Source organism: Populus alba, chromosome 5 (genome assembly GCF_005239225.2).
Source record: "Populus alba chromosome 5, ASM523922v2, whole genome shotgun sequence".
Classification (NCBI taxonomy): domain Eukaryota; kingdom Viridiplantae; phylum Streptophyta; class Magnoliopsida; order Malpighiales; family Salicaceae; genus Populus; species Populus alba.
Window position 1 is genome coordinate 15,219,962 of NC_133288.1, and position 71,698 is coordinate 15,291,659.

The window sequence follows — 71,698 nt, forward strand, 5'->3', positions numbered from 1 at the left end:
TTAAAAAAAAAGAGAAAAAAACTAAAAGAATAATTAATCTGAAAAAATTATGTATTCTAATAAAAAATAATAAAATATCTATTTCATACTCAGATAATATTTATGGACATATTTTTTATAAATATTTATTAATTAGGTTCAGATATAATAATTTAGAAAGAAGTTTTTTATATTATTATAAAAAATATAATCTTATTTTAAAATTATGACAAAATGGAAGAATATTTTAAATATGATTTTAATTATTTTATCCATAGTAAATTTGAATAAAACAAAAATAAAAACAAATAAAATAAAGAGTAATATAAAAGAGGCTAGGTAATAGGCCTAAAAGGATTGACCTAAGAGTTTGGCTTAAAAAAAGAATAGTGAAGGTAGGTCTGGGCTTGCAATGCCAGGATCGTGCACCTAGCCCTTTCTTTTAAAAATAAAAATTGGATTATGCATTATCATCCAATTCAAATTCTGTCTATTGAAGGTGGCTGAAAATTCAGGTTTTTAGACCTAAAAATTCATTTTCAACTTGTTTTTACCTTAAAAACTAGAAGAAGAAAAAGTTCTAGCAACCCAAGTATTTTTTTTAATCCAAAAACATTTTAAAATTGATCCAAAAAATAAAAATTTAGACCAATTAAAAAAAAACCTTTCTAATTTTAAATTTATTTTTCTAGCAACTTTAAAGTTACAAACCACATCCTTGAAACTCCATTATTTATAATAAATACATTGACACCAAGATTAAATTTTTTTCATTATTGGAATATGGTCTCCCAAATGTTTTCTTCATCCTTTTTTTTTTTGATGACTTTCTCTTTCATTTTTTGGGAATAAAACACAAACACAACGAATTTAAGAATCTAGACATAATATCCTCAAACAATAGGCATTGAATATGTAAAAGATTGAACTTAAGGGATCAAACTATAGTTTTTTGTGTCTTTTAAACAATATTTTTCTTAATTTTGAATCTATCTTTATTCCTGAAAGATTAAAGTTCCATAACACCTTCATGAAACTTCATTGTTTATAACGAACACATATATATATTTTTCTTAATTTTGGATTTTTCCGTTGTAAAATTAAAGTTTCAAAACACCTCTATGGAATTTCATTGTTTAGAATGAACACATTAACACAAAGCTTGAATATTTTTTTCATTGTTGGAATGTGGCCACTAGGCATTTTCTCCATTCTTTTCCTTTTCCAATGACTTCTCTCTCATTTTTAGGAAACAAAATGAAATTTATGACCTAAAAATAAAATCATCATACAGAGTAAGTAAATATTGAAACTTAAAGGATCAAATTGTAGTTTTACATGTATTTTGAGTAATATTTTTATTTATTTTGGTCCTTGTTCTTTCAAAAAAACAATTGATTTTAATTCATATAAAAAATATTATCAACGACCTTCCACATACAATACAATACAAACAAGAACAAATTATATCATATAAATTAATTGAAACATCAAGTGTGTTAATGAAATGGAAAAAAAATAAGAGGATAAAAAAATAAAGCAATATAAAATCAACAGTAACATACACAATAATGTAATACAGAACTTAAAGTAGAAGTGAGTTATGTTTCATTATTTTTTATTATTATTCTAGCATTATGAACTCTATGAGCATCGTGAATATGGATATATAGTTTTAGTAGAAACTCAAACTCCATTTAAATGCTAAAAATGAAAAGCAAAAAATGGTGAGAGGTCATTTTCTTTTAGGTTTCAAATTAACATCTAATGATTATTGTACGTATGGTATGCAGGGAAGGAAGATATGATAGGATAAGATGGCAGAAGCGTATCGTACGCACTACCGTACGTGTCAGTGTAACTTCACACCTTTCTCTTTATATCGCTAATCCGCACATCCACGCAGTGACGTGGAGTCACCCTTGGCATGTTCTATTTTCAAATTATGCGGGCCACAAGAAAAACACGTTGCCTGCTTAATAATATCTCTCTACTGAATGCATCTGCTTCTTGTTTTTTTATCTTTTTTTTTTTAATTCAAGTAAAATATTAGAACCAACTTACGTAGGTTGATTAATCTTTACAGTTCTTCAAAGATACTTACTTCTTAAATTATGCACTCGATACCAATAAACTGCATAGTTCTTAAATTGAAGAAAAACAAACTTTCCTAAACGATGAAGATGGTAATTAAAAAAAAAAAAGCATCGTTCTTTTATTATAAAGCAAGACTCAGTGATTTATGAATTTTTATACTACATTGACAATTTTTTTTATATATATTTCTTTAAAAGGGGCTGAGTTTTTTTTTTTTTGGAATAGCCTTTTCATTGGTTCAATTGACATAACAAATTTGTTTGGCGTAAATTGGTGTCTTGATATTTTTATAAAACAGTTAAATCACTAATTTATTTAAAAAAAAACAAAAAATATAACTTGGGCAAGGGGTATTTTTGTTTTTTGAACTTTTTAAAAATAGTGTAATTACTTAATACCATTGCAATTTTCGTTTTTTTTACTTGTGTACAAGGTTGTTTTTGTCTTTTTTTTTTGTAATATACAATTAGAGTTAGGATTGATTAAGTCTTTTGATATATAAAAAACATATTTAAAAATAAAATGTTGTTATATTTATTTAATCCTAATTCAATAAATGCTACCTCGATTGGCCTCAAACGGGTTGATTTTTTTGCATGGTTACCTTTGTCGTGGGGTGACGTTGTCTGGCGACGGTAGAGGCTACTGTCGTGCCTCCTATGTGAGGTGTTTTTGGATAAAATTATGATTAAGGTTCAGGAGTCGCCACCTAAGATTATGGTCACTAGGAACCTATAGTCTGCGAGAGTCTAAGTAAGGGATTGGTTGTACAAGGGGAAGACGCATCACCCCTAGTGCACCCTACCTAAGGTAAGTTACATTGTTGTTTGATTGTTTTTTCTCAGTCAGGTTGGTCTTTTCTAAGGTTCAAGGCAGATATATTTTCATGAAAGAGTTTTTGCCTTATCGGGTTAGACCATTTTAAAGTCTAAATTTTAGAATCGCATATATTTACACATTGTATTTTAAATACCTGAGGGTGTACTTTATAGTGTAATTTTACACTCCACAAATATTAAAGTCTACATCTAAACTCTAAAAAAAAGATTGGAAAAAGGGTTTATGATATTTTGGCCAAATCCTAATGGATAATCATAAACTGGTTACAATATCCATTTTTTATTTAAGAAAAAAACATGAAAAAGATGCAATTTTTTTTTTTTTGAAAAATATGCTTGGAAAAATTTTAGGATTTGGCCATATGCAATAAAATATTTTTTTTCTTTTTAAAAATGTTTTGAATTTTTTTTTGAAATATTTCAGAGAAAACCGGGTATTTTAATACTGGATTTGTATTTTACAGTGTAAATATACTATCCGATATTATGCAAAATTGGTAGAAAAATATACGATAAAAATCACAAATTTTTTTCAAAGGATTTTTGAAATTTTTTTTTTTCAAATCTAGATTAACCATTTAACAAGTAAGGTATTAAGAATTAATAAGATAAAAAACAATAAGACATGCTAATATTAAACATTAAGGTCCATGTTGAGTTTACATTATACTTATTCTTACATCATTAATGTAACCTTTTCACCTTGACATAATAAACTTAGCTAAATATAATGAAGAAGAGAAACATAAATAAACAAAATAAGAGCATAAATAAGATACAAGTTAACTAAGAAAAGGAAAGGAAATGAAAAGCATAAATAAGATATTAATGAAAGCAAAACTTAAGAATTACAAAAAATATAAAGAGAGAGAGAGAGAGAGAGCAAGAGCAAGAGCAAGTTCTTGATCTAAACAGCCAAGCTTCTAAATGCATGGTAAATGTCTCCTTTTATAGGCTAAAATTTAGAACTATTGATTTGATGACTAATTGTTGAATGGGTGGCCAACTCTTGACTTGGTGAAAATCCTTATCTTCTTGTCTCAATAAAATATCATTGCTAACATAAGAATTGAAACCATCTGTACTCATGAAAATTCTAGAAAATTATCTTATTTTTCTAGGGAAAAAAATTGAGGTTATTTAGACTTCTAGAACTCGAGATATGGGCCGAACACTAAACAGTGTCTGGGTTGCAGGACAGATTCAAACTTCTCTATTGTTGCTATAATTTGGACTTGAAAGCGGCCTTTTTAAATCTTGGATTCCACATGAAATTTGTAAGCCTATGTCTTACCTTTCCATCCACATAAAACAAATCTAAATCCGAGATCTACAGTTACAGATATGACCCAATTACTGAACAGTGTTCCAGTTCGGACTACACCAACATCTCTTTTCTAAGTTTGGCCCTCTCTTTGTCCTTTCAATTTCAGTACTTAAACTCATCAATCATTCCTTTCATTTATGTGATAGGCCTGCATTTAAGATGAAAATTTACCATAAATTAAAGGTATCTTATATTATTAAATATGTTATTATAAAACATGTTTTAGTTAAGGAGTTATTGATACTTCAAGTGTAAAATGATGATATAAAACTTTGATAAAAATACACTTTTAAGTACTAATCACCAAACTCAATTCAAATTCAACACACACACATATATTTTTTTATATTAAATAATAAATAGCACTCGGTAATGAATACTTGAAATCTAATAAATAAAGTATTAATTATAAGCATTTACAGTTTAAAGAGTTTAATATGACTTCTTCTTCTTCTTCTTCTTCTTCTTCTTCCTAGGGAGATGAGTAGCCCAACCATTAACTTTTATTTCAAAAACTTTTACTAATTCAAATTCACTCATCATGATTACTTAAAAAATCAATTCATTAAATTTAAAAAACTCATCAAAACAAATGAAAATGCTGAAAGTGAAATTGAAGATCTTGCTGAGCAATTTCAATAGAATATTGTCATTATTAAGATTAAAAATCCTAGGTCAAACTAATATAAAAAATAGAAAAGCAAACATTACTACAACAAACCAACACTTCTTAATATTCAAATAGAAGACTTACTTTATAAAACTCAAGATTATTATAATGGTCAAAGTATATATGAATAGAATATAGTTGGACATAGTGAACATAGTATCATTAATAAACTTCAAGAAATAACAATGGCAACCATTGCCTATAAATTCAAAAATCAATCTGACAAGAAAATAACTCAAGCTTTAATCTCTGGTTTACAGCCCAACTTAAAGGTTGGTGGGATCATTATCTCACTAAAAAAGATATAAAGCTCATAATAAATGATGTCAAAATAGAAAATGAAAAGACCTCAATCCTATCATAGTAGAAAATGTTGTCTCAACCCTAATATTCACCATCACCAAATATTTTATAAGAGACCCATAACAATTTCAAGAAATAATTATATGAAATACTCTCAAATCTAAAATGCCCTAAACTTTAAAATTTTACATGGTGCAAGAATACATTCCTTTCAAAATTCTTTGTTAGAAAAAAATGTCATCACCTTTTTTTGGAAAGAAAGATTTATATCCGAACTTCTAAAACTATTTGCAGAAAAGGTCAAATCAAAAGTAAGGAATTTGCATAACGAATCAATACCTTATGAAATGTTATCATATGGAGACCTTATAACTTACATCAATAATGAAGGATTATCTCTCTGTACTAATATCAAGTTTAAAGCAAAAATAAAAAATGAACTTCATGAAAATAGAAAAGAATTAGGTTTTTATATTCTCAATGTAGGTATGAAACGTTAGTTGTACCATCAAGAAAGCATAAGAAAATTAGGAAGAAAAAAATCAAAAGCTAAAAATTATAAAATAAAATAAAAACCCTTATATAAGTGAAAATGATCAAATAAACCATACAAAAGATCAAAAGCCACAACCCCAAAACAACCAACTTGTTATAAATATGGTTAAGTGAGGCATTATAAAAATCAATGCAAAATGTAAAACCAAATTCAAAAATTAGAGATAGAAGATAAAATAAAAATTAAACTCCTCAACCTTCTTAACTTCAATACTGACATTGTTCAAGATGAATCTAGTGATGAGATATTAGTCATTCAAAATAATGAAAGCTCAAATGAATCACATAGTGATTAAGAAAATAAAAACTATAATACAACAATTTGTACATGTTCATACAAACAAATTAATGTAATAACTTAAGAGAAAGATTTTATACTAGATGTCATTCATAAAATTAAAGAATATGAAATCAAAAGAGAATAACTTCTCAAACTAAAAGATTTAGTTGCAAATAAAAATATATCAAGAGATATAAAGCCATATAATCTTCAATACATTCTAAACCGATTTCCTAAACAATAAAGCCCAACTACAATGCAAGAATTGCAATAACAAACTAGAGAAATCAAGGAAGAACTAAGATAACTTCAACACGATCATATTGAAACTCAACTAAAATTATTATTACTAGAAAACAAGATCATTTTCCTAATCAAGAAGATTTTATAAATCAAGAAGTACTTGCGACATCTCAAGATAATATGTAACTCAAATTCTACGTGATGAATTCCTAAACCCAATAACAAAAAACATAATTTAAAAAATGGTATGTAGAAATAACATTGGTAATTAATAATGAGCATCAAAACCATTGCTCTTGTTGATTTTGGAGCTGATCAAAATTGTATTTAAGAAAGATTAGTTCCAACTAGATATTATGAAAAGACCACAAAAATGGTAAGTGGCACTAATGGCAAAAAAAAAATTCAAATCAATTACAAGTTATCAAATGTTCACATATACAATCAATGAATTTGTTTCAAGAATATTTTTATAGTTGTTAAAGATATGACCTAACAAATCATTTTAGGAACTCCTTTTCTAACTCAAACATATTCTTTTAATTAGGCATTAAAACAAAAATATTTGGTCAAGAAATAGTTTTAGGTTTATATTATCTCCTAGGCCAATAGAAATAAATAATTTTCAAAGCAAGTCAATTTATAAATCAAATTTTGTACTTTAGAAAAAGAAACACCTGCACTCATTAATTCAAGAAATATATTATAAAAAAAGTTTAAGAAGATATCATACTTCCTCAAAATTAAGAAAACGTCAAACAATTTCAAGAATTATTTGAAAAACAGATGTGTTCTAATTTACCAAATACCTTTTGGAACAGAAAGCTTCATATGATCCAATTACCTTACGAGAAGGGATTTAATGAAAGAAAAATCCCTAAAAAATCCAGACCTATTCAACTAAATCAAGAATTACTCAAATATTGCAAAACAGAAATCAATGAATTACTCAACAAATGTTTGATTAGGCTAAGAAAGTCTCATTGGTCTTATGCCGCTTTTTATATTCAAAATTAAGCTAAAATTAAACGTGGAGCTCCAATGCTTGTCATTAATTATAAACCACTCAATAAAGTTCTTTAATGGATTAGACATCATATTCCAAATAAAAAAGATATCATTAAAAGACTTTATAGCGCTTCAATATTTTTAAAATTTGACATGAAATTTGGTGTATGGCAAATCTATATAGATAAAATGGACCATAATAAAACAACATTCACTATCATGTATGTATGTTTGGACATTACAAATGGATTGTAATGCCTTTTGGTCATAAAAATGACCCTTCAGAATTTCAAAACATCTTGAATGATTTTTATAATTCTTATTTAAAATTCTCTAACGTATATATAGATGATGTCCTAGTATTTTCAAAATCAATCACTGAATATTTTATTCATTTACAAAAAAAAAGAAATATCATAAGAAAATGAAATAGTTGTCTTCGCTTCAAAAATCAAATTTTGAGGATATAACATTTATCAATGATCAATAACTCTAATTAGAGAAATTGAGTTTGCTGATAAATCTTCTAATGCAACCAAGGATAAAACTTAACTTCAAAGGTTTTTTGGATGTGTCAACTATGTTTAAGATTGTTTTCCCAAATCTTAAAACAATATATCAACCTCTTTACAAAAGACTAAAATCAACAAGCCTCTCAAAATTCATGTCAAAAGTCTTCATTATCTAGGAATTTCAAATCTTAAGGCTTTCACTCAACCACAAGTCCTCTTAATTCAACTAGAGTCATGGCTCCTTAAATGAGACTAACTTTTACCTCAACCAACTAGTTTTCAATTATGTCAAACTCCTATAGATATAGATGTACTACTTCACCTTTAAACTACACTCAAGCCTTACATACCAAGGTGCAAATACCTATTTCAAACACTCCATCAAAGTCTTCTAAAAAAAACATGTCAAGATCAAGAAATTGTCAAATGTATATATGTCCAATTAAAAAAGAGTTTTATAATAAAGATCATAATAAGATCATCCCTTATATTTTTCATCCTCAATTCCAATTTTTCATAGAAAGTTTGCAATAAACCATACAATTTTATGAATTTATCTTGATTGATACTAACTCCGTCAAAATTAGTTATAATCAAGATAAGGATAATCTTTCTAGAATTGCATATTTAAAAATAAAGATTTTAAAGATTTTAACCTATCAATACTTGAACCAAAGTCTTTCTACTAAAAAGTTCTTTTCCTCAAAACTTTCAACCTCTTGCATTCAATTATCTTGATTATCAACAATCATGATTCATTACCCTTTATTTAAAGAATTATGATCATTCTAAGTTCATTTATTTTGATAACAATTGTGTAAAGAATTTTCCAGCATGGTTTTCAAACAAATAATAGCAATACTTTCTTCTAAAATTGCAATTCTTCCTCGGAAAGTTTTAGAAGCTTTAACACTATTTACATAAAAAGAAACTTTCAAAATATGCTCTTGCCTCCTTACTCTTCACCTCTTCCTTTGGGTTCTCTTGGATTTGATTTTGGAACTTCATGATAATGCATGATATAGATGAAGAAGTTGGCTATTGCCCAGGTCTCATGAGAGATTTTAAGGTAAAATAATGGCCTTAATTTAATAAAGACCGAGCCTACTCTTAAGTTGTTCAGTCCTAGCTATGGTCTTCTCAATCTCAACCAATACAATCAACATCATCATAATCAGGTCAATATAACTTTTTAACCTTTAAAAATAAATTTTAGACACATCTTGCTTTATCTAGCTCAAAATCAGAATACAAGAAAAAGCTTCAAGAAGCTCTTTCTTAAATTTGAAGTTGAGATAAAGAATGTGATCATCCTTGTAATGCTCTCAATCATTCTATGATATATTTCTCTTTTCAGTAAACATATTTATGTTTCTAACATTATAAAAAAAAATACATCAATTCTAATAATATTTATCTTATTTGATAAGTGTTAAAGAAAGTATAAATATTTATTTTCTTTATTACTTATCAAACAAGATAAATATTATTAGAACTAAAGTAATTTATTTTTTTATAATGTTTATACATATACATATACATATGTTTTATATTAAATAATAAATACTTAAAATTTAATAAATAAAATACGAATATTTAAATTTATTACTCATAAAATATCTATTAATTTTCTTATAGTGTATGCATATAGCAGCAATATGAAAATTACTTAATTTTGCTTTTTGTTAGAATTACGATAATTCATGTGCCATTTCAACTTTTATTTGAAATTTTAATTCGAGAGCATACGGTGTTTGAGCATCTCGCTTTCTGTCGAAACTACAAGATCCTTCTATCAGCGCTGAGTTTTCATGACTATGACAGGCACGTTACACAACTAATGCTCCACGGCTCCACCCTAATAAGATGGCTGTGAACTAGTGATGATTGCCACATACCAATTAAAAAAAAAAACTAAAAGGCCTTGAAGAATCACTGTAGACCTAGAGATAAAACCCTATTCACCACAACAGTGCTTCCTAAACAACTCTTTTCAAGTCTTTTATTTTTCTCCGGTTGGGTTGTGGGCTCAAGCTTGCTGTTTTTGAGGTAGATGCTGATCTAGATGATTTCTAAGTCTGATTCATGGGTCTTCCTCGCCTGATTGGTGTGCTAGAATGGCTGATAAAAAACTGATGTATATTACTCTTTCACACAGGATGCTTAGAATAATACAATAAATTGATCAAATGAGACTAAGGCTTAAATAGCCAGAACAAGAAACAACAGAAACAGCTAAAAATAAGTTCACGTCTTCAACACCCTGAAGATGTGGATCCTTGCTTAAGAATAGGTAAAACTAAAACAGAATATCAAATGCTAACAACATTGTCCTAATAACTAGGACACTTATTAAAATTATTAAGACTAAGTCTAACAATTGCTCCCCTAAACTGAACATGCTTGAAGCAGTTTAGTTTATTTCTTCAGCTGAATTCACCCCAAGTGCAGCTCTGAATTTCTCGAACAGTTCCAGCCTTAGAGGCTTGGTCATAATATCAGCCAGCTGCTCATTTGTACCACAATGCTCTATGTCAATTACTTCATCCTTTGTAAGATTCCTCAGAAAATGGAATCTTACGTCAATATGCTTACTCCTACCATGAAGAACTGGATTCTTGGCAAGTTTTATTGTAGAAGAATTATCACACAGAACTTTGACACACTTCCTTTCAGTACCTCCAATTTGTTTAAGTATCTGTTGCAACCAAATACATTGACATGCACAAGACGCAGCTGCCACAAACTCTACTTCTGTAGTTGAGAGTGTCACCACCGGCTGTTTCTTTGATGACCAAGCCACTGCTCCTCCACTTAGCATGAAAACATATCCAGAAGTGCTTTTTCGATCATCCAAGTCCCCTGCATAGTCACTATCTGTATAAGCTAGCATCTCATCTTCACATCCCTTTCTGTAGAATACACCAAAGATCAGTAGTGGCTCTAATATATCTGAGAATTCTTTTGGCTGCCATCATGTGAGATTCCATAGGATTGGCCATGAAACGGCTTATCAGACACACACTATAAGCCAAGTCAGGCCTTGTGACTGTTATATACATTAAACTCCCCACTATTTGTTTGAACAAGGTTGCATCTACCTTCTTGCCATCTTCTTGTTTTGTCAGTCTATTGCTTCCTGGAACCATGGGATTCTTAACACCATTACAATTTTCCAGCCCAAATCTTTTCAAGATTTCTTCTGCATACTTTTTCTGACCAATATGAATGCCTTTGGAACTTTGCCGAATTTCAACTCCCAGAAAATACTTCATTTCACCGAGATCAGTCATTTCGAATTCCTTTTTCATTGACTCTTTGAACTTGCTCACCATAATTGAATCATTGCTAGTAAAAATGAGATCATCGACGTATAAACTTACAATTAGAATTCTGTTCTTCTCTTCCTTCTTTATGAACAATGTGTGTTCATAGTTACTTCTCTCAAATCCCTCCTTAGCAAAATAACCTTCAATTCTGCTAAACCATGCTCTTGGTGCCTGTTTTAAGCCATAAAGTGCTTTCTTCAATTTATAAACTTTCTTCTCTTCCCCGTTAATCTCATAGCCTGGAGGTTGTGCAATGTATACATCTTCATTCAACTCGCCATAAAGAAAAGCACTTTTGACATCAAGTTGAAAAGGTGTCCATCCATTCCTTGCTGCCAAAGCTATCACTGTGCGAATTGTGTCCCACCTAGCAACTGGGGCAAAAACTTCATTGTAGTCTACCCCCTTCTCTTGTGCATATCCTTTTGCCACAAGCCGAGCCTTGCATTTGTCCACCTCTCCATTTTCATTTAACTTGGTTTTATAAACCCACTTTACTCCAATTATTTTTGCTTGCTTTGGTGCATCAACAAGCTCCCAGGTCTCATTCTTTAAGATTGCACCAATCTCCATATCCATTGCATCACTCCATTGTTTCATTTTTGCAGCTTCTTCATAATAAATAGGATCAGCAGAAACCATAAACAATGAAAAACTTTGTACCTCTTCTTCTGCTTCAAAGTTTTCCCCTCTTATGTAGTCTTGAAGATAGGCTGGAGCTCGAGTGACTTTTCTCTCGGGCAGAGCAGGTGCTGCAGCATTACTGGGGATGCTACCGTGAGATATTACAGCATCATTGGATTGACTGGATTCTCCTTCTTCTAGTGATTCTTCAGTTTCATTTTCTTCATCACTGGAGGCATATATGTCTGCATCAACTTCTCCCCAATCAAGCATATCATTCTTGTCTTCTTCTGTTCTTCTCCAATCCCAGCTTTGCTCTTCTTCGAACACAACATCTTTACTAACTATCACTTTTTTTGTTATGGGATCAACCATCTTGTATCCTTTGGACTCTTCACTATACCCCAGCATCACACACTTTTGACTCCTGGCATCCAATTTCAGCTTCTGTGGATTTGATACATGCACATTTCCTATGCATCCGAACACTCGAAAATAATCAACATTAGGCTTGACTCCACTCCAGCATTCTTCTGGTGTTTTATTCTTTACAGCAGAGGTTGGGCTTCGGTTGAGGATATGGCATGTCCATTTCACAGCATCTGGCCAAAAACGAGCAGGCATCTGTTTCTCTTCTAGCAGACATCGTACCATGTTTAGAATGGTACGATTTTTGCGCTCCGCAACTCCGTTTTGTTGAGGAGTGTAAGCTGTTGTCAACTGTCTTTTAATGCCTTCAATTCTGCAAAATTCTGTGAATTCTTTGGAGGTGAACTCCCCTCCTCTATCTGTTCTTAACCCAGCAATAGATAGATCAGATTCTTTTTCCACAGCATTTTTAAAACTTTTGAATGTCATGAAAGTTTCACTTTTCTCATGCAGGAAATACACCCAAAGTTTTCTACTCATGTCATCAATGAAGGTCAACACATACCTTTTGTTGCCATGTGATTCCGGAGTGATAGGTCCGCAAAGGTCTGAGTGTATGAGCTGTAGCTGCTGTGTTGCTCTCCAATTGCTTTTCTTTGGAATAATTTCTTGGTGTTGTTTTCCTTTCATGCAGCTTGTACACACAGAGGTTGGCACTTGAAACTTTGGAAGTCCTTGGACAAGTTCCTTTTGTTGCAGTAAATTCAGACTTGTGAAGCTTAGGTGGCCATATCTTTTATGCCATAAATCACCGAGATGATTGCTGCTCACATTTAAACAAGTAGATGATGCATGCAGCAAAATATTTGCCAATACTATGAACATCCTATTTGATGTCATCTGTGTATGCATAATTAAACCCCTTCTAGGATGATAAACTCTACACTCTCCATTTTGCATCAAAATAGCCAAATTTTTCTCTTGCAACTGGCCAATGCTCAACAGATTATTTTTTAATTCAGGAACATAGTAAACTTCTGATATTACTTGAGTTATACCTTCTATTTCAAGTCTGATGTTGCCCTTCCCTTCCACTGGCATTCTGAGGTTGTTTCCAAGTTTCACCGAGTGACTGAATTCTTCATCTAGTTCCACAAACCATTGTTTGTTTCCTGTCATATGGTTAGAGCAACCAGAATCAAGAAACCATACGATCTCTCTCTTCGAATTGTGAAGTTCAATGTAAGACATCAAAAGGAGTTCTTCTTCTTCATCCAACTCAGCGTAATTAGCCCTTTTTTCCCAATCAGGACACTCATATTGAAAGTGTCCCAATTTATGACATTTGAAACATTCAACCAGAGCCTTGTTGGATGTTTGTTTGCCTCGTCCTCTACCTCGTCCTCCTCTATACATGCTTCTGCCTTTTCCTCTGGTTGATCTCTCATCATATGCGACTTTCAACACCTGTTCCTCTATTTGTTGTCCTTGCATCCTTTGTTCATGGACAAGCAGGCTTCCATGTAATTCATCAATACTCAGGACACTTAGATCATTTGACTCCTCTATTGAACAAACAACATAGTTAAATTTTGGAGTCAATGATCTAAGTATCTTACCCACCACTGTGCTTTGTTCCATCGCCTCACCATTTGTTTTCATTTTGTTAACCAAGGCTAGAGTTCGACCCAAGAAGCTGTCAATTTTCTCTCCTTCTTTCATGGCTAGTAACTCGAATTCCTTCCTCAAAGCTTGAAGTTGTGCTCTTCTAACCTTTGTGGACCCTTGATATTTCTGCTTCATTGAGTCCCAAATAGCTTTTGATGTTCTCTTGTCGAGAATTGTCTCCAAAATCTCCCTGTCAATTGCTTGAAACAAGAAATTTTTAACTTTCAAGTCTTTGAGTTTGATCTCCTCTACACTCTTCCTCTGTGCCTCACTTGCTGCTGCATTTCCAACAGCCAGTGTTGGAATCCCTTCGTCCACAAGATTCCACATCTCCTTGCTCCTAAGGAAATTCTCCATTGTCATTGCCCAGAAATCATAATGGCCATCAAATCTCGGAATGGAAGGCTGCACGAATTTGTCTGCGGTTGACATCTCGATTTTCTCCTCCCTTTTTTTTTTTTTTTTTTCTCACACACTCTGTGTTGATTTTCACTCTCACCCTTTTGTTTTGTCTCACACACTGTGTTTGATTTTCACTCTCACACACTTTCACTCACACTCGTGTTTGCTCTTACTGTCACACACTCTATACTTGCTCACACCCCCACACAATCAGGTCCCCTTTTAGGCTCTGATACCAAATGATAAAAAACTGATGTATATTACTCTTTCACACAGGATGCTTAGAATAATACAATAAATTGATCAAATGAGACTAAGGCTTAAATAGCCAGAATAAGAAACAACAGAAACAACTAAAAATAAATTCACGTCTTCAACACCCTGAAGATGTGGATCCTTGCTTAAGAATAGGTAAAACTAAAACAGAATATCAAATGCTAATAACACTGTCTAAATAACTAGGACACTTATTAAAATTATTAAGACTAAGTCTAACAATGGCTGCCCATGGAAGACGCTCCCAACTTCTTTGATTAAAGAGAGTTTAGGTATGGATTTTCAGCTTGATTTGATTTAAGTTGTTGTGCAGTACAGCCTTGCCATCCTTTGTTCATGCTCTGTCAATTTAATTTTAGGTGACTTGCCTCGTTAGCTGTAACAATGATGCCCACTGCCCTTGATATCATCTTTCCCATCATGGTCAGCTGGATTCCCATCATGGTCAGCTGGATTCCCACTGCCCACTTTTGCGTTCCCGCTCTCTCTCTTCTACTCCAGTGGTGTAGGTTGGCTGGGATTCCATTGCTTTTTCTCACCACATTGTCGTTTGACGGTTGTTTTGTTCCTTTTTCATGCCATGTGCTGTCCCGAGATGATTTTTTTTTTTCAAAGTTGAATTTAGCTCAGGTATTTTTGTCCTAATTCCTTTCTAAGGTTTTCGACTCTTTTGATGACCCTTCGCTGGCGCAGCCATCTTATGTTCCATGCCCTAGGTTGCTTGCTGTTGTGTCGTTCTTCAATGTTTACGGCGTTTTTCAGCCATATTCATTTGGATAGTTTTTGTTTGCCTTCTGCGATTTTGTTCCTTTGGAATCTATTTCTACATATTACTTACTTCACTCTTTTTAAAGGATTTTGCTGCTCTTTCTTTTGGCAGCTTGGAGAGAAAGAGTGTATTGACACCCTTTCATCTATAGCTAGATAGCTTCAGCGCTGTGGCTAGGTCTGCTGAAACAGAGTAAGCTGTCACCTAAAATACCTTTTCTTCCAGCTCTGTGTCTATCCTCTTTTTTGACCTTTTCGATTTGGTTCTAATATTGTTTTTCAGCTTCCGGCAAGAAAGCTTGCTAACAAGTGTGTTAATGCTTTGTTTAAAAATAATATAAATTATATTTAAAAATTTAAATTATTAGATTGAGATGATTTTTTAATATAATATCAGAGTCTTATGACCAAACGGTCACGAGTTCGAATCTTACCATCATTATTTACATGATAAAAATCAAGCATAAAGTAATGTGGACCTGTGCAAATTTCAAGCTCAAAGAATTTTTACTTGAAGGGGTGTATTAGAAAATAATATAAATTATATCTTAGAATCTCATCTAAAAATTTAAGTTATTGAGTCAATATTGTTCTTTAACATGTTTTTGTTTTTAAAGATGTAGCTCTTCACCTATTATCCCAAGAAAACAAAAATTATTCTGATCACTGCAATTAATTTTCATTCGTGAAGGATATTCCCAAAGAAAACATTTCTTAGAGAGATTCTTAAGGAAGAACTTAATTACAACTCCAAACAGCCTAATAGGTTCAGTGTAATGTTAATTTTGATAACTGGGGTAACCTCTCAGAAAAATATGTTCTTCAATTGAGTTACCATGTGCCCTTACATTCGTGATACCAGTTCCAAGCAACAAATGAATGTTCTGAACATCCAGCTTTTGTGAGAAATAATGGCGAAGGCTCAGAAGTTGCTGAGAATGGAGTGTTCAAGTCAGCTGGTGGAAGTGACAACGTCTGCAGTAGAGCAACTGGTTAGTATTCGCTATCATGGTTGGTTGCACTTAACATTGATAGAGACAAGAGTTTTTTGTCGACTTGAATTTGCTGCAGGTGGTGACTGATTGATATTTCTGATGCTCAGCTTTTTGCTTGGGGCAAGGAGGGTGTCATTTGATTTTTGTTAGAATTAGTTCAAGAACCCCAGAGTAATTGAGGGAACTAGAGGAATAGGATGAATAAACAAAAACCAGACACACGAGATAAGACAGCATGAGATTAACAGTTATGTTACTAGAACAGAGAATCATGCAGAAGAAATCTTATTGGATGAGAAGTGTAAAAGAGTCAAGAAATAAATAAAAAGCGCTGTATCATATGTCAGACTCCATTTAAATTGAATAGTCATGGTTGTGGCTTGGATGAAAGCTAACACTCTTTCCTTGCAACAGGAGACCTGGGCATCCACACTTTTCAGGGGCACCGTCAGAATCCCATGCTTTTTTTGCTGTTCTTCATGGAGTTCCATTGTCGGTCCTGTTTTTCATTTATCGTTTTTATATATTCATTTGTTATCATTGTCTTTTTATATATATATGATTCAAATAAAATCAGTTTATTTAATTAGTATGAATTATTGGATTAAAAAAAAAAAAGCTTTTATGACATCTAAATATTTTACTTGAAAGATAATACGAACTTTGAGCGAAGCGCGGCCACTAACTTAGTGCTTACTAATCATCATATAGCTTTCATAGATAACATAAATGGAACTAGAATTAAAGAATGGGAGGAGTTGGTATGAAAAACTAAAATTGAATTTGAAAATAAAATAAAATAATAAAGGGAAATATTGGTATAATCATAGTTAATATGGCTTCCATAGAGAACATAAATGGAACTAGAATTACAGAATTGGGGGAGTTGATATGAAAAACTAAAAATGAATTTGAAAATAAAATAATAAAGGGAAATAATGGTTAAATCATAGTTGTTAGATTTAGTGTAGGGACTTAGAAAATATATATGTTACTGTATCGTCGAGTCAATTTGTGGATTATTGGATTCAACTTGCGAGTTATTGAGTTAATCTCAATTAATACTTTAATTAAAACAAATAACATTTTTTTTAAATATCATTGGTATTGGGTTTGGATTGAATTTGACATCATTACCAACCAATCAGATTAAATGTGTTTTATTGAATCACTATCTTGTTTGGTTTAACTAAAAACTCAATCTAGATATTGGGTTTTATGAGTCAATCCATCAAACTAGGTCGGGTTTAGCAACTATGAGCTTAATAAAAAATGTTTGAAAGTTTTGAACCAAAATATATTTTTAAAAAGCATGGGATCCCTATCCAACTATTCCTAGTTTTGCCCAATTGCAGAACAAAGACTCTTTCCTTTGTGTAATGCAATAATGGTGTAGGAGAGAAGTCAAAAGATGAGCCCACCTAACCATAGTTTTTTAAAAAACCCGGCTCAGCCTAGCGGGTTGACCTGGGATCAGGTTGATCTAGAGTTGGGACTGAGCTGGGTTTAAGAAAAAACTAGCCAAGGATTTAGCCTAGCAAAACCTGATTGGCCTGAATAAACCTAGATGAGACACGATTGTTTTATATATATAAACATAACTATTGTAGTCTTTTAGTGTCAAACCATTTGCAACATGAAGACAGAAAACCTAATCTCTCCAATTTGTAAAGCCATATCAATTGCAAAGAAGAGCAAAGGAATTTAAGCCACACGTAAAAGACTTCAAGGCAAGCCATACCACGTTTTGTAAATAAGTAAGTAAAAAGATTAGTTAGTCATTGCCTATTTGCCTGTGCTTCCTCCTTAAATTTTAAAATCTTCTCAGCATGTAATAGGGAGAGAGATGCTATCAAAGTTAGAGGGAGCAAAGCCGACAGATCCTAGGTTTTGTGTAATACATATGACACGCACCCCCATACACATGACACATGACATGTCTCTCTTTTGGTTATAATAACAAGAAGAGGCCCTCAACAAACTTAAAATCTATTTTTGTAGGTGTTTGTTCTTTTCTTGATTTGATTCTCTTTAGTTCAAATTTGTGAATCAAGGTCAGATGAAGCTATTGTTACTTATTTCTCTTCAGTTTTTTGTTCTTCATTGTTTGATTCTTCCAAGTAAAATAGTATGATGATTATTAAATCAACAATGGATCTCCATTGTGGCTTTCTGGCTTTTCTGGTTATTAATTCATTGTCATTTAATTACATAGGTAATTCATATTTCCTAAATTAGTTCTCTATTTGCATCTCCACAGTTTTGGGCAAACTAGTCTTAAAATATTTTCTAATCCGTCGTACTGTTGTTAGATGCTGATCCATACTTGTTTAGAAAAAGCCATCAAAATTGCTCACTTTAAGTTCTGGTTTTTGTTTATGTTGCACAGAGGTGCGAAAGTAGTGATGCAAGTCCTTTTTAATGGAACAATCTAAACAAGAAACAAGAGATCTAAATCATTTTATTATTAGGAACTTATCATAATTTTTATTTTTGTCTTCAACAATAAAAGCCTGCATTATGCAGAATATATAAGATCTAGTTTAATAATTTGTCATTGTTTAATATGTACATATTGATGAAAGAGTAAAATGACTAAACATAACATTTTCTATAAGCCTTACACATATAATATTTAATTAAATTTTATTTGTCATATCTAAAAAAATTTATTATTGCACATAAATCTGTAAACCATTATTTATATTTTATTCAAATTTCTTATAACATATCAATATAAGATAAAAGAAATCACAAAGACTATATATTAACAGATATCAACCTTTTATCATTAAACTAACCTCTTGGCTAATTTGTTTCGCAACAAAATGGGTTGCATTGCAACCAATTGTGTGAAATTCCAACGAATGTTTTTATTTATTCCTTTTCTCATCATGGTGAATAATATTTTTCAAACAAGTTTGCATATTAATTGAAATTAAAACTAGATATTTTAATAGCAAATTCTTTTACATGTTAGTCCAATGCATTCAAGGTAATAAATATTTTTGTATTTGATTTTAAAGTTCTAATTAAATAAATTAAGTGAGGGAGTAACATAAAAATAATATGTATTGAAAGTAATTCTAACCAAAGTAGATTTAGAGGCATGTATAATGTCCCTCGTTAATCTTCAAACCAATCATACAACATATTCTTTTTCAAATACATTATTTGGTCAAATAATTTCTTAAAATTAAAGAATGGCTAGATTTATTTTGTGATTATTTATATAATATCAAATTTCATATTTTAATGAAATATTGAAGTTATTGAGCAAATTCAATTTTATATGCCTAATTTTTTTTAATCATTATTATTTTTCAATTTGCATTTTTATTCATAGTCATAACAAAATATCCAAATAAAATGGACCAAAAAAAAAAACTTAAACATGCTTAAAAAACCCTCATAGAAGTATACACCTTGAGCCCAACACTTACTAATGGATTTCTCCAAGACACTTCACGGGTTCCTCAGTATTTTATATTGATCCAATACATATTATTTTGAGTTGAATATAACTCAAAATATCACAAGGTGGAATTACACCTCAACCTCTCCTTTCCATAAAAGAATAAGATTTACACAATGAATCCTCCAAGTCAAAGGTTCATAATTTCTTTATTCTTAACATTTTTATCATACATATTTTCAGAGTTTATTTTTCTAAAATATCATTGCACTTTTTTTCTCTATAAAGTTATTGATTTTACCATAAAAAAAAGTCTCTACACCTATAAAAGAAGAGCTTTTATATGTACCAACTACTAATCACTTGGCTTACCGACACCACCTACTACTACCTAGCTACCGGTCATTTAGTTTACCATACACAACCTACTACCATCATAGCTATCGATCACCTAGCTTTCCAAACACCACTTACTACTATCACAACTACCGATCATTGTGGCTAACCAGGCAACACCTACTACTATCATAGTTACCGATCACCTGGCTTACCAGACATCATATGCTACCAATTACCAACCCTCTAGGCTTTTCGTATCAAGTAACTAGATTCCTTGACTATGAAAAATGGATTAGATTGCTTGAACTAAGAGATCAACCAATTATCCAACACATCAACCTTATTCTTAAATATCGTAGATTTTAGGACTTAGTAATTGGTGCAATTTATGGGAAACTAATAAAAAAAAAATTCATCAGTTTCTAAAACTTGTTTCTGACATTTCCAGGTCATTTTATAGCACACAACCAAGACACGCGTAGGTTAGAAACCAGAAAAATCTACTAGTTACCATGAACACTCTTACTTAACCAGACCTTCAACAACATCTACTTGTTACCATACAACCCCTAACTCAGACTTTGTTGGCAATCTAAGGTCAAAATCAGACTTTATCACCCCCAACAAGTCTTGGTAGTGGTTGTAACACACTTGACCCCATCACCATCGCCTTTGGCCACTCCTAGCGCCTGTAGCATGTTGCACTACCCATAAGAACTTGGGCAAAATGACATCTAGAAGAGTATTTTGCCTTATTACTTGCCAATGCCCTTTAAGAGTCACTTGTGTCGTTGCAATACCCATGCATATAATCGGTAATGCATACACGCTCCTAATTAGTATTTAAAAGTGCATTTTTATCATGGTTTTATATCATCATTTTGCACTTGAAGTATCAATAACTCCTTAACTAAATCATGTTTTATAATAACATATCTAATAATATAAGATACCTTTAATTTATGGTAAATGTTCATCTTAAATGCAGTTCTATCATATAAATGAAAGGATTGATTGATGAGTTTAAATACTGAAATTGAAAAGATAAAGAGAGGTCAAACTTAGAAAAGAGATGATGGTGCAGTCCAAACTAGAATATTGTTTGGTAATTGGGTCATATTTGGAGATGTAGATCTTGGATTTAGGTCTGCTTTATATGAATGGAAAGGTAAGACATAGGCCTACAACTTTAATGGGAGTCCAAGATTTAAAAAAGCCATTTTCAAGTCCAAATTATAGCAACAACGAAGAAGTTCGAATCTGTCTTGCAGCCCAGACACTGTTCAGTGTTCAACCCATATCTTGAGTTCTAGAAGTTCAAATGACCCCATTTTTTTTCCTAGAAAGATAAGATAATTTCTTAGAACATTCATGAGTACAGTTGGTTCAAATTCTGATGTTAGCAATGATGTTTTATTTAGACAAGAAGATAACAAATTTCACAAAGTTAAGAGTTGGCCACCCACTCAATAATTAGTCATCAAATTAATAGTTTTAAATTTTGGCCTATAAAAGAAGACATTTGCCATAGTATCTTGGTTATTCAGATCAAGATCATGCTCTTTATTTATTTCTTTATATTTTTGTAATGTTTAAGTTTTATTTCATGATATATTTTATTTAATATCTTGTTTATGTTTTTCATTTTATTTATGATATTTATAATCTTATATTGTTTATTTATGTTTCTCTTCTTCATTATGTTTAGCTAAATTCATTATGTCAAGGTGAAAAGGTTTCACTAATGGTGTTAAAATAAGTATAATATAAACTCAACATGGACTTCAATGTTTATATCCAAGAAAGTTTGTTATTAACATGTCTTATCTTTTTATCTTACTAATTCTTAATACCTTGCTTGTTAAATGGTTAATCTAGATTTGTGTTGTATAACACTCGGTACAACAAATGCTTGCCACTTTCATAGCCAACCGTATGGTATAACCTACACTTGTGCTATGAAAGGAACTTGATTTGTTGTTAACATAAGTTAGCATCATGAATTCCTGATAATTTTTAAAAGTATGGTGTTACTTAAATAAGATAATTAATATGATTATGTTAAAAATTTATAATGAACTATTAAGGATAAATCATCCGATTGAAATCTTCTTTGTGTGTGGTTTTCGGTTGATTAATAAAAAGAGTTTATACTATACTTATTTCTAATACCATTAATGGATCCTCTAACCTTGATAATTGTTTTATCAGTGTTTAATTCTTACATCAATATCTCATAAAATTCTCATAAACTGTTTGTTTTTATTATATATATATATATATTATATATTATTTGTAATTTATATAGTTGACCTCCCTATGGTTTGACACCGGTCTTTGCCAGGTTATTTATTACTTCGACATTCCTGCACTTGGGAGAAGACATTAATCTTTTGGTCGTGTCACCAACCTAGTGTTGAAGGATAAAAAAATCAATTAAAAAAAAGATAAAAAAAATAACTCAAGTCAACTCGGGCTAACCTTTTAAACTTACGATTCGGGTAATTAGACCTAGATAGATTTATAAAAAACAAATAAAAAAATCACAAAATTCAATTTCTAATAGATCTAATATACAAAGTTGAAATTAAAAAAAAAAATCTATGAGATTAATATAACTCCACATAAAACAAATTGAAGAAATTACGAAGCTCAATTCCTAAACAACTTAATATTAAAAAAATAAAAAAAAATAAACAAATAAATAAATACAAAGATTGAGTTATTGGAGGGTGAGATTGAAAAAAATATTAAATTAAAAAAGAAAATAAAATTGATCAACCTGCAAAACTTGTGACTCGGGTCATTGGATCGGGATAATTCCATGGAAATGCAAATAAATGTTTTTTTATAAAAACCTAATTTTCAACCAACTCAATGTTGAAAAATAAAAAAATATATATATTAGAAAAGGTGGTAAAAAATGACTCGATTCAACTCTAGTTAACCTATTAAACCCGCGACCTAGATTATGAGATCAATATAAATTTATAGGAAGCAAATCGAAAAATATTATAAAGCTCCATTTTTAAGAGATATAATATTGAAGGTTGAGATTGAAAAGAGAAAAAAACTAAATAAATAAGACTAAGTATATGACTTAACATAAATAGAATTGAAAAGAATTTTCAAAGTATAATTTTAAAAGCAACTTAATATTAAAAGATAAAATAAATTAATAAAAAATAATGAGTTGTAAAAAGGATAAATTGAAAAAAAAACATAAAAAAATTATTTTAACAAATAATATTTTATAGATATGGTTATAATGATTTAGTCATCCATTTTTAGTGTAGTGTTTTGTGAAAATTTAAATAAAATGATAATAATAATAATAATAATAATAATAATAATAATAATAATAATAATATTTTCTTTGCGAAGCGAGGAAGCACGCAGATACATCTAATAATTTCTTCTTGTCTTACGGTTATTCTTGTAATTCTACTATTGAACAAAGTTGGCACACACAATTATTGCTTTTACTTTTTGGGCGTATTGTTCAAATACAACGGGGCCAAATGAGATTATCGTTAAGTGAGATTGGCTTCTCTCCGAATCATGGACGGTCACACAGAAGGTAGCCAGTGCCCCGTAGCCACTCCACAGCTTATTCTAATTTTATAAACAGTTTGTTTGTTTTAATATATTTTTAAAAAAATTAATTTTAATTTTTTATTTATTTTAAATTAAATATTTTCATATTACATTAATATTAAAAACAAATTAAAAAATAAAAAAATATTTTTAAAATAAAAAATATTTTAAAAAATAATTAACAGGAAAACATGAATTCTGTTATCTCTACACCCCAATACAAACAAACTACCAACCAACCCGGAGTTTGCTCCAATAACCAAATGTAAATATACTCGTCACAGACCCACTTGAACATCAATTTTTTTAAAATATTTTTTATATTAAATAATCTTTTTATTTTTAATATTAATCTATAAAAAATTATTAAAAAATATATTTTTAAAACTCACCGTAGAAATGCAATGAAAAACAGCCTCCACAGTCATACTCCAACCAGTCACGCAAACAAAAGCTCCTCTCCAATCTTCCATTTAGCCTTTTCAGCTTCTCTCTCCTCCTCATCAACGGTTTCTGAGTTACATAATCTCCTCTCTATCTCTCTCAAATAGATGTCATGGCCACAGCCACCGTGGACTCCTCCGTTTGCAACTATCAGAATCAAGTCCACACCGAATCTCTCCTTCTAATCGACCTACGCCATCTTTCCCAACCCGAACTCCTCTCCCTCTCCTTCTGTTCCTCCTCCTCCCTCCACCGTCTCCAAACGGACATCGCCGACGTCTCCACTCCTAAAATCGACCGTTCAGTCTTCAACGAGTCTGCTGGAAGCCGCAAACAAACTTTCTCACGCCTCCGCCTCGCCCCTCGCAACAATAACGCTTCCTCTTCTTCGAATTCAACTCCTGTTGTTCCCTTTCAAATTACCGAACGACACCCTCTCGATGAAGAGAATTCACAGATACTTTATCTTCTCAAGTCGCTGTTTGGTTCTGATTCTCACTTTATTGAAAATAACGAGAATAATCATAACCTAGTCTCCGTTCCTGTCATCTATAATGAATATATGCGTTTGCCTTGTACAAATAATGCGGAATTGCAAACTGTTGGCTTTAGTCAAGGAGGAGTAAAAAGCTTAGAGGAAAATCACTTGATCTCGACTCGAATTGCTGAATCTAGCTCAAAGAAAAGGAAACGAGGCAGGCCACGGAAGAATGAGAATGTCGATTTCGGTAATAACGAGTTAGTAGAGAGGGAAAAAATTGAGAATAAAACGATTGCTGTTGTGTGTGACGATGTGGAAGTGCAGAATAAGAAGAAAGAGGAGATGGAGATGGTGAGCAAGGATGGAGTGGTAGTGGACTTTGTGGCTTTGGGGAATATGGAGGATCTGTATGGGGAGGAGTTGCGGAGGAGGACGGAGGGAATGCTTGGCTTTAGTCAAGGAGGAGTAAAAAGCTTAGAGGTAAATCACTTGATCTCGACTCCAATTGCCGAATCTAGTTCAAAGAAAGGGAAACGAGGCAGGCCACGGAAGAATGAGCATGTCGATTTCGGTTATAACGAGTTAGTAGAGAGGAAAAAAATTGAGAATAAAACGATTGCTGTTGTGTGTGACGATGTGGAAGTGCAGAATAAGAAGAAAGAGGAGATGGAGATGGTGAGCAAGAATGGAGTGGTAGTGGACTTTGCGGCATTGGGGAATATGGAGGATCCGTATGGGGAGGAGTTGCGGAGGAGGACGGAGGGAATGCTTGGCTTTAGTCAAGGAGGAGTAAAAAGCTTAGAGGTAAATCACTTGATCTCGACTCCAATTGCTGAATCTAGTTCAAAGAAAAGGAAACGAGGCAGGCCACGGAAGAATGAGAATGTCGATTTCGGTAATAACGAGTTAGTAGAGAGGGAAACAATTGAGAATAAAACGATTACTGTTGTGTGTGACGATGTGGAAGTGCAGAATAAGAAGAAAGAGGAGATGGAGATGGTGAGCAAGAATGGAGTGGTAGTGGACTTTGCGGCTTTGGGGAATATGGAGGATCCGTATGGGGAGGAGTTGCGGAGGAGGACGGAGGGAATGCTTGGCTTTAGTCAAGGAGGAGTAAAAAGCTTAGAGGTAAATCACTTGATCTCGACTCCAATTGCTGAATCTAGTTCAAAGAAACGGAAACGAGGCAGGCCACGGAAGAATGAGAATGTCGATTTCGGTAATAACGAGTTAGTAGAGAGGAAAAAAATTGAGAATAAAACGATTGCTGTTGTGTGTGATGATGTGGAAGTGCAGAATAAGAAGAAAGAGGAGATGGAGATGGTGAGCAAGAATGGAGTGGTAGTGGACTTTGCGGCTTTGGGGAATATGGAGGATCCGTATGGGGAGGAGTTGCGGAGGAGGACGGAGGGAATGCTTGGCTTTAGTCAAGGAGGAGTAAAAAGCTTAGAGGTAAATCACTTGATCTCGACTCCAATTGCTGAATCTAGTTCAAAGAAACGGAAACGAGGCAGGCCACGGAAGAATGAGAATGTTGATTTTGGTAATAACGAGTTAGTAGAGAGGAACAAAATTGAGAATAAAACGATTGCTGTTGCGTGTGACAATGTGGAAGTGCAGAATAAGAAGAAAGAGGAGATGGAGATGGTGAGCAAGAATGGAGTGGTAGTGGACTTTATGGCTTTGGGGAATATGGAGGATCCGTATGGGGAGGAGTTGCGGAGGAGGACGGAGGGAATGCAATTGAAGGCAGAATTTTTAGGGTTTTTGGAAGGGTTCGAGGGTGAATGGGGGAGTACGAGAAAGAAGAGGAGGATTGTGGATGCTAGCTTGTTTGGGGATGCCCTGCCAATTGGGTGGAAGCTCTCTATCTGCGTCAAGAAGCAAGCCGGTCGTGTTTGGTTGGCTTGTACAAGATACATAAGGTTTCTTACTCTCTCTCTCTTTAAATTATAGTTTTTGCCGATTGTATTGAGTAAATATATAGGGTAATTGATTTGTGTTTTTCATTGTTCTGCTATTGTATGAGCAAGTAAAGTTGAGTGACACTTAAAATATGCATAGCAACATGGAAGAAAATTCACATGAAAGAGAACAAATTTTGCGATAAAGAGATTTAAATAGAGCTATGCTTTGCTTATGGAAGTTCTGCTTTTAACTTTTTTGTTTTAATTTTAATGAGGATGGCTTGCTAATTCTAAATTTTAATATCCCTGGATATTTTTCACTCGTAGTTCTCATCATCCATCTAAGTTGCCATTGCCATCTTGGTTACTCTCAAATCTCAATACATGTAGGTTGCTTGATGTTTCTCCATTTCGCACAATAAGCTGTGTGTTGTCTGTACATGATGCTCTTGAAAAAAAAATTTCAACTTCACTTGACATTCTCACTCCTTCATTTGTTCCATTGGCAATGTCTTTTTCAGTCATCCTCTTATTGTAGAGGATGTGTATTTTGACTCTATTCTCAATAGGTCAGTCAGACAACTGTTATCCTGTCACTATTCATGATAACAATGAAGTCCTAGATTGCTACCTGGATTTCTAGCTATTGATTGACCTTGCACATTGTGGTTCATAGGATATTATTAAATGATAAATGCTATACCAGGACCCCTATTAGGGCTTGATTGTTCTCAGCTACAGTTATTTTTGCAGTTTCTAAGTGGCACAGAATACAAATATAACCCTAGGAAATTTATGTTTCATAATTAATTTTGCATATTTTGTAGTTTGTGTAATTCTTACCTACATTTCCTAATTCAATATTATCCAGCCCTAATGGGCTGCAGTTTGTGTCCTGCAAGGAAGTTTCATCGTATCTGCTTTCCTTTTCTGGACTTCATGATGTAAGACAGTTGAATTATGATCACATGGATGGCAGGATTAAGTTGACTGACAAAATAGCTCCATCCATTGTAAGTTGATACTTACAGTTTTTGTTTGAGCATTTCAACTTTCCCTGTAGTTTTTACTTACCCATGTGCTACAGTCTGCAGATCAAACATGTAAAGATGGCAAGAATGAGAACGATTCTGTTAGCTATAAGGCATTGCCTGTCACCTCTACATCTACTGAGACAGGGGGGTGTCTGAGGGAGATTCAAACAGGGATGAATTATGAATGCCACAAGTGCACCTTGACTTTTGATGAGCAGGATGACTTGCTACAGCACTTGCTATCATCTCATCAGCGGTCTCCAAAACAGCTTAAATGTGGGACATCAACAAATGAAGAGGTAATAATAAAAAATGGAAAGTATGAATGTCAGTTTTGTCTTAAACTTTTTGAAGAAAGGCATCACTTCAATGGCCACCTTGGGAACCACATAAAAGATTATTTCAAGAAACTTGATGCTTCCAGTGACGTAACCACTCAAAAGAATGATGAACCTGCATCTGTTGAAATTCCTTTTGGAGCTGTAAAGATCCAAACATCGATTGACATTGACAGGGATTCTGATGAAATAACTTCTGACACTAAATCCAATGGTGAAATAAATTCCACCATTCCATATTGTGAAATGAAGGCAAATACTTCTGTAGAAGCCTATTGTGGTAAGCAGGATAGAGTATCTAATATTAGCAATGAAGTGGGGAAGATGAATGAAGTTGCTGACATTGTTGCTGCTGAAATTAGTGTTTGTTCAGAACCAGCCTTGTTGAGTAATGAGAATAATGCAATTCATAGATCTTCTGATGAAACAAATGTTCCCAGGTACTGCACCAACATTATCGATGATCTTAACTGTTCAGTTGCTGGTGATGTAAGGAACCTGGCCTGTATAAATTTGAATCAGGTCCCCCCTAGGCTAATTGAGGAACTCAATCAGGAGAGAGGTTCTGATAGTTGTTTACTTGCTCCAAATGCCAAGGAGAACATGTTTAATGATGACATTATTGAGGATAGGAATTGCTCTAGCACAATTGATAACATGGTAAGTGATGATTGGGATACAGATGGAAAAGGTGAGCCTATTACCGGTTCTTGTGCTGCAATAGCAGAGAATTTTGCAGCTAATTTGAAGGAGCAAAGAAGTTCTGAAGGCTGTTCTGTCGGGCTTTTTAATTCCAATGCGGTGGAAACCATGCAGGAAAAAAGTTCTAAAGGGGATTTAACGGGTATTGAGAACATGTACAGTGTTTGTACTGGCATGTTAAGTGAGAGCAAATTTGATGATGTGGGTAAACCTGGGACGAATGAGTTAAAAAGTGTTTGTCGTGACAATAACACTGTACTGGTTGATGATCATGTGGCGATTAATGAAGGGAAAAATCATGGGGACTGCCCAGTTATTCCATTTTTGAACGAGCAGATGCATCTTGTTGAAAATAATATCACTGGGACTCCTAAATGCACAATAAGAGAACCCTGTCAAGAAGAGGAATCTGAAGGTGGCCTGCTTACTCTATCTGGTAATGAGCAATCATTTGACTTAGAAGGTAATGTAATTAAGGTTTCCAAGGGCACAATAAATGTGGTTAATCACAATGAAGTTCTCTACCTTAAGAACAATGAGTTTGGCAGTGAGATTGATCAATCTGTGCAGACCGTAACTAATATTAAGCAGGAAAGAAGTTCAAACATTTTTTCATTTTTTCCATCTACAAATGGACTAACATTTGCTTCAAAAGACTATGGTATCTGCAATAGCAAATTGGAGAAGCTTAGACAGGGTAGAAATTCTGGAGATGGACCATCTCACAATGAGCAATCCCATGATGATGAGAATAGTGTGAGTCGGTTATCATGCACCACATTAGCGGAAGACAAACTACAGGAAGCTAAAACCTCCTGCAATGGAGAGTTATGTATTGCTTTTGGTGACAATTGCACTGAACAGGATGCAGATATTGTGACAGACACTGTGCAGGAAATTTGTTTTCTTTCTGCTGGGAATCAACATACATTGACTGCTAAAGATAATGCAACTGGTCCCTTCAATGGCACCATGGACGAGCTGAAGCAGAAAATGGATTCTGTTGAGAGTGTACTTTGTCTATCTAGTGATGCGCCGATGCGGAGTGCTGAAAAGAATTTGCACACAGCATTTACAGGGTCAGTTCAGGAGGAGCCAAGGGTAAAGAACACAGAAAATTCTAAGAAAGATGATTTGGGTCATGATTTTAGTGGCCACCCTGGACCAAATGAAAGTGTCGTATCTGAGTTTATGTGGAGAAATGATGAAGAAAATGGCCTAAGATGTGATTTTGCTGATGCTAGTCAACCAGTGCAAGCATCAGGTTTTTTTCCTCTGTATGATACGGTTTCAGATAAGGTATGGTATGGGCAATTTCTTTGTGTTGATACTTTAGCCTGTTATGCTAATGGATTAGATGGTAGTTCCTTTTTTTTCTTCAGAAATTTATGTAGTGCATTTTTTTTTTTCTGAGATCACTGGGTGGAAAGTATTTTTTTGGTAGTGGGAACCAGTGATCTGATTTACCCTTTTCCCTTACATTTGTGTTTATTTTGTCTTTAGTGGTTTCCTTGTCAATACAAGGGTTCTCTTGTATGTGTTTGTGGCATGCATTTCTTTCAAGTTCTTCTATGTTATATTTTAGAGAAATGGGACTTTTTACTTGGAAATAAATTATTTTCCAGTGAGGAGTTGATGAGTGATGACCATTATCTTTAGCTTTAAATCTTAAAAGTGAAAAACTCTTGCTTGTTATATAGTCAATGGAATTCTTGATGTATCATTTTTTGTTAATGAACAGGGTGAAAGTGAACTCTTTGGGGAGACATATGGTGTTACATCAGGTTTTGAAGGGTTGAAATCAGGTGGCATGGAAAATATGGAATATAATCTTCTGACTTCTCAAGTAAGCTCTCATTCAGATGAATCCAAGATTGTTTCATGTGATGCAATTATACCTCAAGGGTTTGATTCTTCTGTTTGTCTTGAGAAGGGAGATTTGCCTTTTTTGCCAAAGAATGCAAGCAGGCACCACGTACCTGCTGTGTGTGTCTGGTGTGGAAGGGAGATTCGCCAGGAGGCTTTTGAATCTGAAGCGCAAACAAGCACGATGGGTTTTATGTGTGCAGAGTGCACTGCCAGGTTTTCAGGGCAATAATGTACAGTAAAATGGGTTGCCAATTAACATTCCAGGCTCCCATGAGAAAAAGAGCTCAGGTAGTTTCTACTTTCTACATTCAGAAATTGTTCATGTTTTACAGAAATTCAAAAACCCATTTGGTTATTACCCTGTTGTCTTCTAAAAGTCGAGCTTGGTGTCAGATTAACAATTGTTTTTGTCAGGTTCAAGTTCTTGAACCATGGATACTTTTTTCAGCATGTGAATTATTATGAAGTGACATTGTTTTTATTCGCACAGGCTGTGGAAAAATTCAACAGGTCAATTTACACACTCAAATTGTTCTTTATTATGGAGCAAAAGTTATTTGCATTAGCTATTGTAATACCCTTTTTACTTTGAATTTCTACGTAGTGCTTCTTTACACAATCTTTGACCATCATGTAACAACTATACCCAATCTTTATTTCCTTCTCAATCTCAAAAGGGATAGAGATTGATGAAACTTGGGGATAGCAAAATACACTTCTTTTTTCTTCTGCTTCTACGTAGAGAACATGATGAAATGTCCAGCAAGGAAATAGGAAAACGTATTCCTCTGTAGGCTTAGGTCTGTTATGTTTCCACACACAGATGGGATGTTCTCAGGACTCGTATTGGTTCCCAGGAGGAGCAGGGGTGTGAAGCTCTGAAGATCATCATTTAATGAAACTGGGTTAGTTTTATAATACTGTAACATTGTTTTCGCTTGCGATGACATAGGATCATTGCGTTTCAAAAATTTATTCAGATCAAAATTATAAAAAAAAGAAGTGTTTTTGGGTTACAAACAGGCTGGCCAAAACACCACATGGACAAGCAATTTTGAGGTCGTGCCAAAGAAAAAATAGAAAATAAACTGAAATTGATGGAGATTATACAAATTAGATGATTAAAGATCATAATGAAAGAGATGTTAAGATTAAAGGTTTTATTGAAGAGAAAAATTGAAGTTTAGGGCAAAAGCCAAGGACCTAGATGAAGGTCGAAGAAATTTGGAAGGTCCTAGCCATGGGCACAGTTGAATGAAGAAATACTAATTTTTTTTTTTTTATTTTTTACATTTTCTTTTATTAGAAGTCTACTTGTAATAATCTTAAAAAAAAGTTTTAATAAAAATTAATAAAATAATAAATAGATAATTTTGACTTAAAAGCATTTAAAATATAACAATAAAAAATTAAAAAAAAATGGATATTTCATCTGCATTTAAAAAAATTATATATTTTAGGTTCTTATATAATTGTTTAAAAAGCTATTGTTAGCATTACTATTAAAGACACTGATATTATTTGAAAATGATATAGTGGGATTATTATTTAAATATGATTTAAAGAGTTTATTTTAAAAAAATTATAAAATATGAAAAAGAGATAAAAACAAAAATTATAAAATATGCATGGTCCTGAATATCTATAACCTTATTTCTAACAACAAAATATATTCTAATTAATTTAAAATTTTAAAATTAAATGAAATAAAAAAATTTAAAGGTTTCAATTTATTTTTTCAATATAATTAAAGATGAAAACCACATTATTAAACTTATCTCTCAAAGATAAATTAATATGCACTAAAATTAAAGCTATTGATGACTAGAAATCTGAATCAAAAAATAAATTTACAAACATCAGGAAAAAAAATATCAATTTTGGTAAAGAGGACATGTAATCCATATCCATCCTCTCATTTATATATATATATAACTATTCATGACATTGATCATTGAGCAGCTTTCCTTTTGTTGGTTCCTCATATTTTATTTTTGTTTAGATTTGATCATCTAACTTTAGTTTCTTTCAATTTGGTCCTCAAAAGCTCTTTGTTTGCTATCCTAGCTTTTTCCATTCTGTTCAAGTTGCATATAATCCCGTGTCTGTGGTGTTGGAGATTCCTCACATTTTATTTTTATTTCAATTTGGTTCTCAAAATTTCTTTTGTTGTTTTAGATTTTTCCAATCTTTTGAAGTTATATATTAACGCATATCATAGATGTATTTTATTTTCTGTATTTTTAAGTTGTTTTAATATGTTAATATGAAAAATATTTTTTTAAAATAAAAAAATCAATTTAATATATTTTTAAATAGAAAATATTATTTCTAACCGTTGAGGAAAGCAAACCCTCACCCAAACCCACTGGCCCGGCCCGGCCCCTCCCCAACTAAAATGCGGTTATCAAAACCACGCTTTCATTCCCATATAATTTATTTCTAAAATAATAACCCCCAACTTATCAATTGAAATTTGAAACCTAATCTCTATCTCTCTCTCCATTAAATTTCCCAATCTCTCAAGGAAACCCATCTCCAGATTATTTTTCTACTAACTCTTGGATTACTCACCAGACCTTTTTCTATCGATCCACCCTCCAACGCTAACATGTCCCATATTCTCTTTCCCTTATTTTCTCTGTTATCTCACGCCCCTCATTGCTAGGGGTTTATATATTTCTTTTCCTGTTTTGCGGTTTTCGATGATGCAGACTAGGGTTTGGCAGACGCGGATCTTGGTGTCGTTGATGATCTACGGGAGTCTAATGTTAATGTGCGCCACCGCAGCCTACTCCAATACGGTTTCGATTTGTCCAATCGAGTCCGTCACAGATTCGATCTTTGGGTTTCGAGATCGAAACTGCGTCGTTTCTGGTGTTGATGAATCCCCCCTTTTCCCGGGTTTCACCGAGGTAAGCGGACACTTCCTTACCTTGAAAAGAAATTGAATACTGTGTCATTGACATTCTTTAGGGACATGAAACTTTATTTTGTTAATGTAATTAAATTAACCACAAATGATGATTCCTTGGATTTAATTAAATGTTATTTGACTGGGATTGACGACCCATTTCTCTCTAATTGTTTAATTGTAGCATCAAGATATGACATTAGAGGACAATAATCTTAGAGAAAATTTCTCTGTTTCTGTGAATTTCGTGTTTTTTCCTTGTTAAATATATATTAGCGTATCCGTGAAGCTCATTTGGCATTTTTTTTAGTGGGTTGCGCATTTGGCAGTTTGTTGCCTCTTTAAGAAAGTTTAAGGTGAAATTAATTTTCAAGGCCGAAAGGCATTATCTATCTGTGGAAGCGAAACAGTATCTCTGCTCAAATGTGAAAGTGAAGCATTTGGTTGGACAGAGACAAAAATTTGCTTCATTGTGAGTGAAAATGGATGTGTAATTCTAAAGAAGTTTATTTTTGTTGTTGTGAAGGGAGACGAGGTTTCATTACAGAAGGCACTAAATTTAGTTCAAAAGAATAGTCATGAATACGTGGCTTTGCTCTTCTATGCATCATGGTGCCCTTTTTCTAGGACTTTTAGACCAAGCTTCTCTATCCTTTCTTCGCTGTATCCCTCGATTCCCCATTTTGCGATTGAAGAATCATCCATCAGGCCAAGGTTTGTAAACTGAAAAGATAAAATGCCATCTTTCTAGATTCTTATGTATTGTTGTGGTATCTTGTTGCCTTGAAGCATTAATATTTATTGATTTTTCTGCAGCATACTATCCAAGTATGGAGTTCATGGATTTCCTACTCTTTTCCTATTTAATTCTACTATGCGTGTTTGCTATCATGGCTCCCGGACGCTTGGTTCTCTCATCGCTTTCTACAGTGATGTTACTGGTAAGGGTTTCCTGTCCTTCTAGAATGTTTGACTGAAAGCTTCCACTTTTAGTTTTTGTGATTCTGGTTTAATCTCCTTATCTCTATACATACAGATGAGTAAAGAAAAGTTTATGCTAGATAAATTCAAGACTCATTCTCGTGATTGTTAATTGAGTATTGCAGATGACTATTAGTATGTGAACACATAGAACATGCTTCTTCATTACACTGCATCTGGAATTAAAAATAGCAACACATACTTTTCTTTCTTCAAGAACATTCTTCTAATGCCGAGTTATATTTCTCCTGCGGGACTTGATGAGCATATTGCTTGGTTTAGGTATCAAGACTGCTTCCCTGGATAAAGGATCGCTGGACAAAATTGGACGTGCATCACACCATGAAAAACATGATGCCCCTGAGCAAGAAAGTTGCCCATTCTCATGGGCAAGATCTCCGGAGAACTTGTTTAGGGAGGAGACGTATTTGGCTCTGGCAACAACATTTGTGCTTCTGAGGCTGTTTTACTGGACTTTCCCTACCATGCTTGCTTTTGCACAATTTACTTGGAGGCGGCACATGCAGAACATGAGACTGGAGAGTTTGTTAGAGCATCCCCGGGCTTATCTGAATCGAGCAATACAGCTATTTAATTCTTTGAACGAGCCTTGCAAGAAGAGTAATTTGCAGGAAGGGGCAATGAATGCCAGGGCTTGGGCTTCCAAGTCCCTTGCTACAGTTTCAATAGGGGATGCAAGCACCAGCAGGGGTGCACCTGTTTGTGAATGTCGATGAACTTCTCTCTTCAATGGGAATATACATTCCCCTCGTCAAAAAAGCGGGAGGTGGAGCAGATTAGGGGTGTACCAACAGAAAATTTGGTTGGCCATTCTGTTTATGCAGAGATGGTTTTGGTTCAAAATCATGTCGGTAGTCTAATTTGGGGTCCAGCATTTGTGACCACGAAGAAGCATGTCGACAACGTTGTAGTGATCCAGCTTTCATTTGTTTATAATTTAGAATACAATTTATTTAGCATTCAAGCGGAAATAATTGTAATTCAATTTGTGAATAGATCATACATGATTCTCATTTGTCTCGCCCCCCTTTATTTTCCAATATAAGTTTAAGCTTTTCAATCCGGGTTTCACATGTTAATTTTGAATGTCCGGCATGCTATTACAAAGAATAGTGCCCTCGAGAATTTTGGAGCAACGCTCTAAGCGGGGCGTCTGACCAAAAAAAAATGGTAGAGGTTCCTTAGAGTTCACTTTTTTCCTCTTTTTCTGGATTAGCCCTTCATGTTCACGAGCTCTTGCAAATAACATGTATAAAATGTTACGATCTCCGAAGGTCACGCTCGTTTCTTCATGATATATTCTCATCCTTTTACCAGTCGCATGTGGTGCTGTTGGGGATGGAAAAGTTACACTGGTGATGCACAGCAAATCCATCCTTCTGTTTACGAACCACTGATTTAAAACCTCTCTTGATCTATAAATTCACCAGCATTGCAAATGCATTAAATCACCCCAACTACAAAAAGTTTGAGCATTTATCTGTCCTAAAGAAGCTTAAGCGATTCTCTTCAGCTTTTCAATTGCAATTAGAAATCTTTTGCATAAATGATCTGAAAAGAGAACATGATTCAGCGGGAGAGACTAACCATTTTCTTAAAACAAAGTATGCCACTAAGCTTGTGCAAAAGGCCGTGCTCCGCCCTTTAATACAAGTCACCCAAAACAAAGACAATCCACGCAAGTTGGCAATATTAACTGCTGATTGCCCCAGTCTGCTCACAGCATATTCATCCGTGGAAATGGACAAAACAGTATTTTACTATTTACCAGCTCTCACATGTGGAAGCAAATTCCAGATTCTAGCATGCAGGGGGGTGAGGAGCATTAAGCAAGGATGCATCCTCAAAATGAGTTACCATTCATTTAACAGGAGATGGAACTGCCGCATCTTAGATCCATGGAGTTAGCTTGAGGATGCTAATTGATTACCACAGAGGCCACATCTCTTTTCACTACCTGCCAATACAAAATCCTTCAAATGTCAAGAATCAACAGGGACTATTTTGCAATGTCTTAAACTTTTTTGAAAAATGCTTAGTAGTGCCACACGGCTGAATCTCAACTTCAGAAGTCATGAAATTATCTGTGCCTGTTAGTATTTATATTATATGGTTGCAATTTATGCATGCAGGGAGATTTTTTCAAGGACAAATCATGAATAAATTGCATGACTGTCAAAAGGGTTTCTGTTATTGACAACCTAATGGGATTTTTCTGAAGCATTATACAGTCTGCTCTTGGATATATTGTTGCAGTATTAGGAAAGGAATATTGTATCATCATAAAATGTGAAGGGAAAAAAAAAAAAAACAAGCCATCAAGTTCACATCTGTACAATACCTGTGATATGTATTCTTTAACTCTCTCGTTGACTGGTCCATCTAGAGCTCTCTCAGCAAGCTCATAAACCAAGATGTTGCCTTCAGGGCCACTGATTTTGTCCTTCTGCAAATATCTGGAAAACAAAAACAGAGATGATAAAGATTTGCTGGATAAAGCGTTTCCAATGCTTGCTTGAATAAACACTTCATCTCATTTTATGCTTCTAACCTTTGCTGGACAAGTGTTTCCAATGCTTGCTTAATGTTTCCAAGGGCAGGATGGCTTTCATCATTTTCAAATAATCCCATTTTCTTCAAGTGATGCCATAGATTTTCTGCATAACAGGAGTGAGAGGGATCAAATTAGATAAGTGGATAGTAGATATGGTGGGCGAAAAAACATAGCTGTTGTGCATGCCATGCAAGAGTGGAGAAACAGTGACTACCCTGGTGTGGGAGGAAACTACAGCGAGCAAATAGTTGAGTTAAATTTAAAACCATGCGGGTTCAAAATAAGAAATGATCTGAACAAAATGCAGTTCCAAACCAAAGTTTCTGCCTCTCTGCTTGCTCTACTGAATTGCTTATCATAGGAAAATTCAACCAAAAGACATACCCTCTGGGATTTTGCCTCCAGCAAGGTGCACAACACTAATCACGACAAAAGTAAAACCAGTCACATGAGCAGAGTTTACATCCTCGACATATTTCCTATAAACATCAGCAGGTAGTTGGCTTATGAGAACATAGGATTTAGCATCAGCAACACCTGGAAACGATAGATCATAAGAGTTATAACTGAAGTAGAAAAGGCAATCGGCAGACCAATAACTGGCATAATGATCGCATCAGTTTCCATTGAAGTATTATTATGCAAAAATTATTGATATTCAGTGTTTTTGTAAAGGACAACATACCCTTTAATGGACTTGTCAATTCACGACAAAAGAACAACGCAACGTTTATTAGTAGGAAATACCAAAATCTGCAAGTTGTTTAATTGGAAATTTAACTGATTCAAGCACTAATTTGGCACACACAGTAAGTCAAAATCTAAACAAGTCCAATCCAAGCAAGCAACCCACAAAATCTTTCGCATCCTAAAAAATAACACGAAGTGAGGTGAAAGTTGATTACTTTGTTGGGAAGAAGCACGACCCTGATTGGTCGAGGAAGGGCGAGCCCTTTGAAGCTCACGCATTTCAAACCCGAAAACGCTGGCAAGCTTGTGTTTAGCCTCATCAATGACAACAGCGGGAAGGGTACGGTGCCTATAGTTTTTAGTAACAATCTGGGTTAGCTCATCTCTCTTAATTGGAGACCCTGAATTCTGGTGATTTTTGAACAGCACGTAGCGGATCACTTCAGCAACGAGCTTGTCCTTTTCCTATTGAAAGAAGCATGCACTGAATTTTTAACATTTGGGATAGAAAAGAGAAAATTGAAAGAAGGAAATACCTCTATCGAAATGTTTAATTGGGAGAGATCTTCACTGTGATTAGCCATCCTCTGTGTTTTAAGAAATTAATCAGTAAACCAAAACAGCGAAATTGAGATACCCAGTGTAATTAGAGTGATTTTTAGGGCTTCAAATCTTATACATATATCGAGCTGATTGGAGATTCCCGCCCTGTTAGCGACCGCTCTGATTAGATTAGGTGTTTGAGAGAGACGAGACTCTGCAAAGCCCTAATTCGATGTTTGGTTGGGTGATAGTAATATCTTCTTCTTCTTTTTCTTTTGAAAGGGAAGGAGGGAAGGATGCGCAAATCTGTGGGTGGCGGGAAGCTTAGATTTTTTCTTCCCACGCGATTGGAAGGGTTCCTACTGAACTAACTGAGCTCTTGGGACTTGGAGGCTTGCATTATATCCTGTCATAGCTTTCTTTTCGCTCGTTTTTGTTTATATTTTTTCCTCTCTTTAATTGTGTTTGCTTTCATAAAATAATAATCTTGTAACTTCCATCTCTAAAAAGAATTTTATTCTAAAAACATCGAATTCATATAAAAATCAAAGAAAATATATTTATTCAACTCATTTTTTTAAATAAAAAAATAAGTACATTGTTTTGCTTACATTTAAAATAACCAAATAAAATATATAAATAAGAAAAACAAGTAAATCAAACAATAATAATAATTTTTTATTTAAATTTTTTAAAAAAATTTAAATAATATAAAACACATTTTCTATTAAGATTATTTTCAATTATTAAAAAATATTTATCTTCTTATTTTCTAAAAAGTATTTTAAAAAATAAATAAAATTAGTTGGCAAACACAACATTTGTTAACTAAAAATATGCAATAAAAAATCATCCTATGTCATTTAAGACTAGTATTTGGTTATTGTCTTATAATAAAAATAATAATAATAGTAAAATTAGAAAATGTTTTTAGTTGAAAAGACTAAAACGATCTATAAGACAATTTTAGAGTGAATTTTTATACTTTCAAAACATAAGGTACAAAATGAATAAGTCTCCAAATACAATATTTTTTATTTTTCATTCTTAAAAAATCCTTGTAAAACACCTTCAATTCCAAAATTATCCAACAACAACATATAAGGATAAAAACAATTATTATTGTACTTTTAAAACTCAACTTGGGAGTTGACCCAAGTCAATGTAAAAATAAAAGTGGTTATTATCATAATTTTAAAATCTAATTTGGGGGGTCAATTCAGGGCAAGATCCGGTTCACGAGGGAGGTTGACCATTGATTCAGGTCAATATAAGAACAAAAATTATTATTATCATAGTTTTGAAACCTAACTTAGTAGTCGATTTAAGATAAAGCTCAAGTCACATGGGAAGAGGGTAACCCAGATCGACCCAATTCAACATAATATTTCTATAGTTGTTATCATAATTTGAAAACTTAATTCAAGGATCAACCAGGAGTAAAGCTTGAGTCACATATTAGGAGGGTCAACCCGGGTTGACCCGAGTCAATCTAAGGATAAAAAATGTTATTATCATAGTTTTAAAATTTGACTCAGAGTCAACCGAGGCAAAGCTCGGGTCACAAAATGAGAGGGTCAACATGAGTTGAATCGAATCAACGTATGGATAAAAGTGATTAATATCATGATTTTGAAACTTGACCCGAGACAAGGTTCAAGTCACGGGTTAAGAGTGTCAACTCGGCTGATCTAAATTTCTTTTTTAGAAAAATAATTAAAGTAACCTTGTTTTGATCAATATTTTTTAAAAAAGTTAACGGGTTCTTAACCCGTGTTTTTTTTTCCGTTTGGCTTAGGTTTTTGACTAGGTTATGTCTAATCAACTTTTCCTCTATTTTTTCTTAAACTTGGACCAATTTAGGCCTTAGGTCAACCCATTAAGTTAATCTTGGTTTTATAACTATAATTATTCTAATATAATTATTTTTAGCACTCAATATAAACTAAATTAAAAAAAATAATATCTAATTTTTTTTTAATATGCAAGTCTGACAACAATACATATTAAGGGTAAAATAGATTTTTTATATTTTATTGTCATGTCCAGCAAAACCAAACATGATATAGAGATAATCACTTTGTCTTGTACTTCACTTCCAAACACAATTTTGTTTTTATTTTCTTTTTTGTCTTGTCTTTTGTGTCTCCATTGTCTTTGTTTTTTTCTATCATTGGACAGTAACCAAACGTTGCCTTATTGATAGGTCAAAAACCTCAAGGCTAATAAATAATATAATAGATTGACTAATGTTACCTGATCAATTTGTTGGGCTAAGGTCCAACAACCAAGACTTGATAACTATTGTTCAATTGGCCCAACAATCCTAAAAAATAAAAAAAGAACAAATTATAATTAGTTATTTGACCCAAATTTGCATCTTACTCCCTGATTCTATAACAACTATCTAGTTCAATCCCCAAATTTGCTTTAGTGGACAACATGTAAAAGACAAGGAAAAAAGAAAGGATGAAAAAGAAAAATAAAATACCATCACAATATGTTCGCACGCCATGCCACCACCTTATGCACACCTAATTCTCTATTGTAGAAGCTATAGGTATATGCATGATTTAAGGGAGTCGCTATCTAATATCATGATCATTAGAAAACTTATTGGTCCATGAGAGTCTGGGTAAGGGGACTAGTTGTGCAAGGAGCAGATGTATCACCCCTAATACACCTTACTTAAGATAAACTGAATTGATGGTTAATTGTTATTCTAAGTCGTGTTTCTATTTGTTGGTCTCATCTAAGGTTCAAAACAGATCTTTCTTTGTGATGAAATCTCTACATTATCGGGTTAAATCCTAATCGTTCTAAAGCTAAAATGTTAACATCATATTTTTTTGTATCTTTAATACTTTAGGGTATACTTTACATTGGCACTGGAACCCACGCGCCGCTAATGGTGGTGTCGCGTGGAGAAAATGCACTGCCACTATTCCTGCATTCCTAAAAGTCCTCCTCTACAATTCCTGAGTCTATTTTGTAATTTTAACATGTTGGAACATGTATTTTAGATTATTGTTAGCTTTTTTTGTTTAATTTATGTTATTTTGTAAACATGTCATTATGGGTGAGTAAACATAGTAAAAAGAGGGATGTGTGTGCTTTTATATTTTTTTTATGTATGTTTTTTGTAAATGTGAAAAAATCAAAAAGAAAAAGGATTAAATGTTTTAATTTGCATATAGTCAAATATCTTGGGTATAAATAAATTTATGTTGTATTTCCCATGAGAATGCAAGAACATGTTTCTGCATATATTTTGGGATTTAATAATTGATTTATTAAAGCCTTAAGAATTTGGCTAATATGTTAATTTTTTTAAAATCACATCAAATCACGAAGCAGCTTACCTCAGGTAGGGTGCGTTAGGGGTGCTAATATCTTCCCTAGCCACAACAAGTCCCTTACTCGTGAATCTCTAACAAAGACCAGTACATCTGAGTTTCATAGCAACCCTAAATCGAATACTAGGTGGGGACTCCTAAAAACAAGCAAACGAATGAAAAACGCCATCAATCGCCGCGCGAGGGATGCGAGACAACCTCTATGATAAAGGTAATTATTTTCTATGGTTACTTCTCCATGATATATATTGCAACTCTATTTTGTACAAGATAATTTTGTGTGACTAAGGTGTATAAATACCTTAGGTCACCAAGTAAGAACACACGAGCCATGATAGAATAACACATGTAACAATCACACCATACATTTTCTTATGTTATTGTTTTCTTTAAAGTTTTTTCTTACTTCATTAGTGGTGCTAGCTATGGAAAAAAAATAAAGGCTAGTTCATTCTCTTTTCATACATCACACTTTTCTATGCTATTGTTTTCTTTGAAGTTTTTTCTTACTTCGTTAGTGGTGCTGATTATGGAAAACAAATAAAAGCTAGTTCATTCTCTTTTTATACATCATTATCACTAAAAGTTCTTTCTATAGCCAACAACTTAAAAATTCCAAGACATAAGAGAGTAACTGACCTACTCATTGTAGGTACATCAATCCCTTCAAATCGTCTATAAATAAAAGTTCTTGCTCAAGTTACTCTAGCCACATCAAAACAATTTTAAACTTTATTGCACTCCCTCAACGAATGACACAACAACTTGCTTTAGTACATGCACCACCGAATACATGTAGACAACTTTAATTTCTTGAAGGAATAAAACAAAATAATGTGAAGAAAAATAGGTAAGAGAACGATCGTACTCCAACTTTATATAAGAGTCCCTCCTATCATAAAGAGTGTTCTTACACTAGATGCGCTAAGCATGAACTCCAAAGATCTTAAAATAGAATTTTACCAAGTCCTAGCCATATGAGTGTGATACAAACCCAGTGACCATTTGTTTCCGTGGTTGCGTTTGTTGTTGAAGGCCATGGAAACTTGATGTTTGGTAATAAGTGAAACGTATATTACTGTGCATGGACCCCGCCATTAATTACGTTTAAAACACAGGGTCGTTGAAAGCAGTATTCTGCTTTTACTCTTCTTCCTGTGGAGTGGAGAGTGAATTACTCTTTACTGTTCACTTAAGCGAATAGTGGAGAAGAATGATTTTGAAGATAACTTGTCGTGGTTGGAAAGAATTGAAATTGAAAGACAGGAAGAAGAAGTAGATACTGAAAGGATTATGGAAGAAAAAACTAAATCAATGAATCTGGTTGAAGAAGATGAGGTGGGATACTCTAGCAAATAATATGTTACGAAGAAAGAGGCAGTTGGCGCTAAAAAAATGACTGCTGAGACAACTGTAGCAATGCTTTGGGTTGAAGATGAGGAGGAGGAGGATAGTTGTGTTTTATTTGAAAAACTAGTATTTGATATTATAAAGTATCACAATATAAATTAGACGGAGATCGTTTGATGATGTAGCATTTGTAAAATTTAATCGTAATCCCCATTTTGTTCCTGATTATATTTTACCTGATGTTGTTACGCGCTTAAGAAACCAAGGAAAATATAGTCATTGTCGGATGTATTTCATACGTGATGGAATTGTAGATAGTTTAATGGAACAATAAAAAATATTTTATATAAAGTATTATTTATTTCATGATGTAATAGCAGTAGTTACATCTACAATATTTAAATTAAAAACCATCAATATTAATATGTATTTTTTAAAATTATTTTATAACCTCAATTTGAAAAGCATTCTTAACCAAACACATTAAACTACTTTTTGTTCAACCACAATTTTAACCAAACATATATAAAGAGTTTGTTTGGTATTGTGGTAGCTTTTGTGGTATGGTTTTAAAAAAATTATTTTATAAAAAGTACTTTTGGTTGAGATTGGTTTGATATTTATATATGTTTGATTAAAACTGTGGTTGAAATTGAGGTTGAATAAAAAGTAGTTTAATGTGTTTTGGTTAAACATGCTTTTCAAATTAAGTTTATAAAATGACTAAAAATGATATATATTAATATTGATATTTTTTAATTTAAATATTGTAGATTTAACTACCATTATCAAATCATTAAATAAATAATATTTTATATCAAATATTTTTTTTATTATTCCATTAACTTATCTACAATTTTATCATGTATGAAATTCATCTGATAAGGACTATAGTTTCCATAGTTTTTTGAGCTTGCAACAAAATCAGGTAAAATATCATCAGAAAAAAATTTAAATTACGATCAAATTCCACAAATGCGACGTCATCATGTGATGTTCTTCTAACTTATGAAGTGTTATTAAATAATATTAAACACTAGTTTTTCGAGTAAAACACAATTTTAAAAAAATTTAAATTTTTTTTACCGAATCAAACGCGGTCCAATGAACACTGTTCACGTGAATAGTGCTGGGTTAATGCTTCTCACATTAATTCACATGGGCACTGTTCACTTGAAGTGAACAGTGCCCAGATGAATTACACAAGAAGCAGCTCCCAGCTGTTGTGTGGGAAACAACGGTTTAAGGAAAAAATTATGGGTCCCGCCAAATAGTAAATTGCTTTTTTCATGTTACCAAACGCCTAGTTTACCCGGTTTGCTTTAAAAGCTAAAGCTACCGCGTAAACAAACACCCATTAAATACCAAACCAACCTCAACCAAAAGTATTTTTATAAAACATTTTTTTTCAAATCACAACCACAAAACTACCACAATACCAAACACACCAGAGGCTAAGAACCCTAGAACCCATATATAAAAAAGAATAAATCCAAGAAAACTAAAATCAGATTTGGTTGATAAAAGCTCGATATAATGATTACTTGAGTTAAGACATCAAAATTATTAGAATGAAATCCCTACCCAACAATAAGGTAAGAAATAAATTTAGAAAAATTACGTTAACACTCATATATTTTAATCATTATTTTCACTTATTTACAATTCTTTTAGAAATTATAGTTTACATCCTAGTGTTTATATATTTATAACACTTTACATTTTCAAAAAAAAAATCAACAAAAAAAGTTGAATTATTTATATAATAACTATTATATCCTAATTAATGAGTAAAGAGCCTTGCAGTGCTAAAAATATAAAATTACAAAATTTTTATAAAGTAAAAAAAAAAACTAACTTTTTGAAACTCATCTCTATTATCCTAGTCACCACCTCTTCTCCCTTTTCTCTTTTTTTTTTTTTTTTTTTTTTTTATTGTCAACCACCATTGTTTAGCCACCATGACTACCTCACACCCACCATCTCCCTCATAGGAAATATCCAATGGATTAAAGGTCATAGTTCACTTAGATTCATATGTGAAAACAAATTAGGAAGATGTAATGCACCATTCTCTATGCTTTACCATTTAACAGATCAACCAGAAAACTACTTGAATCTTTGTTTATTTTCTTTACCTTTATTTTAGGAAAACAAATATTTGTAATCAAGGCTTGTATATTACATAATGTTGCCCCCTTTTATCCTAATGCTAATATATCAATTTAGAAATACAATTCTAATACAAGATCCTTGTTTTTGTTTTGTCTTAGTTTGACCTCTCATCTCATTACTTTGAGCTTGACAACAATAAGATTTTTTTTCCCATCTAGTAGTAATATAAGGAAGTATGAAGTTAGAGCCATGCCTTTTTTTTTCTTAATTTGTTCTTAACTTATCCTATAAAGCCATCATGGATAGTAGTTGGCATGACTAATATTGCTTAATATCCATGAATGATTCATTTATGATGTTAAAGGATAAAAGCATTTATGAAAAGAAAATAAGTTCGTGAGAATTTTTTTACTTTCCTTTTTTATCTTAAGTTTATTTCATTAAAGTTTTTATATTGGCATTATGTTTGGGGTTTCATTTTCATTTTCTTGACAAAAAAGTATGTAATGTAAATGATAAAATTGAAGGGACATTACGTGATATTAAATGGACTACTTTTGTCTCTTCCTATACCTTTTCCTCTGTCAAAAACTAAAAATTAGAGATCTATCTTCTACCACACTCATATTATTGTGTGTGTATCTCTCCTCACACCCTCCGTAGTAACTTTTGGCTCATCTTGAGGAGCAATCATATCTCCTTCCATAAAGGGAGCATTAAAAGGAATCCATATCACCATAAAATTTCATCTCCTCAAACTTCGACATCATTCACAAATCAAAACTCCCCTAATCTTTGAAAAATTCACAAATAAAACTCGAGATGTAAACACAAAAATAAATATGTACATGTATAAAGGATTAAATCTACTAAAAGTTGAAAATTTTTTGATTGAATTTGTGTTTATATCTCTGTTAATTAAAAGTTGAAAGATTGATATATTTGTCAAGAGGCTATTGAATTTTTGTTCGAGTTTTATCGGTTGTGTTAGAGATAATTTTGTTTCATTCATCTCTATAGGATTTTGTAGTATATTATATATAAGGGTAGATTTTTTTTTTTCTAAATTTTAAAACTATGTTGATTAAAGATATAAATTGTAATTTTTAAAAGAATAAAGGCAAAGTAAATAATAAAAAAAGACTAAATTATAGAAAAGTCAAGGTAATTTTCCAATAAATTTATTGTCTTTCTTGTTTAAAAACATTTGGTTTCGTCATTTCCACATACCTCACCATCTGTGTTAGGCTTTAAAAATAAATATGAAAATAATTAGAGAAAAATATATTATTGAATGAAAGAAAAAAAATGATGTTGTCGTCAATTAAGATAAAAAAAAACAAAAGAATTAGACAAAAATCTAGAAGCAAAGAGGAACCATAATGATCATTAATTAGAAAAACACTAGTAGGGTTCAATCTTTCTCTAATAAAAAAAACCCAATGAACTAGTTATTAAAGGTAATAAAATCTTTTCTTGGGAGTCTATTAGTCATTAACAAATTAATAGGGATAAATCGATTTGATAACATTTTTAAAACACGATGAAATGATTAAATTACCCTTAAAAGCAAATTTTCTTTAAATTTGGGTCCAAAGGATTTTTTTGTACTTTCACTTTTTAAAAACACAATCAAATAACCAATGATTAAACATTTTGTTGCTGGTTAATCAATTTTTATTCAATTAATTTTTAAAAATCATCATATATTATTATATTATATAAATTTAAATCAAATTAACACTTCTACACTAAATTAGACTTAGCTAATAAAATAAATAATTTAACTATTATTAGGTTACATTAACAAGTAAAATAAATTATTATTAGGTTACATTAACCAAAAAAATAAAGTATTAATAAAGAATGCTTTATTAAAATAAAGCATAGAAAATCATTGGATTAGGTTTAATAATTAATTATACTTGGTTTTATTAGTAAAACCTAATTTATTAATAGAAGAATTAATTTGACGAATTTTTTACAGGAGAGAGAGAGAGAGAGAGAGAGAGAGAGAGGCATGTGATAAATTTTAGAATGGATTCGTCCGTGTTCAGGTTTAATTAGTGAAAGACTAGTCAATTGGCGGTCTTAATCAAATTAAAAGACTTTCTTGCCTGACTTGAATGAAAGGGTTAAAAAGTCTTTCACGTGAACCGAAATAGGGTGGAGGGTTGACTATGACTAAATGCTAAAAGGTACAAGAGCACGATTTTTTTTTTTATGGTTTTTTAAAATATATTTATTTTAAAAAATTATTAACTTAATGGTTTGTTTTAGTATTTTTTTTAATTATCTTAATTCACATTATTAAAAATAAAAAATTTAAAAAATTATTTTAATAAAAATTACTTTTAAAAAAAATACTGAGTACCCATGGCGTAGGTTATTTTTTAACTTACGAAACCCTAACCCAAACGGCCATGATTTAACTCCCGAATCCTTCAAAACCCAATCTTAACTGACAGTCGTATCACCTTGCAATCTTTTCTAGAGTGTTTGGAAATAGTAAATTATGTTTTTTAAAATTTTAAATTTTTTTTATTTAAAATAATTTTATTTTAATATTTTTTATATAAAAAAATATCAAGTCGAATCCAACGGCCCATTAGAAAAGCATGCACCAACAAATCTCATCATAACAGTTACCCAGGCAACCAAAAATCGCAAAAGCAAAAACAAATCAGACAGAGAGCGAGAACGAGAGAGATAGAAAGCATGGAGAGGGAGAGAGAACAACAGGTATACTTGGCGAGACTTGCAGAGCAAGCTGAGAGATATGATGGTATGTGCTTTGTTCAATCGAGATCCACAAGCTGCGACTTTTTTTTCTTTCTTGCTTTCATTTTCCCTTTATCTTGTTAATTTATCACGCTTAATTCCTGCTGCTGCTCTATGTTCTCATTTTTCCCTATGATTTAGTGGATGCTTACAAAGGTGGATTTGTGTTTGAATACGCTGATTTAGTGGCTGTATTGACTGATGCACTTGCATTTTAGAACCCTAATTACTACATTATTATAGTTGCTTAGAAATAAGAATGACCATAAAGGATTTTCTGGACTTTTAATAGAATTATATCTGTTAATTGTTTTTTGGCATTTCGATTTGGTAGTACTGTGTTCCCATGACCGCTCACTCTTTTCGGTATGTAGGTTGTGTATGGGTTAAAAAAAGAGAGGGAAATAACATTTTTTTTTTTTTTTTTGATATTCGAGGATTTGAATAACGCTAAGCTTTTCTAAGCAACCCGTTGATGAATGAGTACGCACGCTTCTGTTGTGCTCAATTGAGAGAGGAGTGTAATAATTGAAGATTTTTTATGGATGATTGTTGTGGTTCACATAGCAATTAAAATGAGGCAACTGTGTTCTTTTCCATTTCTTAATATTTGATACAGAAGGTTTCTAATTTTGATTCTATTAGTTTTATTTCACTTCCATTTGGCCTTATTTATTCAGTTGAATTGCTGTTGTTCCTTTCCTTTTCTTTTTTCTTAAAAACAAAATGTAGGTAAATTATATTGAATATGAAAACATGACATTAAAAACCAATTGCTGCAGAGATGGTAGAAGCAATGAAGAAAGTTGCAAAGTTGGATGTGGAATTGACAGTGGAGGAGAGGAATCTGGTGTCCGTGGGTTACAAGAACGTCATTGGCGCTAGAAGGGCATCGTGGAGAATACTTTCTTCCATTGAACAGAAGGAGGAGGCCAAGGGGAATGAACAGAATGTGAAAAGGATAAAGGAGTACATGCAGAGTGTTGAAGATGAGCTTGCAAAGATCTGCAATGATATATTATCAGTCATTGATCAACATCTCATCCCATCCTCTTCAACTGGGGAATCTACTGTCTTTTACTATAAGATGTAAGATTTATTGCACTATCCTTACTGTTGAGTTATTTTGAAAGGTGTGGCAAATAATCTCAAGATGGCTAACAAAATAAGGTTGTTGGTGCCTTATAAACTCCTGAATGATAGACAAAAGGCTGTACAGATTAGTTTTATTTCTTATGGATCCATGCAACCAAATTCTTATATATAGAGCAAGAATAGGTAAACGACAAGAATTCTCTTGTTTATGAATTTATATGTGTTGAATTCATTTTATTCATTCCACAGGTTATATAATCTTCTTTTCTATTAACTATCATATCTGTGTTTGTATAGTAGCTTGCAATGCTCAAACTTCCTTTAATTGATTCTATTGCTTATGTTGGATCTTTTTTTTTTTTTGTGTTTTCTTTCGAGGCAGGAAGGGAGACTATTATCGTTATTTGGCTGAGTTTAAAGGTGCTGATGAACGTAAAGAAGCTGCGGATCAGTCCCTCAAGGCTTATGAGGTAGTATTTGTTAATCATCTTTTTCTCCTAGAGTTTCTTTTATTCTCTCTTCTTTGTCACTTTTAACTTTTTAATTATGAAGCTGATAGATAATTTAATCAAAGTACTAATGTTGTTCTTTTGTGCTGCAGGCAGCAACCTCTTCCGCGAGCTCAGATTTGCCTCCAACTCATCCAATTAGACTTGGCCTGGCTCTAAACTTCTCTGTTTTCTACTATGAGATTTTGAACTCCCCCGAAAGGTTAACATGCATCTCTTTCTCGCTTAACATGCAGAAACACATTCAATATTTTTTTTTGCTGTAAATACCTCATGCACACATCCATTTTGTTGAACTTGAGGACTTCAGATACTGCTTTTGCTGTAAGCTCTGAGTAACGCGTCTTATTTTTAAACTACATCTGTATCATGCAGGGCCTGCTGCCTGGCTAAACAAGCATTTGATGATGCTATAGCAGAACTTGATAGCCTCAATGAGGAATCCTACAAGGACAGTACCCTTATCATGCAGCTACTTAGGGACAATCTCACTTTATGGACCTCAGATCTGCCAGACGAAGGAGGTGATATTTGAAGTTGTAACTTGATAATGGAAGTAATATGAGTTTAATAACTGGACTGTTAAGTCAAGAACTTTGACTGTAAATGGCCATTGACTAATGAAGGTGCTATTTAATTTGGCAGGTGAGCAATCTGCAGCTGATGAACCTAAGGCAGTGGTAAGCAAAACTGAGCTTTTATAATCTGTGTGGGTGGTTATTCGAACTTGCACACCTGCACATTCATACAGGCACGCCTGCATACCTTTGATAAATACATACACAGAGCATGTAAAGCACCCATCATTTGATTGGATTGCCTTTTGGCATGTTGATGTTTTCCCGGGGCTTGTTATTAATGTTTCTTATTTTCTCCATTTACTGCTAATGAGAATTAATTTTGCAGAATTAGCTGGGATTGTGGAGAGCAATTCTTTAAGATTGGGTTAGTTGAAGAAGAGAGGAACATGCCAGAATGACTCTCAGTAGTAGTACAGGGAAACCATTGGCATGTATCTATTTGCTGAACAAATGTTTTAAGACTCGTTGTTGTGTCAGTTCATTTCCTGAGAAAAAGAATCTTTTTCTCTTAGAACACTCTACTTGGATGATTGTGGTATGCGTTAAAAATCTATAGCTTTAACGCCCCTTAAATTGCCATTGCAAATCAACAGATTCTTTTTCTCGCATTTGGTTGTGCCATTTTTACCGATTTGTACGTCTCTTGCACGGTTTTTTCCTGCTTGCTCAGTGGTAGTGCTTCAGATTATTGGAATCAGTTCATTTCCTGGTTTGTCATTCATTTTGCTATGGATAAACTGATTGATGCAGGGGATCTAATGCATCTGAAACCTTCTGAAGTGTGACTTTGTGATGGCCTGTAAATGATTAGTTTTCTGTTGAGACTTGGTTCTGTGAAAGTGTATTGTAAGATTCATATGTTTTCACTCAAAGCATGAAATGAGCCTTCGAGCACATGCATTGATATTGTGAAGGAAAGTAGTCTTTGGAATGTTTGAACGAAGCACGTTCAGAAAAGAATGACCAAACCTGTGTGATCTTTGGAATGTTTGTGAGCTTCCGGTCTTTAGGAACATCTCGAATCAAATCTCTCTTTTCTTCTACATGTTCTCCACACATTGCCTTCTCAGGTGACCAAATTTTATTTTAACTCTTAACCGTTAACCATTTTAACGGGGCCATCTGATCGTTAAAAGACACCGGAGAAAACGCAGTGATGATTAAAGGATTGTGTGGTTTGTTCTTAAAATTCAGAGATAAACAGCTACGCATGGTTGACAGTTTGGTGGGAATAGCTAACATTTGGAAGTTATTGATTTGGCCGGGAGACTGGTAGATGCAGATCAAGCGATGAATAATCACATGGAATTCATTTGGACCACAAGTCCGGTGATGGTTGTCGAAGATATTACTAGCGCTGTGAAAGCTAGAATCTTGTATCATTCTGATCAGTTGTTTGTTTACTTAAAATATAGGATACTAGAACCATAGACTTAAAATAAACAACAAGCTATTAATGGGAATTATCTTAAAACCCAATTTCAAATGAAAAATTAAGTTACATAATATTTTTAAAGAACTTTGAAATTATTAATTCCAACATATTTTAACGATGAAAGAGATGCTAGCTACAATGCGATTTAGAATGAGTGCATTTTTAATAAATTTTTTTTTTTTGATATACCAAGTGAAGTATAATATAATAATTTTAATAAAAAAATTATTTTTATTAGTGAGTAATGGGACTGTTTTTTTTTAGAATTTTAAAAATTTTAAATTCGTTTAAACGCTATTGAACTTATAAGTTTATCTTTTTGAGAGGAGAATTTAAATCTTAAGCCGCGAGACCTCAACTGCCTTAGGATTGAATTTATTGTAAAATAACTTTTTAAGCTGTCAAAATTATTTTTTTTGCTAGGCTTGGATTTAGATTTATAATTCTTTGAATTATAAAATAATATTTTTTTCCAATCCATTCCAGCACATGAATAATAATAGATTCTATTAACTTCTTTCAAAACTCTCTTCAAACCTAAACAATTCTTTCAATTAAAAAAAGATATCATATTTAAAGCCAAAAAATTGTAAAATTTAATTCTATTTTATGACAGACAATTAAAGTTGATAATAATAATAATTAATTCTAGTAATAATAGAATTAATTCTTTATTCGTTTTGTTCCAAATACTCTGTAAAAGAGGGCTGGAGAATGCTTCTAGTTGATTTTTTTATTAGTTCTTTTGCACTCTTTATTAGTTGATTTTTTTTCCAGCAAATTCTCTTCAATTTTAAGACTCTAGTTTTCCCTCTTTATTTTCCTCCTAGCCTGGAACTTAGATCGGTCATCGCAGAGATATTCGAGTGAATATTTTTTCGAGTATATCAGACCTTGCCTAAAAATACACATACATAAGATAATGTTGTTAAAATCACTAGGTTTATTAAAATTAGTCTTTCTCACAAAGTAATGAACATTAAGACTTCAAAAATAAATAATTAATCTTTAGCAATAACAAAATTATTTTAGCCCCCTTTCTTTTCCCTACAAATGAAATTTGTTTTCTTTTATTAAAAATCAGATTTAAAATAATTATTTTATTATTTTGAAAAATTATGTCTACTCGATTTAAGAAAAATATAAAGTTCTCTTTTGATAGAAAACTCTCAAGAAATGTACCAGAGAAATGGGTGCCAGAGAAAAAAACAATGCCCCCGAAAGAGCAAGTAATAATCTGACAAACCCCAAGACTTTGGATCGAAAAGTTTATGTATGCCTCTAGAACAAAGCCGTCAAGAAATTGATCCAAAATAGATCTTAGCCCTTGCAGCTGAAAGGAGAGGCAAATCTTAGTACTCGAAACCTCTCTTTTTCTTTTTTAAAAAATCAATAACACCAACAACTCTACCACTACTATTACAAGAATCAAGGGGATGGGGGAGGGAGAGCAGAGGGATGTAGATAGCAGAAGTGGAAGCTCCATATGGACTGGTGGATTCTTTCATCCATGGCGTGGGTGCGTATATATATAGCGAGGGTGGCTGCTAGAATGACTAAACCCTAATATTGCCTCCACTTGCCAGTTGGGTCTGGGCTAAGCTGTAGGGTTTTTCTATAATTCTATAGCGAAGTTGGGCTCTGGCCCATACACTGATAAGAGACCAAGCATTCTTGAGGGAATGGCAGCGTCAAAGGTGGTTGTTGTCATGAATTAATTGTATTGATGTCATTTTTAATTGTGTACTATAAAGTATAAACTACTAACACTAAGAGTATATACTAGCTTACGGTATATGTCAGTTCAATATTAAAATTAATTTTACTAATTTAGCTACTAAAATCTTATAATAAATCATGTGCTTTATAATCATTTTAATTCGAAACAAATAGCAGTACAAGTATTCACAAACCAAAAACATAGACCATGTTTGTTTTCCTGAAAAGTGGTTTTCGAAAAGTTATTTTCCAAACTTTCTTGTGTTTGTTTGTCATTAGAAAAGTTAGTTAACGGAAAACACTTTCCGGTTAATGGAAAACACTTTTTAGTCAATTTCAGTCAAAGAAAAATTTGGCTTGGTTTTTAGAAAAATATTCTCCTTTTAGCTGTGTTTGTTTTCAAAAAAATAGTTTCCAGAAAATCACTTTCCAAACTTTTTTGTATTTATTTGTTATTAGAAAAGTTGATAAATAGAAAACACTTTTTAGTAAAAAAAAAAATTTAGCTTAGTTTTCATAAAAATATTTTTCTGAAAAATTAGTGTATTTCCCATCAACGTAAAGACACAATGCAGTCAAAACAGCGTCACTACACTATTCAAACTTCCTTTAAAAAATAAAAAAAAATCCACTAACATCAAATTAAGATATGTAATTTTAAGTAACATCGACTTAAGAAGCCTGATTAAGACTTGGGAGCCAAGACAGCTGCGAAAGCAAAGAGTGCAGACCCCAAAAGAAACTAAAAAACCAGGCAGGTTAAGCTCAAGCTTTAGCAGCAGTTTGGCCTAAAACAATGAGCGGGACATCAATAATGAACTTCGGATGGAAGATCTGCCGTACCAGACTCAAAAAATTATGAACCTCTGAAGAGCTTGCAACAAAGGCAGACGGAGGGGTGGTCTTGGTAGCTAAAGTTCACTGAATTGATCCGTGCAGTTCTTGCAATCGCAATCAAAACCATTTTCTTCATCAAAACAAAGATAAAATGGTCTTCTAGACAGCTTAGAACACAATATACATCAAGATGTTCTAATCCACTTTCATAAAGAAATCAAACAATATCAAACACCACAACATCAATAAAATAATTTTACAATGGGGGATCCTTTCTAATCTTCTCTTCCCTTCAACAAATTCCAAACTACTGGCGATCCTGAGTACTCCCCAACCAAGTATGTATTCTCACCAATTGGCAACCCCTGTAAAGAAATTCTTCTTATAATACGTAATACTGGCACCTGGATAACAATGGTCTTGCAAAGGGTTCTACCCCCTAAATCTAACAACAACACATGATATGTCATCTTTACTTTCTCTTTTTAATGCCTCTGTTGTCAGCTGCTTAGCTGCTTTCATGGGGTCTTTAATCCTCCTTGCAATATCAACAGCCTCTTGATTTGACATAACCTGTGTATATTCACATGGAAAAAGATAGATTTTATGGACTTCTTTCTAATGCAAGCGCATTGCAGATTCTTCAGCCAGCCCAGGTGGTTAGCACTGACTCAACATGGAAAACAAAGTTAATATGAAATGACTCACCTTCCAAAGACCATCACTAGCGAGTACAAGAACTTCCGTGTTGTTATCTATGTCGATTTCTTGTATGTCAGGATCAGAACGCAGATGTGATTTAAGGCTCTTGTCCCCAAAAGCACGAGAAACTGCCAGCTGCCCATTAACTCTAGGGACATCTCCTGGAAAGAAGTTCAAAAGGAAGTGAGATCAACAGTATTGTTATTGGTATAGAACAGAGTGTTTGCTTGGTTGAGAAAACATTTGCAAAGAGAGGGAAATACTACATATTCTGATGACATTTTCTGTTCCCATAGAAATGGAAATCCTTAGCTAATCACTTAATGTCATAGGTATCAAAGTGCCTTAAAAGACTTTGGTCATGGAAGCCTAAGTAGGGTAGGAAATTACAGGAAAAAAAAAAAAAAAAAAGAGGATCTGATAATAGAAGGAGGCGTTCAGTGCTCTTAAAAGCATAATAATGGATTTGAACACCCAAAAGCAAAACAATTTGAACAATATGCATGAAAGCTTCAACACCACCTCACTGGCAGAACACCACATAACAAGCAAACTAAAATTCTTATGAAAAGGTTCTTTGAATGATGAACAAATATGCATGCATTCACTCATCCAAAATGAATCCAGGCAATGAGGGGGGGGGGGGGAGTGCCACAGATCCTCTCTACTAGAGAATACTTTTTTTTTTTTTCAAAGATGCTCTGACGCAGATCAAAGTTAACTGGAAGCCACTGAACTCTAAATTGTCTATTAATGTCTGAATGCTGCATAAATTTAATTTAAGTAGACCATTCATTGTTATGACATCTTATTTGGGTTCGGAAGATGTTCACTTGCTTGAGAATTTCAAAAAGCTGACAAATGAGCATATTCAGAAACTCAAAATTAGTCTTATTCTTTTAAATTCTAGCTTCACATGAATAAATCATAAGCCATAAAACTATGCGTTAAAAAATTTGAAGCAGCTCCCCACTAAAAAGATTAGAATAACACCCGATAATTTCCTCAGAAAGCCATTGGTGTATATTAAATTCAGAAGAGCAGATATTCAAACAGAGAGATTACTAATAATGGCTACTGTGAAAAAGACCTGGCATGTTTGAGACAAAGCCACCTTTGTTCTCTATGCTGCCTCGTTCAGTGTTGGGTTCATGATCTGTGGTCATTTGCCTTGCCTGGCCTCCTCTTGAAACAACTGCTCTTGAATCTCCAACATTAGCTACCCATAGTCTTTTACTATTTATCAAGATAGCAGTCACAGCTGTAGATCCTCCTCGCCCCAAGTCAGAACTATTAGAGAGAATTGCCTGGTCAGTCCTCTCATAGGCTTTTGAGATAGATCGGTTGGGATCAACCCAAAACTCTTCCTAGAAGGATCAAATAATAAAGTGTTAGAAAGCATTCTGAAGTTATTTAAGCAGACCAAAATGTTTGGCCATCAATAAAATGTTTGGAAGCAATGCTAAACCTCCTTCAGGATATTGGAAAACAAATGTTTCTGTAAGTATGCGGGCACACTGTCTCCCAAGTGGCCATCATAAATAGCAAAAAGCCCTAATTCATGCTCTTGAATCTGCACAAACTTGGCAACATGATAATCCTCCATTGGATGATTAGCTTTCCCCTTTACTAGGCTGAAACCATACTTGATCAAACCCTCATGATTCTTTCCCTTACCGGAGGTAGATGATGAACGCCCACCTACAAGCTACATGTAACAATAATCACAGTCTAAGTCACATGATTAGAAGACGAAGAGAAATACAAAAGCATGCAAAAATGAGTTTTAATTCACTAAAGTAATACATGAGAAATATAATTCTACACTACAAGCAATTGAAGTATAGAAAGTTGCTCAATAACATTATTGAAAAACAATAGCGAAACTTGGAACTGTGTTTTCTTCTTGGGTTACATAGAAGACCTTAATGCTGTAAACTCATCAGTAAATCTAATTTTTTAGAACGGTTTAGCGAGTAGCTACACCTACTATGTAAATTCTAGATCCCCGAAGAACTCACAAAACAAGTAGGTAAACAATGACACTTGACAGAACGGAAACCTAAAGTATTTCTGTGTAACCAAAAATTTTCAGCCATGGGTTATCCAACGTATATCCACAATTAAATCCCAAACTGATACGAAAACTGAAAAATGCCCCCTTAGAAATAGTATATCACACGTATAGATCCATGTTCCACCACCCATTCTTACAAGCTAATCATGAAACAAGGTTATGCATCGAATAGAAATAAGAATAGAACAATTAAAGAATCACAAACACATACCAAAATAATAAAAACTAGGAAAAAAAATAATCTTTTTACCTGAGAGTAGGAAGGAAAAAAACAGCATAACCAATCCATAGAAACAGAACTATGTAGAGAACCTCCAACTTGTTCAGTTAAATTCCCACCATCCACTTTCAATATTCGAGATTTCAAACCAAACCAACCTCCCAAATCCAGTATCTGCACCATCAAAATCCAAACTTTATCATAAAAATGAAACTAAAATGCAAAACCCTATAAACACAAACATAAAACCCCCTCCAAGAAACAAGTCAAAACAAACGAATTACCTACAAACTATCCCCAATTAAAAGCTTGAAACGGGTGTAGCTTGTGGTTCCTGTTTGGTGAGGAAAGTCTGGTATTTTTGCTGTTCCTTGTTTGTACTACTTACTAGTTTGCACACCCAATTGAATGGAAAAATGATGCTAAAAACAAAGAAAAGGCGAGATGAGAGAACAATCGAAACTCCTTTTCCAAGGACAAAAAAACAAAAGGAAATTACTAGTATAATTATATATAAAAAAAGATTGTGAGAGAATCGAAGGATGCCTATATGATGATTTTCTAACCGCTCTAAGGGAGTCTTTTGCAATGAAGGGGGGGGCAGAGAAATAATAGTACAATAAAGAGAAGAAAAAAGACTAAAATATACCGCAGGAGCAGAGACTTCTTGCTTGTTGACTTTGCCCAGTTAATACTGTTTTGTTTTTTGTTCCTCTCTCTGTTATGTAGTTGTACATGGGACACCACCTCCTGCTCCTGCGCAGAAAGACTCATGGGCCAGAAATCGAATTTCCTTTTTCTTTGTCCTCAGATAGCAAACAAGAGTTATTACAAGAAGGGGTGTTTACTTTGTGAAATCAGTAGTCAGCCACTACCTCTTATGGGGAATACTGCAGAGGTTTTTTTACTACACAACAGAGCAGTTCTCGGGGCGCATGAATGGATGGTCTGTGTGACTTTTTCATAGAGTATACATGTATTATATATTATATTGTAAAATTCATTTTAATAGGTTTTGTTCATTTCTTTTTGTGCCGTTTTACGGTCACATCGGGTTTCCTGTACAAATTGGTCAAAACTGCCATTCACATAGCGTGTTGAAATTGATAAAAAATGATTCAGTAGATTTTGTTGTCATTATCGGAACCAATAGGATATATGTAATGTAATTAATTTATTACCCATATGCTCTGTTGGCTTCATAATGATAAAAAAACATATTTTATTAGAGAAATAAAGAAAAATATAAAATAAATCCATTCTTAAAATAATTTTATAATAAATTCAAGTTATTTCAAAATTAAAAAAAAAATATAAAAACATTTTTTTTTGTCTTTTGTTCTATCTTTTCTATCATAAAATTAATTAAGTATAAAGTTAAAAGATATGGGAAAATTAATTAATGTTTCCTCACATCCAATGACATTGTCATTACAGTAATAATTGGTAATGTTGTTTGGTTTTTTTGTGCATTTTGACCACCTTTTCTTCCGTTGCTTATTGATTTTTTTTAATTTAGTTCTTACATGATGTGTTTATGAATATTTAGAATTAATAATTTATTTTAATTTGATTTTTATATGGTTATCGCGGTATCAAAAAATATTCCAAGATCATGGTATGGTCTATTTTTAAAAAAATTTAGTTAAATAAAAATGATTTTGAAAAAAAAAAGGTTATTAAACTTTACTGAATCAATGATTCAGTTTATGAATTTGACAAGTAACCTTGGTTGCCTCGGTTTATGGATTTAATAGGACACTTTTTTTTTCTTATTATTATTATTATTATTATTATTATTATTAACTATAAACTAAAAGAGGTGGAGGTTTTATTGTACCCCTCCTTGATACCACTATAGTCAAACAGAAACTCTGACATAGTTGCTTAACATAGCCATAATCAGAGGCACTAAACAACTACTCACTGGAGTTATGTCTTATTGAATGATAACAAAATCTTCTAGTTTTGGAATGTAAAGAGGTTGAAGAGCAGAGAATTTAGAGAAACAAGTTCTTTTATTGAAGAGGCTTATCCTTCAAGGTCTATCCTCTTAAGGTTCTGCCTTCTAATATTACACATAACCTCTATTTATACTATTTTGAGACTTTTGCTTACATTATGCATTACATAAGAAAGTACTTAAAAAAGTATTGAAGCACACTTAATAATACACCTTTATGATATAAACGACAAACTAGTACAATACTAATATCAACTGATAATAGGTTCCTGATCTGGAGAGAGATTCTGATCTGATATGTTGTCTTGATCACAAATAGCTTGGACTTGTAGGGCCAACACATACTTATCGTCGGCAAACATTTCCATCTCATGTGGTTCCAAAAGCTTTGGTATGCCTAGAATTATCTACTTGAGTTTTTTGTTTTTGTATTGTATTTACAAGTCATGGAGATGTACAGAATATTGAGGGGCATAAAAGTCATAATTAATTTCTTCATCAGGATCCGTTCCTTTGGGCCATACTTCATCTGGAATAATGTTGTTTTTGAGACACACTGTTTTTTGCAAGGTCTTAAGGTCTGGGAGGTTATCTAAGGGGTTTTCATACAGGGAGTATATATGAGTTTTGTAGAGTGCAGCTTGTGGAAAACTCATGACCAGATTATCTGCAAAGCTTTAAAGGGCCCATGCAATGTGAAAATAGAGAACAAATGAGCAAAAACTTGCTTAACAGACTTGTTACAACGCAGGCTGCGATGTACTTCAATCCAGCAGGTTGTGGATATGGGAATTTGGATTTCTCCTATTCGAGAAGAGAGATCTATTATGTTGGGTTGTGGAACCAAGTGAGGAATTTAAGGGTGTAGTACTAAGAGTCTACTGGCCATGAAGTCCAGAGAAACCGAGAGAGAAAATAACCAGTAGGAAACTCAATAGCAATATGGTATAGGTGGCAAAAATACCATAAGAAAAAGTAGAGTTCTTTGGGGAATAAGCCAGAAGGTTTAAAGGTGAAAAGGTGGATAAAAAGGGTATTTGGGATGGATGCCTAAGCTTTGGAAACAAAGGGAAGACATATCATAGTTAAGAAGGAGGTGATCTTGGAGGCTAAATAGTTTGTCTTTGGCCTGCAGGTTGAGAGTGTGGTTAAGAACCATGTTTTGAGTAAGAGGGGGTAAATCATCTGCAGGGAAGTCTTGTTCAGGTGGAGGTGGATTGGAAGAGGAGGCCATAAGGATCAGGGGAAGGAGTAGTTTTTGTGGTTTAGGTGGTCTGGTAAGCATGTCTGGGATCAAGTTCTTGGTTCCCTTTATATGCTCGACGGTGAATGTGTACTTGGAAAACCACTCTGCTAATCTCAGAAGCTGTAGATGAGGAAGCATCTTTCATCTGAACTGTAGCATTTTTGGAAAAGAGGAACAATCCATGATTACTGTAAAGTGATAAGCTGCCAAGTGAAATTCAAATTTTTGGATGCCATACTTTACAATTAGTATTTCCTTAAAAATGGAGTGATAGTGGGTTTCTGACTCCTTGAAAGACCCGCTTTTGTAACCACACATGTGTCGGTGGTTTTTTTTTTTATCTTCAAGAAGGACAACACTCCAGTACTGGTTACTGGCATTAGTTTGGAGTATGCGATGTCCTGTAGATGGAATGACTAAAGCGAGCAGATTTTGTGTGGCTATCTTTAATTGTTTAACAGCTTGTGTCTGCTTTTCTGTCCAAGGGTCCGTATCTTTTTTTAGCATGAGCTGAAGTGGCCTTGTCATTTGTGCCACTCGAGGAATAAAATTTCTGAGATATTGAACAATACCAAAAAACTGTTGAACTTGCTTTTTCGTGAGAGGGCCATCTGAAAACTTTTGAAGTTCTTCAGCTATATAGGTGCCAGGTGTATAAGCACCATCTACAAAAACCATGCTAAGAAATTCAATTTCCTTTTGACAAATGAGCATCTTGGTTTCAGAAAGCATGATGCCATGTTGGTGAACAAGCTCTGCAAATTGTTTTAACAAAGTAGCATGTGACTTATCGTCTTTTGAGAAAAGTAACACATCATCAATATAGACTAAAGCTGATGGAAGCATGGGTTCAAATACTTTGATCATGGCTTTTTGGAATAATGAAGGTGCCACTTTAAGACCAAAAGACATGACCCGCCATTGGTAATGATGGTCTGGTATACAAAAACCTGTTTTGTAGCGGTCTTCAAGATGAATGCCAAGTTGTCAAAAACCAGCCTTGAGATCAAACTTGGAGAACACTTTGGCATTGTGAAGGCATGAGAATAATGTCATTGTATTTGGCAAGGGGAACTTATCATCTTGGAGAAAATGATTCAAGGGATGATAATTAATTACCAGCCTAAGCTTGCCACATTTTTGTTCAGACATTTTATTAACATAAAAGGCTTCACAAGACCATGGAGAGTCTGTAGGTTCAATTAATCCTTGGGCCTGTAATTGGGCACATTCCTCTTGAGCTGTCTCTCAGGATTCATCCCGGAGTGACTGGCTTTTGTGGGATTGATATACTCATTAAGCTTGAAAGGAAGCTTAATAAAAAACTGTGGATTTTGCCATAATGGATGAGAACATTTGGCAAGAAATTCCTGATGAGAGTTTGAACATGAGTGTTGGATTATTTGAGCTTTGATGAGGGCAATATGGTCTGTGAAAGAGGGTTGCATTTCATAAAGTGAAGGGGTAATAGTATAGGGAAGGAAATAGGCTTTATACTGAATACCACAAGGAGGGATCTTGAACTTGGATTTGAAGTAAATGTCAAACTTAATAACCAAATCTTTGTCGGGTAAAGGAGAACCATTGACATGAGTTTTGACTGAACATTGGGGCATGATTTGTATGGTAATGGGCTTTTTTGTTTTGTATTGGGTGCAAAAGACTTGGTTGTCACGACTTTTGGCATTTTAACCCTAGTTAAATCAGGTTATGTTTTTGTTTTTTTTTTCTAAGAAATTATCTCAGTTTCATTATCCGGGTAATGGGTCATTTAACATTGGATTTGCTTTTTATTAGGTTGTCCCCATCTCATGATTCAAGTTATGAGTTTGACGGGTTAACTCAATTGACTCAATTATTTTTCTTTTTCTTAATTGACTTTTGTTTTTTAATTTCATCATTTAATATTGTATTTGACTGAGAATTAAGCTTAATGATTTGTTTTGACTTGCTTTTTATTAGGTTATTCCAACCTCATGACTCATTATTAGTGCTTAAAAGTTAACCCGAGTTGATTTAACTCACTTTTTGTATCATTTTTTTAATTAGAACTTTTATAAATTTCATCGTTTAATATTGGGTCCGACAAAAGTTATTGGAAAATAAGATTCATAATTTGTTTTTATTTATTATCTATGAGGTTGTCTCGGTCTCGTGATCAAAGTTGTTGTTTTGACAAGTTAACCCAAGTTAAATCAAGTTATTTTTTTTATAAGAGGTTATTTGATCTAATGATTTGGGTCATGGGTTTAGCGAATTGACTTAGGTCTTTTTTTATGTTCTTTTTTTAACTGATTTTTTTTAATCTCATCTTTCTACATTGGACTAATTGAGAATTGAAATTCATAATTTGATTCATTTGCTTTCCATAAGATTATCTTGATCTTATAACCTTGGTCACGGGTTTGACAGCTTAACTTATATTACTTTTTAGGTCATTTTTTAATTATTTTTTTTTATTTTCAATATTCAACATTGATTTGATTGAGAATTAGACTTCATAAATTTTTTTATGTCTCATAACTTAAGTTGCGGATTTGACATGTTATCCTGGGTTGACTCAAGTCAATCTAATATATTGTTATCTTCATATTAAAAAAAATATATATCATCTTGAAATCTTTTGTAGTGAAACTATATTTTTACGAGTTTTATGGGTTGTTTTTGGACTCACAAAGTCAATAGAGTAATATTGGGTCAATTTTCACATGATTTTTTTTTGCTAGAAAAAAAAAAATTAGAAATATCTAAATAGTTTTTTTACATTTAAGAAAAAATTAAACCAACCTGTAACATAACGCAGTAAATAATCTAGTAATAACTAAAAGCTATCAAAGTGTTTGAACAATGAAGCATTAAGCTCATTTTTCAGATGTATGGGTGTGGCAAAGTCCTGGGTTTGCTCTGTGGCAGCTCATGAATTCCTGCATTAATTCTTTCTTTTTTAAAAAAAAAAAAAACTTCATTGCATATTATTTTGTTATTATATTGTTTCCACACTACTTTCTAATGCAAATGAACATATATATAATATTGATTTAAAAAGGGTGGGTTCTAGTATGCTTTTGGTTTTTGAAAATAAATAAAAATAAAAATGGTTTTCATATACACCAAGTGTAAGGTGGTGTTTTAAAGTGTAATTATAATTGTTTTTCAAAGTATTTTTTTATTTAAAAATACATTAAAATAATTTTTTTTTTATTTTTTAAAAATTATTATTGGTATCAACACATCAAAATAATTTGAAAACATAAAAAAAATATTAATATGAAACAAATAAATTTTTATTTTTATTTTTTTAAAAATGTTTTTGAAATATAAAAACAAACATTCTCTAAATATATTTAATTAGTAGGACAAAAAATGAAATGTAATTTAATTGGTTATTTTTTTTTTATTTATGAGTCAATTTTTTAAAAACATCACTCTTATTTTAAGTTCTTTATCCTTTGGTTAAGTTATTTTTTAATAAACAAAATATCTATTTTGAAAAAATAAAAAAAATATATTAATTTTTTTTTTAAAAAAGTACCACAAACCCATTGACATTATAAACGTACCTTTAAAAAGATTTTGGTGGTACACAACGGTGTTCAACGACAATCATGATAATTAGTATTTCTTTTTTTTTTTTCAATGGCCAAGCCATTTATGGATCATTGACTTGAGTTATTTTATATATTTTTTTTAATTAAAATTTTTAATTTCATCTTTTTATATTAGACTGATTGAAAATTAAAATTCATAATTTGATTTATTTACTTTTTATGAGATTATCTTGATCTTATGACCCTAGGTCGTGGGTTTGAGATGTTAACTTAGGTTATTTTTAATTTTTAATTTTTTTTTATTTTAATCATTTAACATTGATTTAATTAAGAATTAGACTTCATAATTTATTTTAATTTGTTTTTTATTTCTTATAACTTAAGTTGCGGATTTGACTTGTTATCCTAGGTTGACCTAAGTTAATCTAATATGTTATTGTCATAATATTAAAAAAAAAAAAATCATCTTGAAATCTTTTGTAGTGAAACTATATTTTTACGGATTTTATGGGTTGTTTTTGGATCCACAAAGTCAATAAAGTTATATCGAGTCAATTCTTATACAATTTATTTTTTTTTGCTAGAAAAAAACATTAAAAACATTTAAATATTTTTTTTTTTATATTTAAAAAAAGTTAAACCAACTTGTAATGTAACGTGAGTAAATAATCAAGTAATAACTAAATGCTATCAAAGTGTTGAACAGTGAAGCATTAAGCTCATTTTCAGATGTATGGGAGTGGCAAGTCCTGGGTTTGCTCTGTGGCAGCTCATGAGTTCCTGCATTAAAAAACTTCATTGCATATTATTTTGTTATTAGATTGGTGTACACGCTACGTTACAATGCAAATGAACGTATAACTATAATGTTTTGCACTATTTAAAACATCCTCTATATATAATCTTGATTTGAAATGGTTGGGGGTGTATGATGCTTTGGGTTTTTGAAAATAAATAAAAATAAAAATAGAAGGCAAACGGTTTTCATATGCATCAAGTATAAGGTGGTGTTTTGAAATGTAATTACGGTTATTTTTTAAAATATTTTTTGTTGGTAAATATATTAAAATAATATATTTTTTATTTTTAAAAATTATTATTGACATGAAACATATCAAATAATATGAAAACACAAAAAAAAAATATTTGTTTGAAGTAAAGGGAAAAAAAATTAATTTTTTTTAAATATTTTTAAAATACAAAAACAAATAGACTCTAAATATATTTAATTAATCGGTAGGATAAAAATGGAACTTAATTTAATTGGTTATTTTTTATTTATGAAAATGAGTTATTTTTCAAAAACATCACTCTAATTTTAAGTTCTTCACCTTCTAGTCAAGTTATTTTTTTAAAAAATAACATACCTGGTTTTGAAAAAAATAAAAATATATATATAAAAAAAGAAAATTTTTTTTTTTTAAAGGCACCGTAAACCCAATGGCATTATAAAAGTACCTTTAAAAAGATTTCGGTGGTACACAACGGTGTTCAACGACAATCATGATAATTAGTATTTCCTTCTTTTTTTTTCAATGGCCAAGCCATTCATGGCTCATGACCCGATTAAATATAAATATGAAAGAAATCACTTACAAGTGTAAGAAAATTCATTAATCATCCATGCCCAACAACTACTAAAAGGTGGAAAAATAGATTATATTTGACTTTGCTATAACTAGCACGCATAAATAGACTATCAATTCAAAGATCATTTATTAGCAAATGGAATAAATTGTTTTTATACACTTTGTAAGACCATATATAGCAGATTGACTGTCTGCGAGGACAAGTTCCAACAATTAAAATTTGAGAATTTTACCAGAACGGGTCCAGCTCTAAGAAACTAATTATAGAGATTCAAGAACTAAAGGTATATATGTAGCCCAAGACCAGGCAGTTTTTGGGAAAACAAAGAAGAAGCAGAATAATACAAGAGGAACAAATGAGAGTTATTATGTTTTTCTTTTTAAGGAACAGAAAGGCTTCCTTCCACATGCCATGTAATGCATTAATCACTTACATTATGGTGCTTTAAGGTTTTTTATCAGGCGTGAGACAGGAGCTACAAGGAAGAACTTATGTCCCAATTGTCCATTGACGACGAACCCTAGAGAAACCAGAAAAGATGGTGTATATTAGAGAATGAGGCCTGCATGAGGATCAATGCTGGACTTTCTTCAGCTGGATGCTGCTTCAATCAATGGAATAGAGAATATATAGTTAAGTTGCGCAAAGTGAAGTCTGAATTAGTTGAGAGAATGAATTGTTAGTGGCACACATCATCTGCTTCATTTATTAGATTATCTCTTGCCAGGCGTTGGAAAGTCAAGCTGTGTTGATTTAGTAATGACCAGACATGAATCACTAGCGCCTTTATGCAATGTCCATTACCCAAACATAGGCTTTATAAACCAGTGGGGAATACCTGCTTCATCCCAATCGTCGAGCATTTTCATGGTGTTTCTCAAATCATTTTGTACTCTCTTTTTGGTATAAAACGGGGTTGACTTGGTTGTCCTCAATAGAATCCAATGCCTTCGCCTGTCCTCAGAAATGCAGTAGTTTTGATGCTTTCTTTGCCGAAAAAAAAAAACACTAAAAGTGAACCAAAATTAATCTCAATAAATCATGAACTATCTGTAGGCTTTTTATGAGCTAGAAAAGGCCACGATTTCCAGTCTCAGCATCCCATGATTCCGATTCGCCTGCTTCTTAGTTTGGCACCAAAAGAGAAAAAAAAGAAAGAAAGACATGTCTCCATCCATGCATGGATACAAGGTTTCAAGGACACAGATAATTTCTTAGTATTCTAGAGTGAGATTTTATTACTCATCATCGGACAGTGTGCATACGATGGCCTATCATCGGTATCCCTCTTTCTCGACGTTAGATTACTGCATGCTCTTTACTTTCATTATTGGAAGAATCTAACATAAAATATCCAAGAAATGCTTCACTGCTGACGATGACACAAAAAAATCAAGTTGAATTGTTGAGTGCTTTTTGGTTTTTAGCATAATAAAAAAATAGCACGCTTTAACAAGTTACAAGTTGCATTTGCAAGTTGCGCATTATATATGCTACCTGATCAGAGTTGTATATGTGAAGACAATTTTGAGCATCTACAAATTAAGCGAGGATACTCCTGTAAATATTTGATTTTATTAAAGTATATGATTAGGTAATATATTTATTTAAATTATTCTTACAAAAAAATAAAATAATATTCTTATTCTTCTCTTAAATTTGATTTATTTATAAAATCAAGTCAAGATTTGTGCTTTACAAAATACAAATTCAGACATGTATTATGAAGTGAGATTTGAAAATTTGAAAAATATATTTGATTTGTAAAGTGTTGTTGAAAAACTAAACAATCGTAGCAATAAAAGACCATAGGAGAAGTAACAACTGGGATACCAATATCTGGCATAAAACGTGTAACTGAGGGAGTTGAAGAAACTGGAAGAAGGCTTCTTGTAGTGAACTCATCTAACCCTTCTGTTTCTCCTCGAAAGCCACATAAATGACCCTTCCACATTTCAACAGGGTCTCTACCTACTGCAGGACCAGGACAGCTTGGCTTCCTCCTAATATGGTCAGGGCCATTTAATCTTTGAGAAAACTGTCGAGGCGTGAACTGTGAATTTGCAATATGTTTTGTTTTATACGAAGGTTCCATGTCAACATCCAGATTCGCCATGGCATAATACTGCTGAAATTTATAAAATGGAAGCCTAACCAGGCATTTTCCCTCGTACCAAAAATGGAAGCCTGGCGGGTTGTATTGGGATGGAAAGAGCATAAGGTTACTTTCATATGTTCAATTTAACCTCCAATCCCCACTCTGAAGCAAAACAGCTCATGCAAGAGAGCAGATCCTCTGGATAGTTTTGTTTTTTTTTTTTTTTTTATATATAGAAAATTATGCAGACAACAAAATCATGGGAGCAATCGTCTTTCTACGATCGTGCTGAGAAAACAATTGGTGCCAAAACTTTTGATTCCAGTTGTCAATAGATGAGGTGTTTCTTCCAGCTCTAATATTCAAAACCTGATCAAGTTCTTCAAACTACGACCATTCTTTTTAAAGAAAATGCCTATAGTCACAATAAACCAGCTTCGAAGAGATTAATTTATGCGTCTTAAAGTCTCATCTATATATAAGCTTCAAAACTATTTGGTGTCATTCATGAACATAAAATGAGCATGCAAGAAAAACAAGCATTTATCATAAAGAATCTATACTAAATTATTTCTGGTTACCTCACTTATGCCAATTTTAAACACCCTTTAAAATGCAATGAAAACAATTCATTTATTTCCAAAAAAAATAGGGAATTGCGTTATTTAAAGATATTTTTTAAGTGCATAGCAAGATCACTTAAGTTTTCAAATCTAAAAAATTAAAATTCACAACCATTTCACATAAAATTTATCCCAAAGAATTATCAAAATAAATGAAAGCTTTTGAAAAGTATCATTTACTTAAGTTACCAGCATAAGTAGGTTTGAAAGGATACTTTGTTTCAAACTCTTCCAGACAATTATTTTGAAGCATGAAATTGTTTCCTCAAATCCATAAGGTCAAAAACTCTCAAAAATCACTATAGACATTGTGAGAATCATGAAAAGACCTACACACTGGCTCAAGTAGCTTAGAAGCCAAACAATCAGAATAATTGAAAAAGTTTTTCAAAACATAAACATATATATATACATACATCATAAGCATAATTTTAGAAATTTTCAAGGAAGGTTCCTTGAAAGCAACCAAAAAGGTTCAACAAATTTGAACCATCAAGAATTCAGTCCAAAGATGATTAAAAGTGCACGAGCAAAAAATGAATCATCTCAGAAGAAAGGAGACAAAAAATCCTTATAAGAAGATCCAAGACAGACCATTCATGAGAAATCCTAGATATTTTTCATACCATGGGTAGGTTACCCAATCACAAACTATAAGTAGGTCACCCGATCAAATCGGGATATTTTGACAAGATGGGATCAAAAAAAAAAGAAAATTGATGTTGAAATCCAAACTTTTTAAAAATTAAGAGAATTAATTAAGTTTTGAGACCTAATTTGGATAAAAGCACAAAGATTATAAGATTAGAGACACAATTGAAACTTTGGAAAGCTATATTGGTAGAATCAAGGGTTCAATTGCAAGAAATTTAAAAGTTTAAGGCTACAAGAGGTGAATTGAAAAAAATTCAAGATTATGGACCTTTATGCAAAAGGCGCATAATATTAGGGGCTGTACTGAACTTTTCTAGGGACTAAATTGAAGAAAATCAAAGTTTAAGGCTTAATTAGGGACTAAATTAAAAAAAAAAATTAAAAAACAGAGGCTACTTTGTGGAAGGATCTAGGCTTGGGAGATCTCAATTAATTTTTTACTAGGAGTCTAATTGCATAAAATTAGTCAGGTTAATCTTAATTAAGGATGTTGGAGCTTAAATTGAAACAACATGAATCAATTTGAAATTTTATCGAAATCCCAATTAGAAAGCCCTAATTTTTAGGGTTTAAGTAGATGACATGTCACTCAATTTTAATAAAAAGATTGAGTGACATGTTGTCTATCCCTGTTTTATTGTCTTCTTAAGTTAAAAAGGCTGATCAAGTTGCCATATTTAGGCGAATGAAGATGGCATCTTCGACCTCTTTAGGGACTTCAATCACCACCTATTAATAAAGGAGTTTTCCTTTTGCATGGTTGTGCCACCCTTATTCAATGTTTTTACCCTACTTGCAATATGGAAGCCCTCAACTTCATGTCCCAAGATAGCTTTGTTTGATTCAATTAAATTTGATAGTGTTACCTAACTTTGGATCGATGGTGGAAAATCTATAGACCACCAAATCAATCATGGTTTAATACCAGTTCAAGAATAACACCTCCTCTACAGGATACATGGCTTGTTTGGCTTTAATAACCTCCTATTTACCACAATTAATTCATGAAAAATGCACCCCCAATCGGCTATTTTTGGCCCAGCTTCAGTTATGAAGTTCCCAATATTTTTTAGAAGCTTCAAGAGGTTGTTATACTTCTAGAAAGCAAGAAAAAAGAAGAATAGTCTCCTAACAACAACAAAAAAAAGAAAAAAAAAAGAGAGAGGAAAGAATCCCCTATGATTTGGTTTTGAAAAGCCACCTTCAAACCCATTAATGATTTTACGACTACCTACCTTTTCAAGCTATAAAATAAAAAGAAATCATAAAGAGGACGAGGGAGAGATAATAAAAAAAAAAGGGAAAAAAACTTAGAGTATTTGATCACCAAAAGTCTCTTAATAAAAATGGTTATGAAAGATTGATAAGAAGTGGAAAGAAAGGGGTAAGAGGCAAAGCTTTTGAGACTAAAAGTAAGAGCAGAAGTACCAAATGACTAGAAGCTTAAGAATGGAGCATGAAATTCTAAGCAAATAAGGTAACATTGTTAATGTATTCCTCAAATTTGATTAGCGGTTGGAGCTCAATGAGCACACCCCTCCCTTTTCATTCTACTTATTAGATGTTTGTACTATGTTCATTATGCTTTTCTTTTTTAGCTATTTGTTAGTTTCAATGCATTTGGTGACTTATTTAGTCTTTTTTCAAATGATTAGTTATGACATAATTCATTGTGTGTATGTTTTGTTTGAAACTTGTTTGAATGATTAGAATTGTTCATTAAAGTGTTAAATTTTAGTATAAAATGATGTTTTACAGACTTTGATGTTATGTTATTTTTTTTTAAAAGTTATGGTAATAGGTTTTAGGTATTGAAGTTGTTATGGTTTAGGTTGTTTTAAGTTAGTCTGTTGGGTTTGCTGAAGTTGTAGGCATATTGTTTAAGCTTCAAGACAATGATTTTATTCAAAGAACAATGTTTTTTTTCCTAAGAAATTTGGTCTTTCAAAGTTTTAACTGTCTCTAATCTTTTAATCTTTGCAAATTGATTCAAACTAGGCCTTCAAAGTTGAATTTTTCTTCAATTAAATCCTTAATTGAATCCATACAACCTTAATTGAATCCAAATTTTATGAATTGATCCAAATTAGAAGTTTTCTTAAGTCTTTAAACTTAATTAATTCTTTCAATTTTGGTCAAGTTTGAATTTCAACCTTAATTTTCTTTCTTTCTTTCTTCACCTCATCTTGTCAAATTATCTAGATCTAGTATTTTGGTATATTACAGCTTGAAGGTTTATCTCCTTGTGTCTTGAAAATATTTTAGGATTTTATATTTTTGATTTTTTTGGATTTTTTTTCAAATATGAATATATATATATATATATATATATATGTTAAAAATTTTATGGAATTCAAAATTGGATCATGACAATTGCCCCTCTCTTTTGAATACTTACATACATGGTTGTTAAAAACAAGTTTTGACTCGTAAAATCACCGATTTTACAAGTCAAAATGCAAAAACGTGTAAATCAGGTTTAAAACTTGAAAAACCGGTAAAATCAGGTCAAACTCGTATAAAATTGGTTTAACCTATAAAAAAATATAAAAACTAGTCTGATTTCACGATTTCACATGAAATTTAAAACCTGTGCCTTATGCTGACTCATCACTCCCTTTTCCCAATCCCCACCCCACCTGTGAGCAACACAAATTCGGATTGTGCAAGCTGAGTAAGGAAGCCAGTACTACAATGCTAGAACCAAAGGCTGTGGTTCTTTGTCTTCCAAGAACTAGGCTCTTATTATCTGAAGAAGAAACAATCATCATTTGGAGTGGAGAGAAAGTTGAGGGAGCATAAATTGAACCCAACACCACCATGTTAAAGGGACCTTTGTTGTCCACCTGATGACTCTGGTTTTTATAAAAGGATAAAGGATTCACCATCTCTATCTCCCCCCCTTTTTTTTTTATTTTTATGGAGTTATCCCAATCTTAAAACCCATGGAATTGGTCTAGTTGAGAAGAGCTAGGAATTGATAGTATGCTCTTATCCAAGATCCTAAGTTCAACTCTTATCATACGCAAACAATTTCATGGGGTCATCGGACTTGGGCAAAGCCCATGAATTAATTGTGATGTACTTGTGAGAAACTCTTTGCTAAGGACCTTTGCATCCTTGAAT

General features: G+C 32.7%; 5 protein-coding genes across 11 annotated transcripts; 3 read left to right on the top strand and 2 right to left on the bottom strand.

Annotated features, from left to right (window-relative positions):
* Window positions 1–24,007: 24,007 nt before the first annotated feature.
* LOC118030427 (uncharacterized) lies at window positions 24,008–31,290 on the top strand. Of its 3 annotated transcripts, none has more exons than XR_004684327.1 (5): window positions 24,008–26,445; window positions 27,299–27,440; window positions 27,515–29,800; window positions 30,243–30,658; window positions 30,861–31,290. XR_004684327.1 is itself a non-coding variant. In XM_035034527.2 (5 exons), the coding sequence occupies exons 1-5, from the start codon at window positions 24,152–24,154 to the stop codon at window positions 30,597–30,599; spliced, it is 4,992 nt and encodes a 1,663-aa protein (XP_034890418.1). In that variant the 5' UTR covers window positions 24,008–24,151; the 3' UTR covers window positions 30,600–30,854. The 3 variants fall into 3 exon arrangements, 2 of the variants coding, with proteins under 2 accessions (XP_034890418.1, XP_034890416.1); XM_035034527.2 differs by lacking the exon at window positions 30,861–31,290 and having other exon boundaries at window positions 30,243–30,347; window positions 30,435–30,854; XM_035034525.2 differs by lacking the exon at window positions 30,861–31,290 and having other exon boundaries at window positions 30,243–30,854.
* A 1,513-nt stretch (window positions 31,291–32,803) lies between these two features.
* Window positions 32,804–35,346, top strand: LOC118030428 (5'-adenylylsulfate reductase-like 4). Its single transcript, XM_035034528.2, has 4 exons — window positions 32,804–33,285; window positions 33,811–33,998; window positions 34,101–34,225; window positions 34,548–35,346. The coding sequence occupies exons 1-4, from the start codon at window positions 33,076–33,078 to the stop codon at window positions 35,000–35,002; spliced, it is 978 nt and encodes a 325-aa protein (XP_034890419.1). The 5' UTR covers window positions 32,804–33,075; the 3' UTR covers window positions 35,003–35,346.
* A 454-nt stretch (window positions 35,347–35,800) lies between these two features.
* Window positions 35,801–38,491, bottom strand: LOC118030429 (uncharacterized). 2 transcript variants are annotated; one of them, XM_035034530.1, is made up of 7 exons: window positions 38,210–38,491; window positions 38,067–38,117; window positions 37,746–37,995; window positions 37,225–37,377; window positions 36,838–36,943; window positions 36,628–36,742; window positions 35,801–36,243 (listed from the first exon to the last, which is right to left on the bottom strand). In XM_035034530.1, exons 2-7 carry the CDS (start codon window positions 38,112–38,114, stop codon window positions 36,205–36,207), a joined length of 711 nt encoding a protein of 236 aa, XP_034890421.1. In that variant the 5' UTR covers window positions 38,115–38,117; window positions 38,210–38,491; the 3' UTR covers window positions 35,801–36,204. The 2 variants fall into 2 exon arrangements, with proteins under 2 accessions (XP_034890421.1, XP_034890420.1); XM_035034529.2 differs by having other exon boundaries at window positions 38,067–38,491.
* Window positions 38,492–47,515: 9,024 nt separating this feature from the next.
* On the top strand, window positions 47,516–50,468 carry LOC118030430 (14-3-3 protein 7). Its single transcript, XM_035034531.2, has 7 exons — window positions 47,516–47,679; window positions 48,458–48,764; window positions 49,153–49,240; window positions 49,372–49,481; window positions 49,655–49,803; window positions 49,925–49,959; window positions 50,186–50,468. Exons 1-7 carry the CDS (start codon window positions 47,613–47,615, stop codon window positions 50,189–50,191), a joined length of 762 nt encoding a protein of 253 aa, XP_034890422.1. The 5' UTR covers window positions 47,516–47,612; the 3' UTR covers window positions 50,192–50,468.
* Window positions 50,469–54,032: 3,564 nt separating this feature from the next.
* On the bottom strand, window positions 54,033–57,662 carry LOC118030431 (probable protein phosphatase 2C 9). Of its 4 annotated transcripts, none has more exons than XM_035034532.2 (7): window positions 57,500–57,661; window positions 57,135–57,272; window positions 56,881–57,024; window positions 56,022–56,261; window positions 55,644–55,920; window positions 54,560–54,714; window positions 54,033–54,424 (listed from the first exon to the last, which is right to left on the bottom strand). In XM_035034532.2, exons 3-7 carry the CDS (start codon window positions 56,917–56,919, stop codon window positions 54,284–54,286), a joined length of 852 nt encoding a protein of 283 aa, XP_034890423.1. In that variant the 5' UTR covers window positions 56,920–57,024; window positions 57,135–57,272; window positions 57,500–57,661; the 3' UTR covers window positions 54,033–54,283. The 4 variants fall into 4 exon arrangements, with proteins under 4 accessions (XP_034890423.1, XP_034890425.1, XP_034890427.1 ...); XM_035034534.2 differs by lacking the exon at window positions 57,500–57,661 and adding an exon at window positions 57,397–57,497; XM_035034536.2 differs by lacking the exon at window positions 57,135–57,272 and having other exon boundaries at window positions 57,500–57,662.
* Window positions 57,663–71,698: the final 14,036 nt, after the last annotated feature.

Bases quoted from the DNA above. Each gene is read 5' to 3' on its own strand.
- LOC118030428 (XM_035034528.2), top strand. From the start codon at position 33,076: ATGATGCAGACTAGGGTTTGGCAGACGCGGATCTTGGTGTCGTTGATG. The intron at 33,999-34,100 runs GTTTGTAAACTG...ATTTTTCTGCAG, and splicing joins GAATCATCCATCAGGCCAAG to CATACTATCCAAGTATGGAG. The intron at 34,226-34,547 runs GTAAGGGTTTCC...TGCTTGGTTTAG, and splicing joins TTTCTACAGTGATGTTACTG to GTATCAAGACTGCTTCCCTG.
- LOC118030427 (XM_035034525.2), top strand. From the start codon at position 24,152: ATGGCCACAGCCACCGTGGACTCCTCCGTTTGCAACTATCAGAATCAA. The intron at 27,441-27,514 runs GTAAGTTGATAC...CATGTGCTACAG, and splicing joins ACAAAATAGCTCCATCCATT to TCTGCAGATCAAACATGTAA. The intron at 29,801-30,242 runs GTATGGTATGGG...GTTAATGAACAG, and splicing joins ATGATACGGTTTCAGATAAG to GGTGAAAGTGAACTCTTTGG.
- LOC118030430 (XM_035034531.2), top strand. From the start codon at position 47,613: ATGGAGAGGGAGAGAGAACAACAGGTATACTTGGCGAGACTTGCAGAG. The intron at 48,765-49,152 runs GTAAGATTTATT...CTTTCGAGGCAG, and splicing joins ACTGTCTTTTACTATAAGAT to GAAGGGAGACTATTATCGTT. The intron at 49,241-49,371 runs GTAGTATTTGTT...TTTGTGCTGCAG, and splicing joins AGTCCCTCAAGGCTTATGAG to GCAGCAACCTCTTCCGCGAG.
- LOC118030431 (XM_035034536.2), bottom strand. From the start codon at position 56,919: ATGGATTGGTTATGCTGTTTTTTTCCTTCCTACTCTCAG. The intron at 56,262-56,880 runs GTAAAAAGATTA...TGTTACATGTAG, and splicing joins TTTTTCCTTCCTACTCTCAG to CTTGTAGGTGGGCGTTCATC. The intron at 54,715-55,643 runs GTCTTTTTCACA...ACTTCTTTCCAG, and splicing joins CTTTGTCTCAAACATGCCAG to GAGATGTCCCTAGAGTTAAT.
- LOC118030429 (XM_035034530.1), bottom strand. From the start codon at position 38,114: ATGGCTAATCACAGTGAAGATCTCTCCCAATTAAACATTTCGATAGAG. The intron at 37,378-37,745 runs GTAATCAACTTT...TATCGTTTCCAG, and splicing joins TCGTGCTTCTTCCCAACAAA to GTGTTGCTGATGCTAAATCC. The intron at 36,244-36,627 runs GTATTGTACAGA...TTGTATTGGCAG, and splicing joins TTAAAGAATACATATCACAG to GTAGTGAAAAGAGATGTGGC.